The sequence below is a fragment of the Carassius gibelio genome, chromosome B11, assembly GCF_023724105.1.
Source record: "Carassius gibelio isolate Cgi1373 ecotype wild population from Czech Republic chromosome B11, carGib1.2-hapl.c, whole genome shotgun sequence".
NCBI lineage: Eukaryota > Metazoa > Chordata > Actinopteri > Cypriniformes > Cyprinidae > Carassius > Carassius gibelio.
The window spans coordinates 8694139-8766227 of NC_068406.1; the positions used below are offsets into that span (position 1 = coordinate 8694139).

The 72089-nt window shown below is 35.3% G+C and overlaps 3 protein-coding genes across 4 annotated transcripts; 2 read left to right on the forward strand and 1 right to left on the reverse strand.

Annotated features, from left to right (window-relative positions):
- Positions 1-5884: 5884 nt before the first annotated feature.
- Positions 5885-12981, forward strand: LOC127968496 (taste receptor type 1 member 3-like). The gene is made up of 8 exons (XM_052569757.1): positions 5885-6766; positions 6845-7145; positions 7751-8107; positions 9904-10320; positions 10417-10620; positions 11096-11216; positions 11371-11741; positions 12064-12981. The coding sequence occupies exons 1-8, from the start codon at positions 6567-6569 to the stop codon at positions 12628-12630; spliced, it is 2538 nt and encodes an 845-aa protein (XP_052425717.1). The 5' UTR covers positions 5885-6566; the 3' UTR covers positions 12631-12981.
- Positions 12982-27747: 14766 nt separating this feature from the next.
- Positions 27748-30683, forward strand: LOC127968457 (prothymosin alpha). The gene is made up of 5 exons (XM_052569714.1): positions 27748-27925; positions 29089-29184; positions 29511-29577; positions 29663-29745; positions 29825-30683. Exons 1-5 carry the CDS (start codon positions 27875-27877, stop codon positions 29894-29896), a joined length of 369 nt encoding a protein of 122 aa, XP_052425674.1. The 5' UTR covers positions 27748-27874; the 3' UTR covers positions 29897-30683.
- Positions 30684-31456: 773 nt separating this feature from the next.
- On the reverse strand, positions 31457-46240 carry LOC127968456 (proton-associated sugar transporter A-like). 2 transcript variants are annotated; one of them, XM_052569713.1, is made up of 10 exons: positions 45989-46240; positions 42941-43374; positions 42699-42791; positions 41910-42134; positions 39948-40816; positions 36746-36899; positions 35848-36024; positions 35556-35761; positions 34062-34287; positions 31457-32005 (listed from the first exon to the last, which is right to left on the reverse strand). In XM_052569713.1, the coding sequence occupies exons 2-10, from the start codon at positions 43362-43364 to the stop codon at positions 31977-31979; spliced, it is 2403 nt and encodes an 800-aa protein (XP_052425673.1). In that variant the 5' UTR covers positions 43365-43374; positions 45989-46240; the 3' UTR covers positions 31457-31976. The 2 variants fall into 2 exon arrangements, with proteins under 2 accessions (XP_052425673.1, XP_052425672.1); XM_052569712.1 differs by lacking the exon at positions 31457-32005 and having other exon boundaries at positions 33393-34287.
- Positions 46241-72089: the final 25849 nt, after the last annotated feature.

Sequence of the window (72089 nt, forward strand, 5' to 3'; positions counted from 1 at the left end):
TAATTGCATCTACTAAAATCCATACATTTAAACCAAACAACCAGAGTGTTGAGAACAGAACTGTTTGACAGTCTTTCTTACTAGAAGCTAACAGGAAGTCAAATATTTATACATTTATGCATGTGGCAGACATTTTTATCCAAATCGACTTACATTGCAGTCAGGTTAGTCACACTTTATTTTAAGGTCCAATTCTCGCCATGAACAAGCATACGGATTTTGCTTCAGTGAACTCCTAATATGCTGCTGCTTATTAATAGTAAGGTAGTTGTTAAATGTAGGTATTTGGGTAGGATTAGGGATGTAGAATATGGTCATCCAGAATATGTGCTTTATAAGTGCTAATAAACAGCCAGTATGTTACTAACAGGAATCTTTAAAGTTAGCCCTTAACAACAACAAAAAAAAAGCTGCACTTAAACTTTTGCTACATAAACTTCTACAGAAAATCACAAAATCAAAATTTCAAGAACTGCATCACAATTCCGGAACAATAGCAGTAGAGGACTCACAGACTGTAATCTGTAACTATAATGGAGTTTGCTGGAGGTCTCTAATGGTGGTGGAGGAGCCTAATGATTTACTATTTTACAGTAGGGAGCAGCTGAATTACATTACGACAGCTCATAATTTATGCTTCATTACATCTGAAAGCTAAATTAAATGAGCTGAATTCATTTGAGTGTGCGTGCCAAACGGGAAGCTCAGAGGGGATTATACATATATGTGCGTGATTGAGCGTGTGTCTTTAAGCAGCACCTATTCTTGTTGCAGGGTTAGAATGCACATCGCCGTTTCTATATTTGTAGGTGACAATTGGGTGTTCAATTCTGAGCTATAATTATGCATGTATAATTATAACTCAGAGCGGTAACCCTCTTCAGTCCTCACTCTCGCTTAAAAGCACTTTAAAAACGTGGCTGATTTTGAAGAGATTAAAGATGGAGGCATTCTCTTTGGTCTGATGTAGAAAGGGTCAGCTAATTATTTTGTGCCAACTTGGAACATCTACTTGTTAACCCTACACTTGGGTTTTTATGATGTGCTAGAGACATAGGATTTGTTCATTTGTTATTTGGCTGTAATTTTTTATTCTTTACCTCCTCTTTCTATTAAGCTTCAATTGGTTAGACTTTAATTACGGAGCTTGTATTTGAAATGTGACAGGTTTGTGAGCATGTGATTGGGGAAAATAATCATCTGGTACATTTCCAACAGCATAGGCAGTGTTTATTTATGTTTGTGCCCATGACTATGCATGTGTGCGTGTGTCACACACATACAAAGACACATATTTACAAAGTGCACAGAGCTACACACAGCCCATGGGAACCAGAAGAACAGGTCGGACAAGTGTAGATAAAGGGGGACAACAGGAAACGAGGATGAGTCGTATGTGTTTAACTGCGGGTGGCAGGCTTAACCAACATTCAAAACCATCATTAACACACTTACAACACAAAACACACACTATTTATTTTATTACAGGTTAGGATACCAGATACCCGAATGCATAAGGCGAATAAAATGATTGACTTCAGTTTAATTCACAGACTTGGAGAAAAACGGACTTCATCATATCAAACTGTAGGCTATCTCGTAACATTTGGACTGTCAAAGCAAAACTTACCACTCTTACCTTCATAAACAAGAATTTTCCTCATCCTTGAATCATAATAATTCTGCGTTCTTATTTGCACTTTGCTATCTTATCTAAATCCTTGCAGGTGATGCAATTGCTGCAGTTGCAATCATACTGGTGCTTTTCCTTAAAGGTGCTGTGCGCGATTACACTCAATATACAATACTTTATTTTTCTATTCCAGAGAATAGTATTAGCAAAAGTATATCAACTACTTTAGCAGTTTTGTACATTAGGTAATGTATTAGGTATCAAACAATGAACAATACAGCATTTATTAAGCATGGTAATTCATTTATTAATGTTACATTAACATTAACAAATTAATTGATCAATTAGTAAATTGAAAATATTAAACAATAAAAAGTTCTTTATGTGTGTGTGTGTGTGTGTGTGTGTGTGTGTGTGTGTGTGTGTGTGCATGCATGCATGTGTCTATATATATGTGGCAAGTAACATGAGTTAAACAAAACCTCGCAAAACACTTGACCAGTATTCCCAAACACAAGACATTCATTCTTCTAAAAAACATCTGCCAAAGTATTTATGTACATGCAAACATATTGCAGAGAATTATTTTTTGGTCTTATTGTTAGACGTATATGAAGAAGACAAAGGAGCATTTTGAGGGAGCAGGATTTTCAGAGAAAGTAGGAAAAAGAGCAAAGCAAGGATCAAGCGAGGCAGAGAACGAGAGTCTAGTTAATCATTTGTCAGCGACTGTGGTGGATCTAGCCAGCGTGTTGACAACAGGCCCAGTGTTCTCTGGGTCCGCTGATGGAGATTAGAGCTGGACTCATCCAACCATTCACGGCGTGGGGAGAGAGAGGAACACGAGGGGTCTGGTGGGAGCTGGGGGGGTTTGGATGCAACACAAATGGAAGTCCTGCAGAACAAGGCAGTGAGTCCCCAGGGAATCAGGCTAGAACAGCATTCTGGGAGATCACAGCACTAGCTTTCAACACTCCCTGAAACACCCACGCACTCTACACTGCGACCGTGCACCTTTTCTGACATTGCAAACTGATGATTTTTGGATAAAGTTACATCACGCATCCTTTCTTCACAAAAAAATACATTCTTACGCAAAACAATACGCTGCAGACCTGAGCAATAGTGGCAACGGAGCATTCTTACGCAAGCTGTAAAATCTCAGGCGTAAACTAGACACTGAACAAACCAAACACACATGATGTTGACAGAGTAATTATCTGCTGTTAGGACAAGCAGACTAATAACCGGTCACATCTCTGTTCCCTGAAAACAGGTACATTTAACGCATGATATCAGCTGTCCAATCATGCTCTGGCTACTCTGTGTACCCTTGTACAGCCCCCGAGGCCATCGGCTTCCACCCACGCATGTCTCTTTTGCCCTCTCTGTGCGTATCACCAGATCCGTGTGCTCTTTCACAGTTTTTTTTTGCAGTAACCTTTATTCATGCATTTTTGTTTGTTTATTGGAAAAAAAAGAAACAGCATGCTGTTGCGGTCATTAAACACTTCGTTAATGATACTCTGGAATATTGTGCAAGCAGGGCACATCAGGACGCATGCTAAGATGCATCCTCAACCCATGCTGTTTGGTAGACACGGTCCTGCCACCTAGTGGTTCCCTGTGGAGAAACAAATGTGTGTTAGGAGATGGTGCGTGAAAGGTTAGTGCTTATGAGTGGGCTAAATGAGTTGTGCACAAAATATACATAATCCTTTAAACTACATATAACTGTAAATTCATGATTTCGCAATGTTGGAAACTTTTCAAAAGCCAATGATGAAGTCTGGAAAATATCTAGTGTAAGGAAACATGGTGCTTGTGTAGCTTTATTAAAGACTTTGGCTGAAAACTGTAAATTTTTGCATGCAAAGGGTTACCATCTACCAAGATTGCATTGTTGAGAAAAGCACTTAAAAACATGACAAGCAGGAAAATATTTTGACAAACTAATTTTACTTTCCTGTGGACATATTTCCAAGTGCAAAGAAGTCTGAGGACAGATAATGCTTGAACTACCCGTAAATTTTGCAAATATGTAGTATTAGTTTAAAATATTACTAATATGCACCTTTTAGTGGAATTTAAGGTAAAAATAGCTTTCACATTATTGACACAATAACAAGTCTACCACTATAGGAATCTCTTCTTCTTTTTTGTGAAAACATTTTGACAAGCTAAAATGTACCTTCCTATGTTGCTGTTTTTATAGTTACAAAGAAGTTTGTTTATCTACCCATAAATTATGCAGATTAGTACTAATATGCACCTTTAAGAGGTATGAAAAGTATGAAATCCATATTATTGCCACTTTAACAAGCTGTTGTGTCACTGAAGGTATCAAATTTTGCAAAAACATTTTGACGAGCTATAAAATATAGTTTCCTATGTTTACATATTTCCAACTGAAAATAAGTTTAAGGCCAGATACAAGCTTTATCTATCCATGTGTTATGCAAAATGGTAATAATAAGCAGCTTTTAGTAGTCTGATGTACAGAAGCATACCTTTCAGATTATTGCCACAATAACAAAAAGGTGCTTTTTTTTGCAAACTAAACTAGTGTTTTAGCAAATTTAATGTACTTTCCTGTTTACATATCTCCAACAAAAAATTTAAAACTGTGATACATGCTTCATCTATACCTATAAATTACGTGAATTAGTACTTACAAGCACTTTCAGTGGTTAATGAAGTATAAAAGTGTACATTTCAGGTTCTTGCCACAATAAGAAACCAATTTGCATGCTTTATCTACTCTAAATAATGCAAATTAGTACTACTAATGCACCTTTTAGGGGTATATAAAAAGTGTAACTTACAGATTTTTACAGCGGTAGCAAGCTGTTGTGCCACTTAAGTTACCCTTTTTTTTCTTTACTTTTCTATACAAGACATTTTACGTGTACATTTTAAGTGTAAAATTTAATTATCCTGCTTTTAATGAGTATATAACTTGAGTAAAATGAGTACATGAATCAGCTCTAAACCTGCATATTTAATGCAGCCTCAGAGCATAAAACAAAGTCCAAATGTGCAGCTTGGTCATAACTCACTCAAATCCACACCTACGCACACACCTGCTCATCCACACCTACACATACAGGAAGAGGCAAGGTGGAAGATCCACCTACGCAAACACCCGGTGCACTTTGAGGAAGGCTGTCCTAACATGTAGCTTCTTCTGCAGCTGGGCCACATACAAGCGCCCCTATGCTGACATCCACATCTCAACATCAAAGCCAAAATCTGCAGAGGAAACTTGTTTTATAATCATGTGCTCCAGTCAAAGACCTTCTCCTCTTTTCTTAAAAAAAAGAGAAAGCAATACGTGCAAACTAAAAGAAGAGAGAGAAAGCAAAAGTAAAATATTAAGATGTTGCAATAAGCTTAGAGGTAGATTAAAAGTGGGATACATTATTGTGTCTTTACCGGTTGACGTCAAGATTGCCAGGAAGATACTACGAAGAATGATTTCCTCTTTTAATAGGGAAGACCTTGGTTTAATGTAATTTTGCCCTCTGCTGGTTAGTGACACAAGAGATATGATTAAGGTTGTCCGAATAAATCAGCTGTAATAAAAGGTCAAATCAAACTGCAATTAAAACCTATTGACTGATGTCGTTCATAATGCACTAAATAGCTGAAGTTAGCCCTGTTCATGTATTTACACTCTGCCAGTAATGTTTAATCTGTTCATTGTCTGGATTTTTTGCCATTCAACCACAATTCTTTGAGTGAGATTAACAAAAAAGATATAAGCAAAAACTATGACCAATGACAATATAAGCGGGTAATACTACGTCTCGCTCCACATGTATGCAAAGCTCTTGTAAACATGTGGCTGTAGCTGCGATTCATTTGAACAACAGTCAAAATGTCATGCAAATATCTAACCAGCAGTTTTGACACTATACATCTGATGTTACATTTATGCAAATCCTTTAGGCACCCATAGTATTGTACGTGACTTCCAATGGAATTCCAATGGATATCTGGAATATTCAGAAACATCTTAATCTAAGTCTTAGGTCAAAAAATCAGTTCTACATCTCTGAAACATGCATTTTTAAAAATGGGTTGTATAATAAATGTATAAATCAGAATAAATAATGATAATAAAAACTTACATAAATACCCTTGGCTGTGCATATTTGTGCCAAAGGCCCATGATGACGTCTTTCAGATGTTTAATTCGCTATCATTCATGCATGGGCCAGCATCCATCATGAAGCACTTTGAATCAAAGCCACAAACAAAAACTATGGAAATTCCCACAATTTCTGTACAAATGCATTGTGCAAGCTGCCTCCATTGTTTGTTCAACACGTTTTTCCAGATAAATATTTTGAATCAGATCTATTTTCTGGGCTCGTGTTCTGACACTGCGATACACAAAGTGTTTCTGAAAAAGTACTGTGATTGAGAAAACACACCTGTTTAAGAACAATACCAATTTTCTTTGTCTCCTATGTTTTATGTACAAAAGTATAACTTTATAACTAGTGCATAAAAAACTCCACAGACTTTTACTGGAAAACAGCTTTGCACTAATAGTGGAAAAGACCAACAACTAACAATATAGCAATGAACGAGAGCTTTACTCAGCATGCTTGAACGTTGAGGAAAGACCAGAACATTTCCATGTGAAGCCAGAATGAAACTTGATGTAGACCCTTAATTTACATGCAAAGCACATGAAAGCTGATCACAAAAGCATGGGGCGGGTTGTTTCTCTCATTTACGTGTTGTCGGTTGACCGTCAAACCATCATAATCACTCGCCATCAAGGCAATCGCAACACATCAAAGCAAGAAGAGCCTAAGCAATACTTCAACTGAGGTCAGTCCAGCTATTTCACTTTCATTTATTAATGTCCATGATATAGTGATGTGCTTATTCATGCTTCCTGGATTGATCGCCCTCCAGGATGGCTAAGGAATGGACACTTCTGGTGCTCTGTGGCATTCTAGAGTCGGGATTGAGCGAGAATCCATCGTGGTTCAAGAACATCTCAACCGATCTTTTTAAATCACCTGGAGATATTCTGATAGGAGGACTTTTCCCCATTAATGAACTGACCAGTGATCTGAGCAAACGGGTGAAGCCTGACGATCTTGAGTGCAACAGGTAAAATCTTGAAGGAAATCTACCAAATCTGAAAATGCTTTGCTCCTACAATCACTTTTTATCCTTGTGTTTTGGCAGAATTAGCACATTTGGTTTGTCCCTCGCACTGGCGATGAAGTTCTCTTTGGACGAGATCAACTCCAGAGACAATCTCCTCCCTGGAATCACGCTGGGATTTGAGAGTTACGACACCTGCATGCAACCAGCCGTTGTCATGAGGCCCGTCCTCCAGCTTCTCACAAAAGAAACAACAGAAGAACTGGATGTCACCTGTAACTACACCGACTACAAGACTCGTGTTATAGCCATCATAGGACCAAACAGCTCCGATTTGGTCCCAGTTATTGGCAAGCTGATTGGATTTTTCTTGATGCCACTGGTGAGTTGACATTAAAAGTGTTAGATTTAAAGGATGCAACCCACTTTTTCCTAATATAGTTTTGAAATTGTAAGCAAAATCAATGTTTGTTTCAATATTTTAGCAAATATATGTAATAATGTGACTGATTTGTCTGTTAACTAGTAATATCACACTTAAGGTTTTTTAAGGTGATTTTCACACAATTAAAAAATAAATACAACCTCACATTGTGTCAATCACATAACACACTACCTCCGAAACTTTCGTCCGTAAAAAAAAAAAAAGTTTGATTTTCTGCGTTTTTGCATCCGTAGCAAGCATTTTAACAGGAAAGGATGACAAATACGGGAGAAAAAAATCTAAAAAAACAAACAAAAAACTATTTGTTCTAAAATCGGCGCAAAATATAAAACATTTGATCTCCTCCAACTGGATGGAATCAAAGTCTGCAATCTGTGACCATCATACACTACTGAAATCTGTCAACTCAAATCTGCAGACTGGCTCTGACTTTGGGAAACTAGCTTCAGTAATATGGCAGAAAATCAGGGCAAAAATCATATAGTGTATTCCTGCCTTTAATCCTCCTGTTTTTGAACTTATGTCTAATTGTGAATTTTTAGATTAGCTACGGTGCCACCAGCGACATGTTCAGCGACAAAGAGACCTTCCCATCCTTCATGCGCACAGTCCCTACTGATCGCTGGCAGGTAACAGCCATGGTGCAGCTTCTGAAATTGTTCGGCTGGAACTGGGTGTCAGTAGTAGGTAGCGACGATGAATACGGACAGAAGGGTCAGCAGCAGTTCTCCAGCATGGCCAATGAAGAGTCCATCTGTGTGGCATATCAGGGTTTGATTCCTGTATACAGCGATCCTGGTCAAGCGGTGAAAGAGATTCTCGATCGCATTGTGGACGCCAAAGTGGGAGTGGTGGTGGTCTTCTCTCTCCCCAAGCCGGCCAGAGACTTCTTCACAGAGGTGAACAGTAATGCAACTTTATGGGTCATACTATGATAAAATGATTTGATCTATTGAAGTAGACTCAAAACTGTAAACTTCTGACCATATGAATAAGATCTTTCTTTTGGATGCTGCAAAAGTGCCTTGTTCTGATGGATTTCCAAATACATTAGCATGACACCCAATAACGACTGCTGGTTTACAATTTACTGGAGGCGTTGTTATTTCAATCCATTCACAAAGAGGTAAAAAGTTTATTTTCCTCTTTGGTGGAATGAACTCCCAACTTCTAATCAAGAAAAAGACACATTGCTTGCCTAATCTACAACCATAAACAAAGGCACTTACATTAAAATTAACATTCTGCACCACAAATTTTGTTTGCACTTAAACCAAATGATTTGTGCTGTTGGACTTTACATATAGGTTTAGTGGTTGCCCTGTTGAAAAAAAAAACTGCATATGCTGGTTAGGTATGTTCTGAAGCATGGCAGCTGGTTTGAGTTGGTTTAAACTGGTCTATAGTTAGTCATGAGCTGGTTATAAGCTGGTCATGAGTTGGTTTCATTTGGTCAAGTGCTGGTCCAAAGCAACTAGTTCCTGCTCAGGAAAAGCTTAAACCAGCTCATGACCAACTAAGAACCAGCTTAAACTTCCTCAAACCGGCTGCCATGCTTCAAAACATACCTTCTTTTTTTTCAACAGGGTATTCAAACAAAATGTATTTTTTTATTTACGAATGGGAAAGAAAAATGCAAGATTTTGAAACATGATTTTAAGAACCATTGTTTAGTTTTTTTAATTATGTATCATGTGTGCGATGTTGCAAAAGATGTAAGATGTAAGATGCAAGTTCAACGTTCAAAGACGTCCAGTTAGGGAATGTTTACATAGAAAAACAATTGACCTATCGGTAAGCCCCTTAGTTACTGTCGCTCACTCAGACAAACAAACAGAGTTGCTAACTGCCCAAGATGTTTTTAATAAATTTTGGACACAGAAGGACAATAATTCAAGTATGACTTAAAGGGATAGTTCAACCAAAAATGTCAACCAAAATGTTGTCCTTAATTACTCACCATCACATCGTTCCAAATCTGTAAGACCTTTATTAATCTTCGGAATACAAATGAAGATATGTTTTTATTAAAACCAAGAGATTTCTGACCCTCCCATAGACACCTAGGATCCTAACACAATCAAGACTTAGGAATGTAGCAAGGACTTTATTAAAATAATCCATGGGACATCAGTGGTTAAACCTCAATTTTACGAAGCTACGAGAATACTTTTTATGTGCAAAGAAAAAAAAATAATACATTTATTCAACAATAAAAATACAGATCACAATGCAAACAAGAGGAGCCTCATGTTATAGTCCTCATGATCCCAGTGACAACATCCAGGATCAACACTGTTCCGCTGTTTGTATCAACACTGTTTGTACCACAGTGTGAGATTAAATTAATTTATATTTAACCAGTTTAATATGGAGAGATACTGAAATGTAGACCTTCATTTATGTGTTTTTGACCTACACTGTACCTGACATGAGAACAGTTCGCTATTTAGGTTTGGACGTTAGAATGGACTCACTAAGTTTAATGTTAGCTAGTTTTAGCCAGAGATGCCTTGCTAACGCACATGACATTACAGCACAGTGGAATGCAAAATTTGAGGATCATAGCTGACATCATAAGGAAAAAAAATATTTATATATATTTTATGTTCCTCTGTTCGTTCACTGCTTTATAGTCATAATAATCTACAGGTTTTGGTGATTCTAAATGCTTTTTTAATCACTATCTGATCAGGTAATCAAACGAAACATGACAGGCGTTTGGGTGGCAAGCACAGCATGGGCAATAAACGATATTGTATCCACCCTGCCTGGGATCAATTCAATAGGAACAGTGTTAGCATTTGCAGACGTCACCAGACCCCTTGACCTCTTCACTCCTTATATCCGTGAGCTCTTCACCAAAATTGGAGAGATGGAAATCCCCCAGCAGCCAGATACAGAAATCTCTCCTCTGGACAACCCTTGCACAAGATGCAGCTACCTAAGCCAAGCCAACGTGAGCATGGTAGAGCTCAAACTCGTGCAGCGGTCAGCTTTCAACGTGTATACTGCCATCTACTGTGTGGCATATGCACTGCATGACTTGCTGGGATGCAATGCCACCCACTGTGATCTGAATCCCAAGACTGATGATGTTTATCCATGGCAGGTAACCACACGCAAGCTATTATTTCTGCAAATCTGCTTGTTTTATCCTAGAAGGTTAAGAGTGTACTAAAATGACAATATATGATCCTTTCTACAGCTGTTACAGAGTCTCCAAAAAGTTTCTGTAGATCTCGATGGGGTCAATTTAAAGTTTGATCAAGAGGGTAATCCAAGCTTTGGCTACGATGTTATGCAATGGAACTTTAATGACACCACTGTGCGCTTCGACGTAATTGGATACTTTTTTCAGAACCTCACGCTTAATAAAAACAACATAACATGGCACACAAAAAACAGAAAGGTATGAATGGAATAGTAACACTATTTGCACTTGATATTTGATTTGAATTCATTGTTTTACTAGTTTTGGCACAGTTTATCATGAGCTTAATAAACCTTTAAAGGGATAGTACACCCAAAAATAATTTACTCACCCGCATGCTATTTTAAACTTCAATGCTGAACACAAAATAATATTTAAACAAAGTAGTTGGTGGTAGCCATAGTATTTTTTTTTTTATTGTTATTATTATTCTAAGAAAGTCATGGACCACCACCAAATTTTTGGTTACCCACATTCTTCAAAATATCTTCTGTTGTACTCAACCAAAGATAGAAACTCTTACTAAAAGTAAATGATGACAGAATTTTCATTTTTGCATGAACTAAAATGGCTTAAAATTAGTTCAGATATGTCAAATACTAACGATAGAGAATGCATAGATGTTTTCAAACTTGTAACTAAAGCACATCTTGACCAATGGTCTTTGTAACAGGTGCCAATGTCCACTTGCTCCTCGGACTGTGGGATAGGACAGGTGCGCAGAGTTAAAGGTTTCCACTCTTGCTGTTTCGACTGCATTGACTGCAAGGAGGGAACGTTCCTGAACAACTCAGGTCTGTGACTATACCAACATGGCTTTTCATTCTAAACAATCCTAAATATTGGCTCTGATAATAACTGCCTAATTCAACATGTAGAGAATAGAAATGTATGCATTCAAGGTCTGATGTTGACTAGCCTTTATCTGGCTCCTCTTTTGATTCAAAGATGATATCCAGTGTAAATCATGTCCTATTGGCCAGTGGTCCACCCCACGAAGCACAAGCTGTGTCTATCCCATCTATATGTACCTGGACTGGAGCAACTTTGAGTCAATCGGACTCATTCTTGGAGGAATTTTGGTGCTAGTGTCAATTGTATGGGTAGGAGCTCTATTCTTCATGCACAGAGGAACTCCACTGGTGAAAACTGCAGGTGGACCTCTGACTGGCCTTATGCTACTGAGCCTAGCGGGAGAATGTATAAGCCTGGTGCTGTTCCTGGGTCAGCCAGGAGATGTTGCATGCCGTCTGCAGGAGCCACTGAATGCCTTTTTTCCCACCGTGGCCCTTTCAGTCATTCTTACCATTTCCCTTCAGGTGATCCTAAAAAATAGCATCAGTGCATGTTAAATGCAATTTTTTATTTATTATTATTATTATTTTTTTTTTTTACAATCAAACATTATGAAGATAAAGTATAATGATTGGTTAGTTAGTTCATTATGATTGGTCATGATATATGCATATTTTGTTCTGCATGTCATGTGCAAAGTGCAGAAGAGTATGCTATATGTTGTTACTTAATAGTACTCAGGATTTATATAATTAGGCTGCACTAGAGACCTTAAAATAAAGTGTAAGAAAATAATTATCATTTTGAATTGATTAATTATATACACTGTCGTTTTCCACTCACCAGATTGTGTGCATCACAGAATTCCCTGAAAAGTCTTCTGAGCAGCTGGAGAACATACGAGGACGGGGAAGCTTGTTTGTGGTTCTGGGATGTTGCGGGCTCCAGGCGGGACTGTGTGGTTGGTACGCCCAAGAAGCTCCCTCTCTGACCCACTACGTCGCCAGCTTGGAGGTGACATATGTGAAAACCTTTTTGCGTTGTCCAGTGGAGCCCATGTTAAACTTCGGCTTGATGCTTGGTTTCAATGTCATACTGGCACTGGTGTCATTCATGGCCACCTTCATGGCTCTCAAGCCGCCTGGACAATACAACCTGGCCAGAGACATCACCATCTCCACCTTGAGTTACTGTGTACTGTGGGTGATGTTCATCCCCATCTACACAAGTCTAGGTGATAAAGAGAAGTCTATTGCTCAAGTAGGAGTCAGTTTACTTAGTATTATGGGGTTGGTAGCGACCTATTTTTTCCCTAAATGCCGCTTGTTAGTCAAACACCCAGAACTTAACACAGATGATCACTTCCGTACATTTTTAGAAGGGGTCCCACCAACACCACCTGAAGAAAGCTAGAAACAACTGCTAAATTATCATTTTTTAAAAAAAAATTATTGTTATAAAGTTATTTAAAATAAAAAATCTAAAGACATAAATAACATTTCAAATAATACAAACATGTCATTTTAATAAATGAAATAGCTATGAAATTACAATTATTATATTAGTCAACCATTATATTGTTATATTGTGTTTTACTCAACCTCAGGCCATCAGAGTTAGAGGTGGAAAAGAATGAGATTTCCCTGTTTGCCTGAGGTTATGGATTTCAGGTCATAATGTAAATATGTGATTTACAATCAAATGAGACAGATCTACAGAAAGCGAGCTGACTTTAATCTTGTAAAAAAAATTATTATATATATATATATATATATATATATATATATATATATATATATATATATATATATATATATATATATATATATATATATATATATATATATATATATGAAGAGTTCAGATGCAAAAGCCTCTAAATGCCATCTGAAATATTCATAAAAAATTAGGACTTTTATCAGGCTCCTATATTTATGTTCAGTTATTTCACTTTAATAGCCTGGAAAAGGACCTGTACATTGCCATTTAAATAAAATGACTCAACCTAAGCATAGGAGCTTGATAAAAATCCTAATTTTAGATGAAAATTTCAGATGGCATTTAGAGGCTTTTGCATCTGAACTCTTCATATATATATATATATATATATATATATATATATATATATATATATATATATATATACACACACACACACAACACACACGTTGCCTTGGCAGAGTGAGTAAATGACAAAATTTGTTTTGTAAATATTTCCTAATGACAAACAGAAGAGGGCAGCATTTGGCCATGTTAGAATTCCCGTGATGCCTTCTCATGCAGACTACTATCAAATATCAGTTCATTTGCTTCAGTACTTCAGTTCTTTTGTTTCCTTATTCATTCTTCATCTTTGTTAAGGACAGTTCTGCTTTAGAGTCACAGCAATAAAAGTCTGGTAAATCAGCAATTCAGAGATATTGTGTTTTTTCTTTTTTTTTAATCAGACATCACATTACTTTAGCAACTCTGTCTATGTATTTCACCGACTATATGTATACCAGTTGTGCATGATTTCAGAAGTAAGGCACTTAGGGTCATGTTATATTGTGGATAAACTCAAAGGGTGCTGTCTGAGACACACACAGTCTTAGTAAAGTTCATAATCCGGAAAATAACCACAATGCAGCATGGCCACAAATGATTTATTTCGCATTCATACAACCATTTCTACATGAGACGGTAAAGACACAAATATAAGTACCATTTTAAGTATGCTACTCAGTTTAAATGAAATGCCACTGATACCTAATTTAATTAAAAACTAAAATAATACAGCATTTAACTTACTTATTTTTTTTCATAATTATTAGCTTATTTTAATTGATTATATTTAATGATTAACACTTTAATTTGCCTACTAGAAAAATGTAATCTTTAATTTTAGAAGCACAAATTGCCTGAGACTATGAAGAGGCGTTGACCATCACACAGGCCTAATTTAGATTCCTGGTTATTATTTTATCACGCTTATTTGTTTCTGTGCTTAGTCTCTGCTAAGTATTCTGTTTATTGTAATAATTCCATAGAGAATAGAAAGGAATCTTATCCCTTGAATGATTTGTGTCTCTGTTGATGGCAGAGCTGTTCTGAACAAGCACTCTGTGAAAGCAAACGCGCACAGAAAATGCATCAGACGACTCAAGATGGAAGTTTAGATGCTTTGTAATTCGACCCTTTTTTAACCCCCTCCCTTTGCTGCAAAATGTTTTGTGCACACGGCCCATTGGGTTACCATGGCAACACTCCCCCCTTTTTTTATCACATCCGAAGTTCATTTCCTCATACTAGCAACGGCTCACTCTCACCCACTCACAAGGACCGCCCACACTGCAAAAAATCAGCCAATCAGAAATCACGCTGACACAAAGAAAAACAGTGACTACTAGAACTTAGCTTTTTACTATCACTCCGTCTTATCTCATCCTTCCTCTGCTGTGTTTCTTCCCATGATGCATTTGGTTCCTTCCTCTCTGTCTCTCTACATTTTGTTTCTTTGATTAGTTTAAAAACTGGAATTACTTATTATTCTGTACTCATTCAAATACAAGCATCACTATTACTGATTTAGTTGTAGTTTTCTTTAATTGATCAAAAGTGACAGTAAATTAATTTAGAATATTACAGGGGATTTCTATTTCAGATTTGAACTTTTATTCCTCTGAAGCAGCAAAAAATAAAAATGAATAAATAAATAATTGATAATTATTAACCATTAATAATAAGTGAGCACCAGTAATAACTGTGCAGAAAATCAGCATATTAGAATGATTTCTGAAGAACCGTGTGACACTGAAGACTGGAGGAATGAGGGAGTTTGATCAAATAATTAAATTAAATGTTCAAATATAGGGAAAAGGGAATCAGCTATTTGAAATTGTAGTAATATTTCACTATATTACTGTTTTTACTGTGTTTTTGACCAAACAAATGGAGCCTTGGTGAGCATAAACATTTACAAATATTAATTATTCCAAGTGTTCCTGTTTGTTTTGTATTTGATTATTTTTTTAGCTGCAGCGGATTTATTATTGTCTTACTGACTTATTGCTCTCAAATTATGTGCACTTTTATCGATATCTAACAGGCTGCACAGAAAACACAGCAGAAATGTTCATTCACCCTTATCTTCAGCACCAAACTGGCTCATATCCTGTTGATTTTGACAGCACACTCTCCAGCCCTCAAAAACACATCCTGTTTGGTCACTCAGACTCTGTTCTTATCAAATGCTTTGCATCCATGTCTGGCTGCATTCGGTTCTTGTGGAAGCCCATTTCCCCCACTGAATAAAAATGAAAGAAGGTAATTTTAGATAGACTTTTTATCTCAAAATTGCATGATATAAACTCCCAATTGCAAATAAAGTCGTAATTGTGAAATGTATACTTGCAATTGTAAGGAAATAAAATGAGAAAAGTAAATAAAAAAAAATGTTAAAGTTTAAATCACAAATATTTTCCCATAGGTTCTTCATATCTGCACGTGTTATTCTACCAAACACACTACAGCTATAATTTTTATTTTTTTTTTTTTGTTTTGTTCGATTCGTTTTTTTTTTTTTTTTTTTTTTTTTCGTTTCGCTTCGGTTTGTTTTGTTTTGTTTTGTTTCAGTTTGTTTTGTTTTGTTTCAGTTTGTTTTGTTTTGTTTCAGTTTGTTTTGTTTTGTTTCGGTTTGTTTTGTTTTAGTTTGTTTCGGTTTGTTTTGTTTTGTTTTGTTTTGTTTTAGTTTGTTTCGGTTTGTTTTGTTTTGTTTTGTTTTGTTTCGGTTTGTTTTGTTTTGTTTTAATTTGTTTCGGTTTGTTTTGTTTTGTTTTGTTTTGGATTGTTTTGATTTATGAATGGTGGTTGCTATGCCGTTACTAGGGGGTTCTGAGTGTTTGCTTAGTGCCACAAGCAAAAAAAATAAAAAATCAATTCGCAAGTACATTCTCGAACTATGTTTGGAAAGACTCGGGGGAAAAAAAGCAATGTTAACATTTAAATGTAAAATCTTCCTTTAAGTATGAATAGTAATAGTGCAGTTTACCTTGTAAACACCATGAGACTCTAGACTCCATGGTTTTTAATTCTGTATTTTCATAGTTTATGTTTATATATTTTAAACTAAAAGTTGCATGAGGGGCAGTTTTAGGTGACTATACCGTTGGTTTGTTCCTGAGGGCTCTGTTCTTAGCTGTCAGATCTTACGACTGATAATGCACTGTACATTCTTTATACCTTTATTAGGTCTCTCTCTCTCTCTCTCTCTCTCTCTCTCTCTCTCTCTCTCTCATCTGGTTTATTTTTCTTGGCAAAATTCCAAGTATTTTCTTCCATCCACAAAATGTGCTCCCAGGGGCCCTCCCCCGATTCTGATTGTGTTGTTAGGCAACCTGAGATCTTGTGTTGACCTGACCAATCGGCAGCTTTGTTTGTTTTTGAATGCGAGTTGAGTTTTTGCTTCTGCACCCATTTAAAATCTGATCTAATAGGACTGATAAATTATCACATGTACCCTAATGTGATTTTTAGTCACTACAGTGATTGAATAGAACAATGTGATTATGCATACATGGTTACGCTCATAATTAGAGTAGACATAATCAAAATAAAATGTGTACACATTTTACAGGCATAGATACCGTGCAATCGCATACAGTGCTAATGCACTGTTTTAATAACATGACAAAGCCAGGTAAATCATGTTCAGCTGTCAGAATACATGCATGCTATGTTATTAGATGTATTTGCATGATCTCATCAGAAATATGAGGGACTTCCTGGTGTTTGGTGAAAAATACATTGAACGGGGTTCTAAAGAAACAGGTTTAACATTTGTTTAGCTGTGAATTATGCCATAAATTTAGTATCAATCACATCACCACACGTGCCACTAGATGGTGATAACAGTCACAGGCGGCTGTGCGGCGGGAAGGAAGGCTGCTGTTGCTAGGTGATCCATCTGTACCTGTTTGTCATGTTGCACAGCTGTTCATCACTAATGCTCATATCTGTAAATCTAGTAAATAAGCGTTTTTATTCTATGTAAAATATTTGCACTGATTTACATGGTGATTATGAGCTGTCATTGCTCTAGCTGTGATGTGATTCCAATGTGTACAGCAGCACGTGTTTATATGATTATGTATGATTTTTCTTGCATGCATTGCATTTGGAAAATACATTTACATGCATAATGTCAAAGAGTAAGGTAAAACCCAGTTCAAGCATGTTTGGATCATAATTTCACGGAAACAGAGAAATAAAGGTAACACTTTACAATAAGGTTTCATTAATTATATTTAATGCAAAAACTAACATTAACAATACAAAGTACATTGCTATAGTGTTTATTAATCTTTGCTAACATTAGTTAATAAAAATCCAGCTGTTCTTTTGCTAGTCCATGTTAGATCGGGTCCATTAAATAACATTAATAAAGATAGCTTTTGATTTTAATAATGTAGTCAATGTTGGAATCAACAGTAACTAAGATTAATAAAAGCTTCAGATGTATTTTTCATTGTTAGGTTATGTTAACTAACATAGTTAACATGTTAACAAATGGAACTTTGTTGTAAATGATTGTAAATATTATAATTAAAATATTTATTAAATATGTGTTAATTTATTTCTAATAGAAAATGAAGGTTCCTTTTAGAACCATTTTATTTATTTTTTATCTATTTTATTTTTTAGCTCTTTTTTGTGACAATTAAGGACATTTTATCATTACTTTAATTCTAAAATATAATTATATACTGTTTAAATTGTGCAGTATTATTCTTTATACATTTCTCTGTATTATTTTTCCTTGTGGTGTGGATTTCACCATTCTCATTTAATTAAAACTTAGTATTATAGGTTTATAGTTTATTCTTGAACAGGCCACTTAAAGTCATTTTAACCATTATCAACAAGTGAGAAATAATAATGGAGCATCAAATCTTTATATTAGAATGATTTCTGAAAGGTCATGCGACACTGTAGACTCAGCTTTGAATCACAGGAATAAATTACATCTTAAAATGTATTAAAAAAGGAAACTGTTATTTAAAAATTGTAATAACATTGTACTTTTTTTACTGTATTTTTGGCCAAATGAATGCAGCCTTGGTGAGCTTAAACATAAAAAAAATGAATTAATCTAAACATTTAAATAAAATAAGATAATTCATTTAAAAAAATAAGATAAAACCCAGTTCAAGCATGTTTGGATCATAATTAAATAATAAATAAATAAATAAATAAATATAATTTATTAGTTCGTTCAGGTCCGATAAATCTTTTGATTTTAATAATGCATTAGTAAATGTTGGAATCAACATTTACTAAGAATAATAAATGCATTTAAGTATTTTTCATTGTTAGTTAACGCTAACTAATGGAACCATTTTAATATATATATATATATATATATATATATATATATATATATATATATATATATATATATATATATATATATATATATATATATATTTATTTATTTATTTATTTATTTTTATATATTATACACATTTTTTGCTTAAAGAAATGAAGGTTACTTGTAGAACCATTTTATTTTTTATGATGGTTATCTTTATTGTGACAGTTAAGGAATTACTTTACTTGCTAAAATATACTTTAATGCTAAAATATAATTACTGCTCAAAAGGAATTATACTTCACAACTGCTTGATATCATTCCTCTAATGTTTTCCTTATCGTTGTGGTGTGCCCTTAAAATCATTTTCACTGTAATGCTTTTTATGAGACCATCACAAGTGAGAAAAATGGGAACGCATTATGCACATATCACTAAAAAGAATTTGTCTTGAGATCTGACATGTTCTTGAGAGTTCTGAGCTCTCTCTTTTTCCTCATTGGAGTAGGTAATGTGCTTGAAACTGTATTAAAAATTCAAACTTCTTGTTGATTAGACCTTTAAAACAGGTAACAGTGCCACGCATCTTTTGACTTCTTGGTCTTCACTTCTGCTTTGCATTGCAAATGTACATGCATGAGCATGTTAATTGTTTTATAAGTAGAGTTGCCAGCTAATGCAGTCACAAACTTCTCAAAGTTGGATGATTCTTCTTGGATTGATCTATTTAGATCTGCCAGAGGGGCTTTTGAAATCGGTAGTGAAATGGTTAACAAGAACCCAGCCCCCGAGACCTCTAATTACTTTCATCCACTCCTGTTAAGGAAGTATGTTTGCAAAAGATTACAGGAGCCCTCCATTTTCTTGACTGTGTGCTGGGTTTTATTCTGTGCCCTCATTTGAGAAACCATGGTTGGTTTCCCCTTCACCGCAAAATTACCTCATTGCATATTTACAGATCTTTGCAGAAGTAGCCCACATTCTCATCTGTCTTTGTTCTTCTCTGTTTCTGGATCTTTCTGGAGCTGCCGTCCCTCCCCCAGTCAGTCAGTCAGTCCTCCATGTTTCTGTCTCTTGTCTCAGCTTCGCTTGCGCTGCAGATGGTTCTTTGTTGGAGCCTCACAAAGGGGCCGAGGTCAGTGCGGCCTAAAACAGACGCATAAACACCTCATATTAACTGAACTGTTTGCACTGCCTGCAGAATGATATGGCACTTACTTTGCTTGCACTAAACATGCAAGGTTAGTGATTAGTGATTAGTGTAACTCATCCTGCAGTGTTTGTGCTCAAAACATGAATGATTTCCTAAATCTTGATGATAAAAATTGCATGAAGGCTAGTGAACTAATCAGCCTTGAACCTAATTTATTAATATTTGATATGCTGATTTCTAAGACATCTAAATGATCGCAAAATCTGCTGAAAAACCTGTGCACAGTCTGCTATAATCTGACTGTTATTTTATCAGCATATAAAAGGCCTTTTAATATGATTTTTAAAATAAAAATTCCCATTCTTAAGTTGTTGCATGTATTTTGGCTGTGAAATCTTGACAGATTTTCATAAAGAAAACAAAATCAATATTTTAAGATGGACACATGCTGAACTGAAGTAACTTTATTTGATTATACATTTAAAAAATGTATTTGTTCTCTCTTGATCAACATTGTATTGCAATATATATGTTTAGAAACTTCAGATGTTTATTATTTAAATATCATCTTACTAAGACATATTATTGAGACTTATAGAGATATAAGATATAAACACCAACCTTATTGATTTACATTACAAGCTATCAGATTTTTATCTTAAATAATCTAATCTTTAATCTTTTAATCTTTGACCGTATAAATATCAGTAGTTTTTCTCAGTTTGATCTTCTGAATATTATGAGATCCATATTCTTAATATATTATATTATATAAGCCATAAATGCCTAATGAACTGAATGTGATTCTCTAAATATATATATATATATATATATATATATATATATATATATATATATATATATATATATATATATACGTTTTATAATAAAGTTATAAAAAAACTGAAATAAATATTAAATACAATATACAGAAATGCTTAAAAAATAATACAACTATAGAAATATATACATATTTTTAAATACTAATAAATATAACGATATAAATGATACTAAAATAACACTGAACATATCCCTTTTTTTGGAGCGATTTATCCATTCAAACTGTTTAAACACACGCTGCTCACATTTAGTTTTTGTTTTCAGAAAATCTAGTTTAACTATTAACCTTGCAGCATGGCTTTATAAGGGACTGATGAAACGGTTTAATGTGGTACTGTATCTGATGGTTGCACACTGTGCAATAACTTCTGAGCAGCTCCGGCTGTGTATAAAGACTTCTTTGTCCTTTAAAACTAATGTGTATATGGCAGCTCTTGTGGGTTGCGTTTGAGATTAGCTCAACACTGCATCTGCCAGTGTTTCTCTGGAAAACTACATTTCTTGCAGATCTTGCAGACAATTTAATTGGTATGAATATCTCATTGTATGTTTGAACTCGCATGCATCCCAAATCAAATCCAATGGAAGAAATGTCAGCTGCAGCTTGAAGAGGGAAATGCTAATTTGCCATCTGGATTATTGGTCATTTGTTTAATCATCTGCTGCAAATGAAAGCTACCGTACAGATCCGGGAGAATGAAACCTGATTGGTTATTTCTTAAACTGTTATAATATCCAGTGACATTGAGGGACGCAGACACTGTAAAACATTAGGAGTTGAACATACATTAGACGTGCACATGTAGGAACATGAGGATTTGGTTTCAGACCGCCTTCATTTCGACTGCGACCTGCTAAAACCTGCAGACTGCTGGAAAACATCCTAGCCAGGAGTGGCTTTGGTAATGAGATCATCCTCTTCAATATGTGTGAAGCACAGCCACATCTTAATGATCATCACAGGTAATGAGGAATTAAGGGAGGGAACTGTGTAGAAGACCCTCCCTGTGGTGAAAGAATGGAAATTTCCACTAGAAACAGGAGCAATCAAGTCTCTGTAATGCAGCAGCGCTGGTAAAATGTATGTCATCAACTCAAAATAGTTGCAACTTTATAGTTCATTCAGAGAGAACTTTATTGCACTGCAAGCAATAATTGTTGCTCAGTATCATTGCTTATGACTTCTGGTTAAAAGTTTTGAAAAGTTTTGAAATATTATTACAATTCCAACTAACAGTTTTCTATTTGAATATATTTTCAAATGTAATTTATTCCTGTGACACAAAGCCGAATTTTCAGCATCATTAGTTTTCAGTCTCACACGTTCCTTCAGAAATCATTGTAATGTTCAAATTATTTAATTCTTTTTTTTTTTTTTTTTTTTGATGAGAATAAAGTTCAAAAGAATGGCCTTTATTTGAAACAGATTTTTGTTTTTGTTTCATTATAAAATTATTTAATCCCACTTTTGATACATTCTTTTTTTTTTTGCAGCAAATCAGTATATTAGAATTCTAGAACTCTGAAAGATCATGTGACACTGAAGACTGGAGTAATAATGCTGAAAATTCAGCATTGCATCACAGGAATAAATTACATTTGAAAATATATTCATATAGAAAATTTATTTTTTAAAACCAAATAATATTTTACAATATTTTACTGCAGTCTTGTTTAGCATAGGAAACATTAAATATTGTAATTATTCTACATTTGTTTCCCCAGTGCCATATGTTTTGTCATTTGAACAGCACCTGATCCAAAATATTGATAAATGATTAATTAATGATTCCTCAAATTTTGTAGGTTGTTGATGAGAGCCGTGCTACTATGATCAGTCTGTTAAAAAAAAAATCCCACTTGAACTGCCCTAGTCCTGTAATTCATTCATCTTCATCTCATATAGTCTTTGTTATGCTAACAGCCAGTGCAGTGGACACACTTACCGGAGTACCCAGCATGCCTCATTGAGCATCACTATTCAGGACGGGGGCCAGTTTGGCCACATTCCACAGCATCATCCCCTCTTAGAAAGTCTGTGCTTGGATAGAGGACACAAAAGACTGACCCTGGAGTTTTACAGTGTGCACACAGAGTCTGAATGAGAGATGCAAATAAAAGTTGTTGGGACAAAAGTGCAGGTTAAATGTGACCATGTCTGGTTTTAAATGATTTTGTGCAGATTTTGCAGGATATAAATGTTGTTCATTGTCAATAATAGTCTGAACTGATTTATATATATATATATATATATATATATATATATATATATATATTTTTTTTTTTTTTTAATGCATGAGGCTTTGCAAAACTTACCTTTTCAGTGTCTATTAAAATCATATTAACAGTTATGCAATCTAGCAAAAGCAACTTATAAAATAGGAATTCAATTATTGTTTTGTAAAAATAGTTGCCTTTATGTGCTGATGCAAAACTGTCTGTTTAAGACACTTTGCTACAGTTGCTTTCTATACAATAAAAAAGTGAAATTTACTAGCAATTTCTGAGTGAAAATTGTTTCTACACCATTTTCTTCAGCATACATGTGGCTGATTTTCAGTGTTAAGGGTTACCGCTGTTCAAGACAAAAGCACACAGTTGGAACACCAAGCACTCCCTCTGATTTCTCCAATTATGGTGACCTTTTCTTCCCTAATCCTGACCCCTGATCATTGACAAACTCCTCCTCAAACTCCCCTAAAAGCCCGGAAATTCCAAGGGTCAGGTTGCAGCCCTTTGTCTCGAAAATTCAGGTGCATCTGCAAATTACTTCCCTCACTGACCAAAGGGGAAGTTAAACTTTTGACACAGGTCTCCATAGCAACCACAGACATATGGGGTTATCTGAGGTCACTAGGAAAGCTGAAGTTTAATTATGTGCAACTATGTCACTGCTGACTCGATAAGAGTTGATGATTTGCTTACAACGAATCCCTGTACAATCTCATGGAGGAACTGTAAATAGCAGCTTTGAATATTAAAGATAGTAGTGCATCAGCTGTACTAAAATGCCATTCACATACCATTTTATATTTAAAATCTAAGTTGAAAGATGATATTCAAATCAAAAAATGTAGGTGGGACTATTAAAGGGGACATTACATTAAAATATTTTTTTTTTCATGTTTAAGGACTGTCATCGGATCTCTGGTGCATCTACCAACCCAAAAGGACAACTTAGTCTCTTTGTTTTGGTAATGAGCTGCTCATATTCACTCCACTCATAATTTTAATAATTCTTATTATAATATTATTGGCCCTTAATCTGCAATTTTCCACCCACAGCACCGCCATTGTGTTTTCGCAAGCGACAGTGGTATAGCAGTTCGAACAAAGCATGCTAACTGTCTTTGGCTGCACAGAACATTGTTTAGAGTCCAAGCCACCGAGCAGACAAGAGAGCAGTGATGTATTGATTTATTTACTGTATATTACGCTGTGGCAGCTGCACAGGTCTAATATAAACATGTGATTTCTTTCCCAGCTGTTTACCTGCACAGACATAACCGTTTTTATAAACATAAACGTTTGTGTATTTGACTTTTTATGCACTATAAGACATAGTTTAGTACTCACACACCAAGTGACAGCCGTTTTCAATGCCCATGCTTCGGATTTGGGGTGGTTGATTTAAGAAGCCCCTCCCTCATAAATACACAATGGGCTTTGATTGGTTAGCTGGACCAGTGTGTTGTGATTTGTTAAACTGCTAGTGCATGTGCAGAAATGTTTGGCTTTAAAAAAAAAAAAAAAAAAAACTTGATTCCAGTGCAAAAGACATGATAATCAAAACCAAACAGATGTTTTAGCAGAGTATCGGAGGAAGGAGCAGTAAAGGCACAGCCCTATTCTTGAAAAGGGGGCATGGAGCAGCAACTCATTTGCATTTAAAGAGACGTGCACGAAAACAGTGTTTCTGCTTCAACTCAAAATAGGCATTTTCAGAATGATATAATAAATGATCTGTGGGGTGTTTTGAGCTAAAACTTTACAGACACATTCTGGGGACACCTGAGACTTATATAACATATTGTAAAAAGGGGCATAATAGGTCTCCTTTAATCGGGAGCCAACTGAATTGTCAAGCCAGAAGGTTTCCAAGAGGTTGAGAAGTAAGAGGGATTTCTGATGTGAGGTGAAATGCATTTAGGAGGCAGAGTGACATGCACTGAAAAACTTTGGCCAATAGGGAACATACATTAAGAATTAAAATTATGTGCATTTTGATTTCCTCTCAGATCTTTATTTGCAGTTGCACTGAAAGTATGGTGTGTAGAAACAATTTTAACATAATAATTATTTAAACTTAAAAAATAATTTATATATATATATATATATATATATATATATATTTTTTTTTTTTTTTTTTTTTTTTTTTTCAGTGTTACTATGCCCTTTTGATATCCCAGGAAAGAAAGAAAGAAAGAAAGAAAGAAAGAAAGAAAGAAAGAAAGAAAGAAAGAAAGAAAGAAAGAAAGAAAGAAAGAAAGAAAGAGTAACTAGTTGTACTGCATGAAAGAAGATGTGAGGATTACAGGAACGTGTTGGCTCTTTTCTTCTTCTTCCCATATCTGGTTATTCCGAGGCTTCCCTTCATCAAAGAGCGCACTAAAAACCAGCAGGCAATCCTTGGAATTGTTCCAGTATCCATGGAAACAAATCCAGCTCATAGGCAGGCTGTGGGTCTACTAGCAGGGAAAAAAAATGACAGGAAATGACCTAACAAAGATTCACTCCCATTTTCCAGTTGCAGGGAATGAGTAATACTAGGACAAGAAGGGTTTTCTTAAAAAAAAAAAAAAAAAAAAAAAAAAAAGTCTGTTACTTGTCTGGATTTATACGGCAGACACATAGTGGGCTTCCAGCAGCAGACGGCTGTTTCAGTCTGTGTGCTACATATGGTCTTCATTTCCCCAATGAAAGAACCTCTATATGCATGTGTTCCACTGAGTTTACATCCAAGCTCAAACATAAGATTGAATACATTTTCTGTCAATCTCTGTCTCTCCACCCACTCTGACAAACTGCCAAACTCCAAACTAATCCGAGCGCAAGCTTTTAAGACCTCCTCAGATTATGAATATATATAACAGTTTCATCTTGGGGACTAATTACATCCACTCTTCAATCTAAAGATTTGTGTTTTCCTTCTTAAGCACTGTTTTGGCAGGATTCATTTTTTGAGTGGCACTGCTATTAATCTTATTTCTTGTAGGCTACTGATGCAGATGGGCTTATGATCTGTGGTTTCTTTCTTTTTTTTTTTTACTTGTTAAGAATATGGCGGTTTTAAAACATTGCTTTGCTTCAGCTTCAACATCTGCTATTATAATGAAAACTGTATTTTATAATGTTCTTTCGTTTGTTCTTTACACAAAGAGTAAATCTTTTTACAAAGGATTGTTTACTGAAAGCTTATTTGGGGAACCAAAAATTGTTCTATAGGCTACTCTTAAAAAATTAATGTGAAAATAAAAGATATTTTTGCACTGATGCCATAAAAGAACATCAAAGAACCATTCATTAAATGACACATTAAACATTCCATGTTTTCTTAGTCTGAAGCACAATTTATTAATGTAAAAATATTTTGTCTAATGGAAAAGTTCCATGGACGATGTTTCTTCATGAAACCATAAATGCAAGTAAATAATGTTTATTTTTAAGAGTGGAACCACTGAACACCCCATTTTGGAACCTTTTTTTTATATTATGGGAAACCATTATTTTACCCAGAATGCCTAATTCAAAATGAAAGCGAACCAGGCATAAATTCACAAGATTTACACAGCAAGAAAATTAGCCAAATTTCAAAATAAATATGAAAGATTTTGAAAATGTTATAGCAGCAAAAAGCGATGTTCCTCCTGAAAAGGAGACTGTACTTTGTGTCAAAATTGTTTGTACCCAAGTTGTAAAAAAAGTTCACCTGCAAAACACAAATTTACCTCAGCTCCTTAAGAAAAACTAGTCTGAATAAAGCTTTAGTCTCCAAATCACTGTTTTCAGCTTCTCAATTACATGGGAGTCAAAGCTGAGGTTTAAATCAATGGTCTAGTACTGCATAATGCTCCATCTGATAAAACAAAGACTACATGCTGACCCCTCACAGGCCCACACCATCTGTGACCACCAAGTGGGCTTTGTTAACACAGTAAAGCAGATCTGATGAGATTCAGACGGGGAGGGGAGTCTTTATCTCAGTGTGCGCAAAGGAAAGCCCTGAGGAAAAACTTTTTACTAAAAATATATTTTGTTTACTAGGAAAGAATATCATTTATAGTTTAGTATACTAGAGTACTTCCTTCCTTTGAGGAGTCACAGATGTGAGCGAGGTTTTGACCTCTTGAAGGGGGAGGTGGTGAACATTATTAACTACAGGCGTAATCTGTTCCTTGTGCAACAGGTAGGCTAGTCTTTGTGTTACAGAGAAGCAGGAATGAACGTATAGCTTATCTTCCAAGCCATAAATCAGTTGGTTATCTGTGCTGAGATGTTTGCTGGTGTGGAATGGTCATGTTAGCATCTTAGTGTGACTTCTCATAATGAATGAAACAGCTGCCTGGTGCGTCTCCATCTGGGACAAAATGGCCTCTGAATACAACATGCTAATGAAACCGTGGCCGTAAACAAAGCCCCCAAAGAAGCTTAAATTCATCTCTTGCAGACTTGGAGGCAGGTTCCAACCACACAAAACAGTTATCAAGAGATGACGTCCGAAAAAAAAGGTCAGGGAAATAGTGAACGATTTGCAGTTTTCAAAAAGAATAGGAAATAATGGCAATTAAAACCAAATATAACACACAAACATACCAGTTGTTCCTCAAAAGTGGAAGAAAAATAAATCACTCAATGAGCAATCTCTTAAAATTTACACAAAGAGATAAGGCGCCAACACAAACAAACAAAAATGTTGTCAGAAATGTATATTTAAGTCACCAGAATAGCTTAAATTCTTCCTGACCTTTTTTGAATAATAGGCCTACTCATAACAGCATTTTTAAAAGACCGGGTAGAGGGTGAAATTAAATATTCCACCAATAGAACAAGACAAGTGGGGCGGGTGAAGGGGCGGGTCTTTATAAAACAATTGACAGCGGTCTCTCCAATCATATCGTAGAACGGATTTACGTTAGCACGCTCTTGTCCAATCAGATGTCAGCGAGGTTGGCGCTGCTCTCAACGCGCCTTTCAGTTCTCAGGTTCAGTCAGTTTTGATTCACTCTTCTTCCTCGCGTCTGACCGTGTCCTACCTCATCCACCGCTTCTAACGCTTCTCTCGGACATTTTTCTTTAAAACATCTCTATTAAACACCATGGCTGATACCGCTGTTGATACGACTACCACCCCCGAGGTCACCGCAAAGGTAAGTTTGCTCGAAAAAATTGAATTTGAAGAAATTATATCTTACTGGTAATTAAATAAAGAATAAGCGATCAGCCGGTGAGAGGTTTTATCAGCGATAAATATTATTCCTATCGAGAAAATGTTAAAACGGTATTCTTCGAACATCAGCATGATTTTTTTCCCGTTAATTCACAGTTCGCGCCGATCTCGTTTAAATGAAAGATTAAACAGAAAACCGTTATGCACATTCCAATAAAAAATAAGTCATAACAACCTCTTTGAGGACTGAATTCGACATTATATTCCCATATAATCATATCTTATTAACGTTGAATGGAGGGGGGGGGGTAAATTAGTGAACCATCTGCCACACTTTTTTCTTTCTTTCTTTGAATGTGTGTGTGTGTGTGTGTGTGTAAATGTAAGTCAAGGCTCTTGATCTCTGCCGCTCGAATAGGCGGGAATATCTCCGCTGCGTGCTGTGGTCGTTCGCGCCAGTCTCTCGAGCACGTTGTCTTGGCGCGCGCTCAGCCTCCTTTTGTTTCCGACCCGGCACGTGAGCGCGCATGCGCGTGCACGTTTCCTACTGTGGAATAAAAGGGGCAATGGGCAAGACTGCGCGAATTGACCTTAAGTGACCTCGGCATGTGTGTCGAAACAAAAGAGTTAATTCACAAAGGCGTGAACTCGAATCGATTGTCTATATAATAGATCTATTGTGGTGCAGATTTAAGAGAAAAACACTGCCAACATAACAAAAAAAGAAAATCGAGATACATTTTTCCTCATAATAGCAGTTCCAGTTTAACCTTTTCAGACATAATTTCATATTGGTACACATTAAGTTGCGATTAACGTTTATAAGGTTACTACGTGATGCTCGTACTACATGTTTGAAATATTACATTACTAAAATAATGGCATAGTTTCTAAAACTGGTTTTAAAGGCAAAACCTGAGGTGGTTTTCATGAACCTCGTGTTGGTTTGCCATTTAATGTATTTTAAAAGGCAGTCAGCCAGCTGGTGTGTGTGGTCTGTGGCTCATCTGTGTGCGTGGGTGGGGAAGAAACTCAAGGAAACAAACTTTCCCCTTTACTACCCATGAGATACTCTCACGCTGCATTGTTTATGTAGTTGGAGGGGGTTTATTTATTGACCGATAACCGTCTGCTTCATTTCAGGACTTGAAAGAGAAGAAGAAGGAGGTGGTTGAGGAGGCAGCGGAGGCTGCAAAGGAAAACGGCAGCGAAGACGCACCTGCCAATGGAAATGGAACAGTAAGCGTTGAGTATTTCCCAGCAGGCCTTGTGGCTTTTGTCCCCGAGTACCCGCTCGCCGCGCAGGTGTTGGAGGCCCCCTCCCCCTCTTTCATCGCGCTGCTCTTTGTTTAGGGTTCAAACTGACTGACACAGATGCGTCTTATGAGAAGACAGTTTCGAAGCTGTGCACATGGTTTCTCAGCACATGGCTTTTACATAAATGACCTTCCCAAAAACTTATCGTAATGATACTTAATCACTGACTTTGCTCGTAAATCCCCAAATCATCTGGTGATGTAACGGATTCGGTATCGGTTTCACTCATGGTGCTTTCTCTGTTTTAGACTAACGGTGCTTCACACAAAGAAGAGGAAGCCCATGAGGACGAAGAGGGTGGGGATGACGAGGAGGGTGAGTTTGACTTTGCCTGTGTCATAATTGTATAATTTACTAGAACAGAAACCGGTTCTTGACAAATCCGTTTGGCTTTTAACAGCCGAAGAAGCAGAGGAGGAGGAGGAGAACGGTGCTGAAGAAAAGGGAGACGAGCAACCCGTGAAACGTCCAGCTGAGGAGGAGGTGGGTTTGGGGGTTAGATGCATTTCACAACATTTCCATCGTCCTTACCTAAATCTAATCCTGGCTCGTCTGCTTTCAGGAGGCAGTCGAAACAAAGAAACAGAAGACAGAAGAGAACGGTGACTCCACAGAGGCTGAAGTCAAAGCCTAAAGCTCTCGCCGCTCTTCAGTAGCTCTGTCTGTATGGTCAGTTTGACCTAGTAGAGTTTGTGCTTTCCTGTATATTACACACCTTCTTTTTGCCGCCACAAGATCTTTTTATTGCACTGAGGCCCATAACATCATGACTTTGTCCCCTTTTGTAAGACCTTATTTATTGGTGTAGGACCAACATTAGAACCCTGTATTAAAAGAAACAATGTTTATTTTAGCAAACGTTTAACAAGCACACATTCTACTCTGTTATTTGACCAGCAGATGTACACACAAGCAACTGAAAGCCTAAGGTTCTGTCATTTTCATGGGTGACATTTTTCCGATCCACTAAAGACCAAAGATGAGTTTTAAGCAGGGGCTAATAGACTGTTTAACCTGGTTGTGCTGCTAGAAGTTAATCCCTCGCTTTGGCAGATCAGTTAACATAACAGATGGCTCATATGAATGAGAGGGGGTCCTTAGTCAACACATAGCCGCCCTCTTAACATGTTAATTAACCCCTTTTTAAATCTTGAAGGTCTTTTGTTCCATATGCATTTAAAAGGATTGCATCTTTCTATCCTAATGTACAGTTTGGGGGGTTTTGTTTTATCATTGTGTTTTATATGGGAAGTGCAGAATCAAAAAAACAATCTATAACAGAACTGTATGCTGGTACTGGTGTTCTTTCAGTCCTTTCAAGCGAAACTTTTTTTTGTGTGTGTTTTGGTTGCTTTTTGACCACTGCTTTGTATAGTTTGGTTCAGGATTATAAATAAAAACACAGTCTTGTCTTTTTAAAACCAGTGCCTCTTGTGTCTTTTCTTAACCTTGTGATGAGGGGTTGCAATTTTTTTTTTTTTATTTTTTTTTTGTGAGCTGTTTGTAACAAGACTGGACATGCACCAAGTATGTGCAAGAGGACTGACTTTAACTGGAACTCAAATTTAGGCAAAAAGTAAAACGGCTTCTTGAGAAATGGGTAAAGGAATACTTCACCCAAAAATGGAAAGTTGCTTAAAGTTTTAGTCACCCTCAAGCCAACCAAGATGTAGATAGATATATATATATATTTTATTTTTATTTAATGGAAACGATGTGGAGAAATGTAGGATTACATCACTTGCTCACCAATGGATCATCTGCAGTGAATGGGTGCCATCAGAATGAGAGTCCAAACATCTGATAAAGACACCACAATAAACCACACTACTCCAGTCCATCAAATAATGTCTTGTTTATAATTAATAAATACGCAGATCAATCACTGTTTAAAAACACACTGAGTGAATTTTGAAGTGAGAGGCCAATAGGGAGTTACCTTCTTTTCTGGGGGGGTTGTGGGGGTTATTTGGATTGTGGACTTAAGTGATGGCTTTAATGATGGATCTGTTTCTTATAAATATGCTGCTTTTGTTTTCTCAAGATGTTAAGTGATGGACTGGAGTCATGTGGATTATTTGGGTGTTTTTATCAGCTGTTTGACTCTCATTCTGACGGCACCCATTCACTACAGAGGATCCATAGCTGAGCAAGTGACGTAATGCTACATTTCTCCAAATCTGTTCTGAAGAAGAAACAGCCTCAACAATATCTTGCATAGCCTGAGTAAAATGTGTAGCAAATTTTCATTTCTGGGTGAACTATTCCTTCAATAGGTTCAGTTTAACCTCCATTTGAGATCCTATTGCGCCCCCTGCTGGTTAAGCTTTCCACACTCTGATCTTGTATTTAATAGAAACTAAAAGCAGCAGACAACCTTCGTCCTGTGACAACTGTTTAATTCTCAGAGCATTAACCTGTACAATAAAACTTACATCAGTTTCCTTAGTGGAAGATATCTGTACATGCTCGTGTAGATTACACATGACTGAGGGAAAAAATGTGATTATGAATTTCGAATGGCTTGCTGGCTGGAGTTTTTAAAGGTTTGATGTGCTGCATGTATTGCAAAACAAAAAAAAGATGCATAGGAACTGCACAGATTGTGAGTGCTCTGGAGGAGTCCAGATTCGGGTGTCCAGATTTGTTGTAGTCACCAAACAATACATTCGGCTCGTTCTTCCACACTGGGCCTGATTCCGTATTGCGACCACTCACACCTCAGCCTCAACGTCCTCTCTGCCTGATAATGACAAGAACGACTGTCATTACAACGATCACTCCAGACCACAGGGAAGCAGGCATGAGAGCGTGCGTTCCATGACATGGCTCGCTAGGAGAACCATAAATACGTAATTTATGTTTTTCTTATAAATATGCCATTGGAGCGTCCACCAGTGTCAGGCCATGTTACAGCATGGCAAACATGCGACAGGAATATTGGTACTCTTAAAGAAGTGTGTAGTAGCTCGCTAGTATTCAAATGATGAGCCTGATCACTTTTAAAAATGCGAAGAACCAATAGACACACACACGTTCTCTGTTTTACTGTGGCACAGTTCGAAACAGAGGCCTACAGTAAGGCATCAATGCGGCTTTACATGCAAACAAACCGACAGGTGACATCTTCAAACAGTTCATTGACATGTCGACAGGATACATTTGCTTTGGATATGTGAGAGGGGTTTAACAATTAGCTGAACAGAAACCACATAAAGAGAGTTCAGGGAGCTATGAACAGATTTGGCTTTGTCCTTCTTGGGGAATCGACAGTAAAAAAAAACCTAAACATTTCACATTATGTACAAGCCAGATGAAAGTAGTCAGGCATCACATGTACACAAACAGGCTTTCTCTCTCTCTCTCTCTCTCACACACACACACACACACACTACACAAGCCTGCCATCATGCAGTCGCTGTAGCAGCATGCTTACATTAGAGATCCGAGTGGGATGCATAGTCAGAATCACAGCTCTTTGACCCTCTCTCACATCTCCAGTTCTGCGCGCATGTGGTGTAAAGTGAGGAGGGTGCATCTGAAGCAAGCGCAGGAGTCGGAGCTGTTTGTTGTGTGTATGGGGTCCAAAATTAACTTTTACCAAGTCCGACAACAGCTGGTAAATTTAGTATACACGGGGGTCCAGAAGACACTATTATTTAGGATCTTGTTTAATTGAGAGCATCAAAAATGATTAATGACAAAAAGATTAAGTATTTTGTTTGCTTACTTTGCCTGACAATTTACTGTAATACATTTATGTAATGTAAAAATAGTGAAGAATGTGAGATATTTTTTCAAACTTTTTTGTAATACAGTTACCTTAGTAGTGCAGAATCAGAAAGATACCTTCTACATTTTATTTGTTTATATATATATATATATATATATATATATATATGTATGTATATATGTATGTATATATAGTATCCTTTAATTTTATAAAAAATCTGATTTTAACATAAAAATAAACAGTTTCATATATATATATATATATATATATATATATATATATATATATATATATATATATATATATATATATTAGTGCTGTCAAAAGATAAATCACTATTAATGTTTTTTGTTTACATAATGTGTGTGCACTAGGTATATATATTATGTTACAAATACACACAGTATATATTTATATATCTATTTACATGTATATATTTATATTAATATGATTTATATTATATATACATCTATTTAATATATATATATACATAAATTATGTAAACAAAAAACTTTTATTTTGGTTGTGATTAATCACAAGTAATCATTTGACTGCACTAATATATCTTTCTGCTTTCTTGTTTTACATGAAATAAATCTGATTTTTTTTTTTATCAAGTCCCAGACTTATGGGCCCCAATGTATGCATATTTTTTGGTACTTTTGAAAAAGGAATTATTTAACTGTTTATGTTTTCACATTTTTGTGTACACTAAATCTGTTACAAAAACATGATTCTGCTCAAAACAATTTAGGGGCCAGATTTGTCTGGTAGTGCACTGAAGTTCTTTCAGTAAAAGAACAAAAGGTTTCTTATAAACCTCAATGAAGTTTTCCACTAGAGAAAAAGTTGTTTGAAGATTGATCTTTTATTCATTGGACTGTTTTGGATTAATTTTCTCTTGATATCAAAGAGCCTAATGATTTGTTTTGCATTATGATTTATTTCATGTTGCACAAAGTGACCTGTCTGCTGCTTCTGGAGGGTTAATTTTGGACCCGGTGTGTGAGAGATCAGGTCTAAATGTGCACCAGCAGCGGCTGCGTCTCACTCGGGGGAGGCTCACCCTCGGGTGCTGGCAGATGGTACACCACACACAGTGAGGAGTACAGGCACCCCACAAATGACATCAGACTCGCAAAGTACATGACGCCCTGGGCCCCCCCCACCAGCGATGTCAGAGGGCCCATCGCCACCGAAACCAGGATCTGTGCCAGGAAGTACTGGCAGCTGAGCAAGGAGATGTCCACCCCCATCCCACGCCTGGTCCCGTCCTCTGATGAGCCACAGAACTGCAGGAACAACATGTGGACATTGACCGAGGGTGACCGTACGTCCTCCTTCTTTCTTACAAACATGTCCTAGTTTTCCTAATGTTCCTATTGTTTTCAAACTTCTAGGATCTACAGAGAACAGTCAAACATTGCAAATACACATACACATAATGAACAAGGACCACCAATAAAAATACGAAGCCAGGTCATTTCAGTGAAAAAGACAAAGCTATTTTCACCCTAATTGAGTTCAATCAAAAATTCAGTTACAGTTTCAGTTTAGTTTCCATTTAAATTTTTCTGTTTATGTATTTTGTTTTATATATATATTTCTATTTAGCTTTAATTTTATTTTATTTTTATTTCACTTTCAACTTATTTGAGTTAGTAGCATTTCAAAGCAACAAGGCCAAGGTAGCATTTCTAATTTACATTTAAGTTCTTTTACATATATATATATATATATATATATATATATATATATATATATATATTTTTTTTTTTTTTTTTTTTTTTTTTTTTGCAGCCAAAAAGATAAAATATGTAGTACATGAGGTCGAAAACCAGTGACAATAATTTCTTACTTTATTATATTGCACATGCAATGGAAGCCTATGGGGCAAAATATTACAGAGGGTTTTTAAAACACTTAAATTTTTGTTAATTATAGCATACAATTACTTCATATACTATTTGAGGTGAAAGGTTGTACAAAATCTTTGTTTTATGTGTTGCCAACAACAATATTGCAAATATGTATCCTTATATTTTCACTATCCCTATTTCTGTTGTACTGTGTAAAGTGTTCACTATAGTTGTGGAAAGAATTTTACAAATCTATATAAATTTGCACAAACAAGGTTAGCCATTTTTTGTTACTAGTCTCCTGTTCCCAGCTAAGAAAAATCTGTTCTAAGAACATTTAGCTTCTGTTCATGTTCCCATTAATGTTCATTTAAGTTAAGAAAATGTTAATCATTTATCAAGCGCAAGGTTGTGGGTTTGATTGACACATAGGTAAAAATTGATAGCCTGAATGCACTTTGGATAAAAGCGTCTGCTAAATGCATATATTACTAATATAACGTCTGTTCAGAACTTTGAGAGAACCTTGCCAGAACATTCCCTTTAGCTGGGTTCACAAATAACGTTTCATTTAGATGATATTCTTTTGAAACAGTGAGAATATTAATGTTTCTACTGATACTGTGCCCATAGACTTCCATTATAAGTGCGTTCCCATAAACATGAGGTTATTTTTACATGTCATTATTTAGTGCTCTCACCTGTGGGCTCTGGTAGTATTCACAGAGCAGAGAGTAAGGCAGTGTACAGAGAGAAGAGAAGAGAACGCCGTAGGTGACGCAGAGAGAAAGCAGCACGTACAGGTTGGTGGAGAGAGTGGCCAGCCCTGTGCCCAAACCAAAGGCCAGATAGGCGAAAAAATACAGAGAACGCAGTGAGAACCGCTCCTCTAGCTTCTCAAGAATGGCTGAAAGAGGAAAAGACGGAGGAAAGCAAAGTGACTTACAATTCATATTTGTGAATGCTGTAATCGTACTATGCTCTTTTACTAACCTGAATAAAAAGCAGCACTGAATGCATAGATGCACATCCCCCAGCAGCCCATGGTGACGCCTGAATTGTAGCGCTTGTACTCCTCTGAATCGTAGTGGGCCTTTGGGTCGCCACCAAACACAACCTCCCCCATAAAGTCTGTGTAGAAGAGCAGCATCCCCTCGAACGATAACCAACCTGTGCCAGTCAACATTTGTGATGGAAGATGAAAGATGTGGACATAAAAATCATTTTATATTAGCCGAATCCCATGCTCATGATTTATACATTTAAATTAATTATTTTGGCTAATTTAATTATGCTTTAGTTACCTAAAAAATCCAGATCCATTTAACACATATTTAAATTTGTTCATATTTAAATTTTTCTTAGTATTATTTATATATTACTATAGTGTTTATTAATATTTTAATTTAGCTTTTATTTCATTTTTTTCTTCATTTCTTTAGTCATTTTTATTATTATTTTTTAATTATTTAAAAAATATACATTTCTTTGTAGCTATAATTTATTTTTATTTCTGTTTTAGTAACTTTAGTACTTACCTTAATTTAATTTTCGTTAGCTGCCAATAAGACACTTCTTATGTTCTTTTCTTATGTAATATTTACATTTTGTTTTATTTTAGCATTCTATCAATTAACTTGATTTCATTTTGGAATGTATCTAAATATTAAATAAAAAAAAAAAAAAAAAAGACATCAGCAAATCCTGTTTGGCACTGGTGATAACATTGTTAGCATAGCAGCTAAGAAATGTAATCAGCTGTAGGTCTCTAATTCTGTTATCTAAACCTCTATTTGAAGCCTATGTGCAATGTCTGTGCTTATTATTAAAACAACAAATATGAGCCTCAAACATTTTGTATATGCCCAATAAAATTCAAAACCTTTATTACCCAGGAAATGGTTGGTGCAGAGGCTTCGTAAACATGGAGGCATCCTATAGATGGCGGTACAGAGCAGCTTCATTGACATTTGAGAGTCTGCTGCTTCATGGCTGACACTGAGGTCACTGTCATAACGCATGCCATTCAGCAATATATTCGCCACCTTGAGAAAACCATAAAAATGCATGAGTATACACTTTAAAAAAATAATAATAATTTGAAATCTTGCCTTGGCAACTAAGTGAAAAAAAATTATACAGAAATATAAAAAAAACGAATTAAACGAGTAAAAGAACAATACAACAAAATTTGAAAACTGAATCTAAATTCAAAATAGAAACAGAAAATGTGAAAATTCCTTGTACGTGTAAACATGCCTGGCAATAAAAGCTCATTCTATTCCATTCTATTCAGTTCTATTCTATTCTATTCTATTCTATTCTATTCTATTCTATTCTATATTAATAATGCTATAATAATATATTAATAATACTATAATAATATACAAATAATACTGAAATAAGAACATTTATTTAAATACAGTAAAAACTGTTAAAACGTATTTGGAAGTAGTATAGTTTTACAAGTAATTTAAAAAAAAAGTCAAATTATATAGAATAATTAATAAACAAAAATAAAATAAAATCTTGACAGCTAACTGAAATAAAAATGTTAAAGTCCTAAAATCACTCCAAACTAAAATAAAATAAACCTTAAGAAATATATGAAAAACATAAACCAAAATTTTTGAACTGAAACTAATTTAAAAAAAAGAAAGAAAATATGAAAAAATAGCTAATTCTCAATATTAATAATACTGCAATACTATGCAAATAATACTAAAACACAGGAATTAAGGAAATTTATTTAAATATGTAAAATGTGATAAATGTATTTGGGGGTAATTAAAAATATAGTCAAATTATTCAGAATAATTCATAAACAAAAATGAAAAAATAAACTTGTCTTGACTGCTAACTGAAATGTTTACATTATAAAATAATTCAATTTAAAACTGAGATACAAATAAAGTATATCTAAATAGACATTTAAAAAATAAAGGCACATAATACATAACTAAAATTAATCTGAAAATACAAAAATTAAAACTAATTCAAAAATAATAATAAATACTCCTACAATAATACTTAAAATAACACAGATTTTCAGTTAATTGGTTTAAATATGGTAAAATATTAAATGTATTTGGGAGTGATATACTTCAATAGTAAAATTAAAACAATAAAAACTATTAATAAATGAAAACAAAAATTGTTAAGTTAAAGTACAATAAATTAAAACTGAACAGAGATTTTAAACCAATACTAATGTGACCCTGACTGTGAAAACCCAGCTAAAGTCCTTTTTTGTGATTTCTACATAAAATCATCCTTCATAAAGATGTAGAACATTCTGTGGAAATCTAACCTTTAATATCTTAAAGGGGGGGGGGTGAAATGCTATTTCATGCATACTGAGTTTTTTACACTGTTAAAGAGTTGGATTCCCATGCTAAACATGGACAAAGTTTAAAAAATTAAGTTGTACGTTTGAAGGAGTATTTCTGTTCCAAAAATACTCCTTCCGGTTTGTCACAAGTTTCGGAAAGTTTTTCGCGTCGCGAAATGTCACAAAAGAAGTGTGTTTTTGGTTGCCAGGGCAAGACAACCCTGCACAGATTACCAAAGAAAAAACAGCATTAAGGGACCAGTAGATGGAGTTTATTTTTACAGAGCATCAACGGAGTTGTGCAAGTGTTTGTGTTTGTTCCCTGCATTTCGAAGATGCTTGTTTTACAAACAAGGCCCAGTTTGACGATGGATTTGCACATCATTTATTTCTTAAGGATAATGCAGTCCCAACGAAAAAGGGTCACGATCGTGTGTTGGAACCACAGGCGGTGAGTAAAACTGCTTAAAATATCTCTGCCTCCTTGTTAGTGCATCCCCTCCCATGCCAGAGACCCGGGTTCGAGCCCCGCTCGGAGCGAGTCGTTGCTGATGCTGCTCTCGTTCAGTTTCAGCCTTCACAGCTTTCAAACACTCTCAACACAAAAGCCTACTGGCGCTCGTGATTCTTTAGCTCCGCCCACACGTCACGCCTCCAGGCGCTCGTGTTTTTCCGGGAAAAATCGGTACAGACTATCTTTCTCTTATGAATATAATAAAACTAAAGACTTTTTGGAGTTATGAAGGATGCAGTACTACTCTATAGGTACTCAAGATTAACAGGATATTGAGTGAAAATGAGCATTTCACCCCCCCTTTAAGAGACCAGTGGATGGAGTTTATTTTTACAGAGCATCAACAGAGTTGTGCAAGTGTTTTTCTTTGTTCCCTGCATTTCGAAGATGCTTGTTTTACAAACAAGGCCCAGTTTGACGCCGGATTTGCACATCGTTTATTTCTTAAGGATAATGCAGTCGCAACGAAAAAGGTGAGTAAAACTGCTTCAAATATCTCTGTGTTGTTAACTTAGCTATCGGCGCGTAAGCACATCAAGTAAACAACATGCGATGTTGTCATCAAACTGCACTTTCCACATGTACAGCTTAAAAAAAAAAAAAAAAAAAAAAGACTACAAAGTGGAACTTAGTCATTTTCCAAAACCGCCAAGCAAATATATACAGTTTCAGTACATACCACACAGAGACGTTAATAAACGGCTAAATCTGACTGTTAGCCATGGTTTGTTTTGGATGTGTTTTTCCTCAAGGTAATGTCGATGCTTCCAAACGCTGTCAACGCAAAAGCCTACTCGCGCTCGTGATTCTTTAGCTCCGCCCACACGTCACGCCTCCAGCCACTCGTGTTTTTCCGGGAAAAATCGGTACTATCTTTCTCTTATGAATATAATAAAACTAAAGGCTTTTTGGAGTTATGAAGGATGCAGTACTACTCTATAGGTACTCAAGATTAACAGGATATTGAGTGAAAACGAGCATTTCACCCCCCCCCCCCCCTTTAAATATTGACAGAGTAAGTCCATGTCAAAATTTAAATTAGTGAAATTAATGGTTGAAATAGATTTTGAGATTTTAGCCTGGATTTCACAGACAGGGTCACAAATGACAAAAGCACATAACAAAATGTCTAAAACCTAAAACCGAACATAAAAGCTAATTCAAACTTAATAAATATTATAAGGAGCATGTAAATAATACTTGGTTCTGATATTTATGCACACAGACAAACCTGCAGTACAAACTGACCTGTTGACTGAAGGTGACAGTGCGTCTACGACCGTTGTCCAGACCCCCGCTCGGATCAATCAGCGGCTCCTCCATTAAGGCCAGACTCTGGGGGCGCTTCAGTATCCCTGAGCTACTGCCTCGCTGTGACCCTGACGCAGCCTGTTGGCCCTCATTAGGCTGATCAGCGGGTTCAATGGCTTGCTTCTGTTCATTATCCTGTAGCGCTTCACTTGCCAACAGCTCTCCATTAGGCTGCGAGAGTTTGTTTTGCTGTGTAACTTCATCTGCGGCAGCCGTTTGACTTTGAGGAGGAGGGGGCGTGTCCCGAGGAGGAAGAGGCGGAGCCACCGCCTCGGGGTCTAATGGAGTCTGCTGTCCGGTGTAGCATTCAATCATTACTCTGTCTATGTAGGAGGTGCTTAAAGAGGAAGCAAACTCATTAATGCCCGTGAGCGAGCTGTCCCGACTAATGAAGCTGCCGTATTTGGGCGTCAGAGGACTCAGAGGGGAAATGGGGCTGGTGAGGCCTGCGTAGAGACGTGCGTTGGCGCTATTCGAGCGGCCCAGTGGATCCTGGTAGCGATAATTGGAGAACTGGCTGTTATAAAGGGCTTCGTCCTCAGCCTCCTCATCCTGGTCCACAGCGGCTCCAGGGGGAGGAGGTGGGGAGGGCGGCAGGGGCAGACTGGGGCTCTTGAGGTTGCTTTTGGTTTGAGGCTGGGGTAGAGGTCGCTCTGGGATGCTGGTGAGGGTCATGGCCGTGGTGGCAGCGAGGGTGATGCTGGTGAACAGGTAAATGACCCGGAGCTGGCCACCCATCGACCTTCCGAACTCCGTTTTGTCCCAGTTAATGCCACCCACAATGTAGCCGAAGCCGCCGCCGAGACCTGGTGTGATTCAGACCAATGTGATTCAGTGCTGTTACTCTTAACTAAATGACTATTAAAAAACGGGTTTGGTGATTTAAATAAAGCTGAGTATAAATATAAAGTATAAATATGATATTTAAAACGTAAAATGTAAACAAATATTTAAAAGCTGTCATTTTGTTGTAAGTAGTAAAGCTGAAATGAAATAAATTATAAATATTAGATAATATCAGAACATTTGAAAACTTGTCTTTGCAACTACATGAAATATATACTGAAACTGAAAAAAAAAATACAAAAACTGACATAAATGTTTAGTAAGTCCTTAAAAATCACTAAAATCTGAAAAACTTTAAAAATAATCTAAATAGAATTACTTTAAAAAAAAAGAAAAAAAATGACAAATGAAAATGAAAACTGAAAATATAAAAATACTAGCTAACTCAAAATACATAAATAATGTTACAATATATGAACAATACTAAAATAAAACTCATTTTAATGGAATTGATTTAATTTGGTAAAATGTTTCAAATGGATTTAGGAGTACTATACTTACATAGGTAACTGAAATCATTGTCAAATTTGACTAAATCAAAAGCTGATTAGTTTAAATTAAAAATTAAAAACAAATAAATTAAAGCAATTTTTTTTTACTAATGAAAGTGGCGAGTCACAAAACAAAATGACTATAATAATATGCAAAAATAATTTATAAATAATAATAAAATTACAGATTTCCAGGGAATTAATTCAATAAGATTAAATGTGTTCAATTGATCTGGCAGCACTATACTTTTAACAACAAAAAAACTCAAATTAGACAAAATAATAAATGAATGAAAAACTAAAGGATGGGTACAACTGACAAAAATGACAAAAAAAGACAAATTCAACTAAAAACTGAAAATATAAAAACAAAATCTGTATAAATATCATAGTGGTATAGAAATATTACTAAAACAACACTGATGTGATTAGACATATATTCGATTTTAAGAATTATGAGAAAAAGTCCTTGTGTGAAAACCACGACTCAAGCAGTTAAGTTAAAAACAAAATATTACTTTAAATGGACATTTAACCATAATTAATCATGTTTTTCTCTAACCTGCCAGAAGAGCGTGAATATTTAGGCCTCGGTCCTGGTCCTCTGGGCTACACACATCCATCATGTACGCATGACTGGGGTTGTCTGCTGAGTCAGCACTGAAGTCCATCAGAACCACGCCGCACACCGTCAGCACGATGCCCCACTTGTGATCCAGGGTGGTGTCGGCCACAGCCGATCCAATGTCCCGTCCATTCAGCACCAGTGTTAGACCCAGCAGAGCCCCTGCAAACACACCAAAAGAGCAACATCAAAGTATTTTCAATTAAAATCGAGAGTCTTAAAACCTGAAACTCTAGTTTCAGTATCACATTAAAGGATAAGTTCATGTCTAGAATTAAAACTTGCTGATAATTTACTCACTTCCATGTCATCCAAAATGTTCATGTCTTTCAGTCTTCAGTCGAAAAGTAATTAAGGTTTCTGAGGAAAAAAATTCAAGGATTTTACTCCATATAGTGTACTTCAATGTCGGCCAACGGGTTGAAGGTCCAAAGACCTTTTGCCTTGACGGGGATTGTGTAGAGCCCTTTAAAGCTGCATTGAAACTGCAATTTGGACCTTCAACCCGTTGGCCGACACTGAAGTCCAAAAATCATGGAACGTTTTCCTCAAAAACCTTCATTTCTTTTCGACTGAAGAAAGAAAGACATGAATCGTGGATGACTGGATGATAAGGGGTGAGTAAATTATAAGGAATTTTTCATTCTGGAAGTTAGCTGATCCTTTAAAGAGCAAACAAAGAGATCAGTTATTGAAGTTTGCAATAACTAAATTCATGTTTCTTACCTATTGCCAAGGCAAAAATAAAAGGTCTTCTGCGGCCAAAGCGAGACGTACATCGGTCACTCCATGCCCCAAGAATTGGTTGCAGTAGGAATCCTGGGAATCATAAAAAAAGACTGACGACTTTACTGACTAAATGTTGACATTTTTAAACATTTCAAAAGGATGTTTGTTTTTTTCTTTATAACCAAAATTAGTTATATGGGACATTCTTCAAAACAGTTTTTTAGTGAATATCTACATACCTAAAATTGGACTGATGAACCACACAAGACTGTAGAACTGGTCGGGCAACCCCATCTGAAGTAACACAGGCGTGACGTACGCCGTTTCCATCGCATAGCTGAACTCGATCCCAAACAAAATGCAGCCATTGAAGACAAGCTCGGGGAAAGTGCGTCTCGGAGGAAGTTCGCTCAGGTCGAGCTGCTCCAGGGGGCACGGTGTGTTCGGCGGCGGCGGCGGAGACGGCCTGATCAGTTTCCGTCGCTTCGGGTGCCTCTGGAAGTTGTTGGCTCTGTGACTGAGGTGCCGCGTGGTGGACGATGGGAAACTGGATGTTTTGGGCAGAGTGGGTCTCCAGGTGCCTTCCTGGGAAGTCCTGAACTTCCCCTCTACAGGACTGGACAGCAGAGGGTCGCTCGGGGTGCCCATTCCAGGAGATGACATTCTGCTCACACTAAAAGGGAAAAAGAAAGAAAAAAGCAGTCTGTTGCTGCTCCAGTACAATGGCACCTGTACAAAGTACACTTGGGCTACGTTTACACAACAATGATGTAGTCAAAAATTACACGTTTTAAAGATTTTCTAAACGATCTGCGTTTACACATATCTGCGAAAATGGTAAAAACACTTTATTACATGCCATGCCACTAGTTGTCATTTTCACCTTGTAAGTAAACCTGTTGGTTGGAATATTGGTGATGTAATTCCACACTTTGCTAAAGAAGCGCACGAAAACAGCAGCAAGAGTATATGTTCTCCGCCATTGTTGTATATGTTTGTTCGCGCTTGCCTTTAAAATCGACACGTACTGCACATGTCTACATACCTAACTCATACTCTGCACGTGCATGATGTCATCTTTTCCAAAGATTCCTGAATTGGATGTTTACGAAAACTTGCAATTTGAAACCTGTTTTCAAAAATATGCATTTTCAGTCCCTAAAATGCTGTTGTCATGTAAACGAACAGACAAAATGCATAAAAAGTTTCTCGGTTTTGGTTGAAAACGTTGTTGTGTGAATGGCCCCTTAAACGCTTCAAAAAGTTTTAACAGCGATGCCCCAGAAGAACCATTTTCTGTGAACAGTTCTTTAAAAGAAACATTTTTTCTCACTGTGAGCTCAGCTAACAAAAATACTGTGGCGAGTGGGGCGGGGCCGAGAGGCGTGGGAACGAGGAGTGAGGCCAGGTGTAGTGATTGGAGATGAGCTACACCTGAGCCCCACCGCTAGTATCGAGTCCCACGTAGGAGATGGAAGGATATAAAACTGGAGCGACGACCGTGAAGGACGAGAGAGGACCAGGCCTGGGACATTATTTTATGTTTGCTTTTTATTTATGCGCACCAGTCGTCCGTGAGGGGCTGGTGCGCCGTTTTGGTATTTACTTTTGAATATTAAAATGAGTTTTGATTGTGCGCCGGTTCCCGCCTCCTTCTTCCCGATGAATATGGAGATTTGTATATCATTACAAATACATTCTTAGAACATTTTGCTTACATTCCCATCAAAGCCCAGTTCACACCAAGAATGATAACTATAAAGATAATGATATTACTGTCCACACCAGCAGACAATATCATCTGTTTATTCTAAGAGCTCGCTCATCTGCCGCTTTAAATTCTTGAGCTTGTTTCAGCAGGATTCATTCTGATTGGGTGTCACTGTTTGTATCGCTCATCAGCTGGAAAAAATTATTCTGGAAGTAATTCCACGATATCGTTTCTCTGTGCCTTTATCGTTATAGCTGTGGTGTGGACTCTACTATTCTTTAATATTGAGAAAAAAATTGAGAAAGATTTTTAGAACTGTATCTTTTTAAAATGAACTTTATGTAAAGTTTTTTTTTTCTTGGTTATGCGAACATCCCAGTTTTACCAATCGTTTCGCTAAATAAGACCCTTCTTCCTCAGCTGGGATCGTTCAGAGTCATTTAAACTGCATTTTGGAAGTTCAAACTCACGGGCACCATAAAAGTCCGTTGTATGGAGATAATTCCTGAAATGTTTTCCTCAAAAAAACAATTTCTTTACAACTGAAGAAAGAAAAAAACGAACGTCTTGGATGACATGGGGGTTAGTACATTCTCTGTTAATTATTGTTCTGGAAGTGAACTGCCCCTTTAAGGGAACATTCCAGTTTTATAGGAATGTCACTTTTGAATATTCTCTGAACAGTAGTAACAGTAACACTTCAAAAAAAAAAAAAAAAGTCAGATGTATCCATCTAAATGGATTGTGAAAAAAAAAAAAAACACCTTCCATAAGTGATGTGTAAATGTTTTTGTGTTAACATTTTGAGAACATTATGAAAAACCAGATAATTCTGAACCAACATTCTATTAAAGATACTTTGTCCATAACTTTGAAAGAACCCTGCAGGCAGGTATAGCCAAAGTTCTGAGAACATTCCTTGTTAGCTGTGAACAACATCTTATTTTATTTTTCCACAATAAACAACCTAAAGGCACCTTATGGAACCAGCAATGCCAATAAAGAACCTTTATTTTTAAGAGTGTACAGGTGATGGTGACATTGAGATTGAGAGTGCAAAATAACACAATTACTTAAAGCCATTGTGAAAAGCATCACAATAGCGGGTTTACACATCAAATTAGCAGTGAAGTGTCGTGCTGAAGCGCCATTGCTTCAAGGAGGTCAGTGATATGACACTTCTTCTTCTTCCCTCGTGGACACGACTTACTGCAACCAATGCGCAGCTCCTCTGTCAAGATGCGCATTGCACGTGTGTTCTCTCCATAGACGAGGAAGCAAAACGCTGCGGCCTCGTTCCTGCACGCTTCTGAGAAATGCGCGAGGTTATCTCGATTATGCGAGAGTAAAACCCGAACATAATTGTTGATTTATGAAAAATGTTTAATTATGGATGAAAAGAAGGATGCCTTGCATGGAGACCTAGACGTGTTTATTTTCTGTTTGACCACACCGGGTGCACTTCAGCGGTGTGATAATCACCTAATCACCCGCTTTCAAGGTAAAGATCATAGAATCGACTGCACTCGTGAGTTCTTTGTGAGAGGCGTGCGGCGGATGGAAACAGAAATGTTACCTTTATCCGGGATGCTCTTCATGCATTACTGGCTTGCAAACAGCAGACGGAAGGACGCATCATGTTGACGCTGCTGTCTAACGTTTCGTGTTTTTTAGTGCTTTCTGGCGCAGTCATTGCTCAGTTTTTATCGTGCTCCTCCGGTCTTCCCCTGTTCTCGCATCCCTCTCCTCCCGTCCATCGGCTCACCCGCGTGACGTCACGGCATCGCCCCTCCCGTCCCGCGCCAATCTGCAGCATCAGCATCATCTGAAAACTGCCACAGCTCTGTCTCGAACACTTTAAAGGCGTTGTAGGCTATTGCAAGTCATTCTGAGTAATACATAAAAAAGCTCCCGCCTGTATATGACTAAACAAAATAGCGTAGTCTACTTGAGGTTCTGTTATGAATGTGTCTATTAGAAACATTAATTTAGATTGATTAGTCATACAAAATATTGTTTGAAATGATTTAAGACTTCCCTAGTTTTTGAACGGAAGTCTTTTAAAAGTTATTTAATGACTTTCAATGATTTTCAGTGCCCTGCATAAACCCTGCCTTTGTTGGAAAAGTAAATAAATTATTTTAATTGTGTTTGATTCTATTATAGCGCTTTTCAAGAACAATATTTCATATTATAAATAACTAAATATTTCACTCTAAATGCATTTAGGACAAATAGCATTTAAATTATCATTTTGCTACCATTTCTGCCTGGACATATATCAAATCAATTTGTGTTATACATTTTAATTTCGCAACTTATAAAGCGTAAAAATGTGCAATTTACATATTAAGATTACTGTTGGAACTGGCAAATGTAAATTATATAATTTAATTTTCCTTTTGCAACAAACTTTGCATGCATGGGTAATGGGAAATGTAAATTGAAAATGAAGACATATATTGCTATTTTGCATATTACATTTTAAATTGAATTTCGCTACCTATATGCTTCCATACTACTAGTGAAGTTAAATTCGTATGAAAAACATTCTCAAGTAAAATACATGCACATATAATTGTACTTAAGTACAATCTTCAAGTAAATGTAGGCCTGCTTCGTTACTGTCCACCTCATTATAGATGTGTATGTGCTGAATGGAGCATATTATTTTCAATATTTATTAATAAGTGATTAAACATTGCTTACATTGACATATGATATAATTATTTGTAGTATTTTGTTTTTATTTTCTATGTACATTTTAAGCTATTTTATGTTGTGTTGAAAGACCTGTAAGGACTGGCAAACCAACTCCACTTTTTCTTTCTTTCTTGGTCTGTTTTCATTGTTGAATGTAAATCATCAAAATGTTCAAATGAACACTGAAATCACTGACCTTTGATGTCTGATGACCTCTCCGTGTCATCCCTGTATATCATGACTTTGTAAACTAAAGTAATGCCCTTTTTCCTCTTGATTGCATGTGCTCTTCTCACACTGCACCTGTTAAGATGTAACTGATGTTTGTAAAGTGAAGACCCTTGGGAACAGTTTGCTTGATGTGATATGAACACATTGACACTCCGGGTGTAAATGAGAACTCGTTCAATGCTTGCAGGTGTCAAATTCAATGAAAACACATTCAGGTCCTTACAATGTTAACACTTCTTTTAGGGTTTTCTTGTTCTGACTGGGTACCTGTACTGTACTGTAGTGTCTAATATATAAAATATATTTTTTAAATCGGTTATCAAATAATGACTGTTATTAAATTAATATGAAATATATGGAAACAGGCTTACTGTAAATCAGTTTATTAAAATAAATAATTCTCATTCAGTAAGGCACTTAACCATGACTGTTACTTTTTTGTTACATAATGATAATGACAATTATATAGCCTCTTAATTATGAGTCTACAAGCTATGTATAAAATTAGTTTTAAATCACCTTAAAATTATTGTCAAACCATCATATAAAATATCAACTACCCCAAAATGTAAATGAAGTTTCTTTCATCCATGAATTGGAAATAATGAAAGAAGAATTTTTAATTTTTAAAAATCCACTGTTTTAAGTATAGGAACCAAACTTTTGAAATGTGTCAAGACTTAAAAAACACATGATTATATATATATATATATATATATATATATATATATATATATATATATATATATATATATATATATATATATATATATATATATATATTATATAGATTTCTTTTAAATACATTTTTTAACCTTTAAAGGCAGAGACAGCCACTCGTGGCAAATAAACTATTGTTCTTAAATGTTTAATATTTTTTTTAACTACTAATCCAGTCTCGTAAAAATGAGATTCTATGCTTTTTCAGATATTGCATTTGTCTCATTTGGCCATTCAGAGGCTCTACAGTGAATGTGATAACGCCATCACATTTTAATCAGCATTAATTTGTGAAAAGAAACCTATGGAATTTGTTCCTCTGAGCAAAACAAATGCTCAAAAGTTATGGTAAATACTGTGACAGATCACTGTATTCTCTAGTTCAAGCGGCATGTGAAACAATCATCTCTTCTTCTTTACTTGTTATAGCATGAAATAAACATGAATGAAAATCAAAAGGTATCTGGTTTAAACTGCGGAAAGACATCAATACACACCATTTTTCAAGTTCAAGTCCACTGACGTTAACGTAGTCATATAATGCGATTTCAAGTTTTAATTTCTTTAATAACACTCAAAAAAAATTTTTTTCAGTTTTTGTTCACTTTACCTGAACAATTCATGTTGAATTAATGCAATTTTGGCTATTTTTCATTTCAACATGATTGTGTCATGTTAAACTGACTTAAAACTGTCTCTCGTTGGTTTAACATAAAGTTTTTCATTTTGAAAGAACATGTTTCAATCAAGTCCCTCAAAATAAGTTTTACACTTCCCATCATGCTTTGCACAGGACTGGATATGAGGAGAGAAAATGTTGAAATAAAGTGTTATTTTATGCAGTTTTTAGTAAAATGTGATAATAAGGAGACTTTTTCATGTATAATGCTCTATTATGTGGGCATTTTAAAAGACTTTATATTGGTGTATTTTGTGCGAGTTACCATTGTGGTGAATTGTGGAGCTTGTGGTTGGGTTGAGGACCTGGTTAAAAGAAGGTCTAAAATACTTAATTTAAAAAAAGCAACTTTAATGAGAATGCTAGTGTATGATGTACACATAGTAACATCCTTAAACTGCAAACAATTAACATCATGTGTAAAGAAAAGTTATATCTTACTTGCTAATGTTTTTATAACACTTTGGCTAAACTTGCATGGACAGTGGTTCTACATGATGTAAACATATTATCTCTACTCAGATATTTCATGTAGGATGAACTAAAGCAAACGGAGTAAACTCAACTAAAGGTAGACAAGTCCTTATAACTTGATGTATTCATGTCCAAATAAGAGAGAGTAGACTACAATTAGGCTGTTCTGACTCAAAGACTGTAAGTACGATTACAAATTTAAAGGATTTGCCAATGATGATTCAAACAAGTGTTTTGAGTAGCACAAAGTTTTGAGCAGTGTAGCACTTGTTGTTTGTCGTTTTTCTGATCACAAATGCAGGCATGGTTTTATGTTTACGTGGCTCAATGCAATGCAATGCATGAAAATACAGTAAAAGTCATTATAATCCATAATTATTTCCCCACTGGATTCAACAAATGCCTCGTTTGTAATGGGTTTTATTGGTTTTGTCTTGTCGCACGGGTGTTCTGACGATATGCGCTACCCTGTAAGATGGTAAAACAGATGGTAGCATAATTTGGAAGCAAAATACTTAATTAAGTTGTACACCTACCCCAGCGGTTCTCTATTCCAGCTCTTGGCCCTCCAGCTCTGCATATTTTGCATGTCTCTCTTTGTTAGCACACCTGATTCAGATAATCAGCTCGTTAGTGAGCTCCGTGCATGAACTGTGTTCCCTACACAGGGGGGTCATTGACCTGGTCCCTACACAGGGGGGTCATTGCTCCCTACTCCCTGAGCAGGGGAAATACCTCACTTCTGAACATTCATTCACTGATTTGTGCTGTGCAACATCTTCACATAATGACAAGTGTGACATCATATACCTCTGTAAAAAAAAAAAAAACATTTAAATTCATGTCTCACATGAACTTCATTCATGAAGTCACTTCAATGCACTTTGAATGGAACATATACGTTCGCTTCGAATGGGAATCATGGTGGAATATCCTGTGATGTCCACTTCGCAGGACACTTATGTTCGAATAGAACAAATGTCTGAAGCCATAAGGGAAACATACACGATGTGCAGAGTAGGGGGCGTGAGTAATGGAATTGAGAATCGCTGACCTACCCAAACCCTAAACAACAGTAGGATAAATACAGTGTTGATTTAGCATAATCTGAAATGTACCATTATTTTTTAGAACACTGGGAGACGGCATCACAGTATGGCAAGGGATGTAACATTTTCGTCACACGCTTGAGGTATTTAATATATTTAAAGTATTTGCCACTGATGATTCAAACATGAGTTTTAAGCAGTGTAGAGTAGCACTTGTCTGTCATTTCTCAGATCACAAATGGAGACATGCTTTTATGTTTACGCAGCGGGATATGCAACGCAATGTGTAACAAGACAGTATAAGTAATTATAATCATTAATTATGTCCCCACTGGATGCAACAAATGCCTTGTTTCTAATGGGTTTTATTGGTTTTGCCTTGTCACACACAGCATCACAGTATGGTAAGGAGAGTAACATTTCAGTCACATGCTTGAAGTATTCAGCCAAACACAATGCACTGGATAGCTGGCCAATCAGTGTACACCTCGCTTTTCAGAACGATGAGCCTTGTACCGATCGATGCATTTCAAAAAGGTGGGGCATACAGAAGGAACAATAACGTACACTATGTGGAAAATGTTTTTTTTTTTTTTTTTACTGAATTATGATTGGTCAGAGCGCCTGTCACTCAAACTCCCCTGCGGGTCAATTTGCATATTTCTTTGGAAATTTGAACAAGTGCAAACTGAAAGTAAAGAGCGCTATGCATGCATGAAAACAGTTACAAAATAACACATTTCCACTTTGACATTAAACAATACAAGGACGTAATGATGATTAGAACTTACAGCTCATGAAAGTCAAAAATCCAGTTTCTTGAGTTTCATTAAATGACCAACCTTACAGTATAAATTCTGGGTATCTCTTGTTCTTTGAAAACCCATAATGGGGAAGACTGCTGACTTGGCAATGGACAAGATGACAATCACTGACACCCTCCACAAAGTGGGTAAGTCACAAAGGGTCATAACTGAAAGGAGTGGATCTTCAAAGAGTGCTGTATCAAAGCATTTTAAATGCAAAGTTGACTGGATGGAAGAAATTGGGTAAGAAAAGGTGCACAAGCAACAGGGAGACCACAAGCTTGAGATACTGTCAAGCAAAGCCAATTCAAACACTTGGGAGAGCTTTACAAGGAGTGGACTGAAACTGGAGTCCGTGCTCACCATGCTCAGGCATCTTCAGGAAAAGAGCTACCAAGCTACCAATAACAACATCAGAAGCATCATACCTGGGCTTAGGAGAAAAAGAACTGGACTGTTGAGAGAGGATAAAGTATACCATGTGTCAAAAATTTGATTGATGAGGGTCATAAAAGCCATCTGTTCTGGACACCTGTTTGTACACCCCCACCCCTCCCCTCCGTGTACACCCCGGTGACCTAGATATGAACTTACGACCCTAAGAAGGAATTTCGGTGAGGGAGGGTGAAAATGTGTTGGGGTCTATGTGCTTTTTTATTTTTAAACTGTGGAAAGGGATGAAATCATGAAAATGGTATAAGGGAAGTTTTTATTAAGGTTTTAAGTACACAGTGCATTTCAAGAAAAAAGGTTATAACACAAACAAAATGGGAACGATGTAATGATTGTTTTCGTAGTTGGAAAAGTGTAAAACGTTGTTAAAGTTGTAACAAATAAAAAAGAAAAAAAAATAGGTTACTGGTTATTTATCTAAAACAACTAAACAAGTCAAAACTATCAGATGTGTTTTCGTTAAGCAACACGTGAAAAGATGTGAGAGCTTGTAAAAATTTAAAAAGGTGTTTTGTTACCAGCTAGAAAAGAAAGCATTTATCACTTATACCTCACCTCAAACTGAAAAAGAAATGAATGTAAAGCGGCGATACAAACCAGAAAACTTGGTGTTTGTCATAATGTGAAAAATAGTTCGAACAAAAGAAAAAAGATGGAAGGCATTACGCGGATCAAAAATAAAATCCATCAGACAAGATACTTCAAATCAAATCTATGTTGTACTTTACCACTAACTACAACTTTAAAAATCTAGACTATTACTGACAGAGAGTTAGACGAAAGAAAAAAAGATCTCACAGCAAAGTGTCAAGGCATCTCCGTTGAGCGATACTGACAGCATCGCTGACACACTTAGAATGAGGCTCGGGGAATGCTCCGGAAAAAAACCACGCCTCCAGCGCTAGAGACTGCTCCGCTGTAGGCGTGATAGCAGCGTCAAATAGATTTAAATGTTAAAATAATTAAACTAAGTAGTTTTTAATAAATAGACATCAGTCCTTAATTAGTGAAAACTTTAAATCCGTTTAAACATAAGATCAATTTGTACTTTTTAAATGATGTACCTTTATGCGATTTTTATTTACTTTTAGTCTTAAAAATACAAAATAAAAAATAATAATAAAAAACAGCATTGAAAAAGCATTATTTGTTTTTAATGTATTAAGTTAATTAATCTCATGTACGACTAGTCTAAATTTAGACTATTGCCGCCGATATATCTTTTATTTTTGTCAGGCTTAATTTCTCAAGCTATGACAATTAACACACACAAACACACTTTCCTTCTGTCCAGTTTGTAAGTCTGTGTCGCGTTATCTAGTAAATAAAACAGACATATGTAGTTAAAAGTAATCGGTTAACAATATGACAGGGAAGAAATATCTCGTCTCAGGTCGTGCAGCGAAACGTGACCGCGCCGTGCATCTGGTGTCTGTGTGATGTCGCCTGCATATCAGTTAGACATCAGCGGGTGTAAAAACATCTAAAGGTTTTTGGGGGTTTGCAACTCGACTGTAATCTAATTAGTTTTCCCGGGGGTTCTGGTGTTGTAGCTAAATGGTGCGCTGCAGGACGGCTAAAGTTTAAAAAAAATTGTACGTACTCAAGGATCAAAGGAGCAACAAATTTAAAATTTATGGCTTAGGCCTGTGATCGTGAGGTTATCTGACAGTTCATTTAGTGGGTCAAATGGGTGTGAAATCTTTTAACAAGTCAGACCATATAGGAATATGTATTTAGTTTATTTTAGTTACATTTATAATTTTTATTAACCCCTAGATCTTTCAACCTCAACATAAATGTACCGAGAATGCAAACAAGTACACAAACACACACACACACACACACACACACACTTTCCTTCTGCCGAGTTTGTGTCGTGTTATCTAGTAATTAAACCATACATATGTAGTTAAAAGTATCACCCATTTAACAAAATGACAGGTAAGAAATATCTCGTCTCAGATTGAAACGTGACAAACTTAGTAGTGATTCTTTAAATCCTGTTTATCAACTCTTTGAGATACTTAATCATTGGAACATTTCTATAGTCACATCTTTATTTAATATTTTCTAAAATGAGATCTGGTTTATTTCTATATTAAGTGTAAGTAAGTTGTATTCTTTCGTTGTCATATCTTTTACATTTTATTAAAATAGGTTCAACTGACTCAGGAAGATCACATTTAACACAAAGTCCAGACACATGTTTTTCCTCTCATAAATAATGACTGATTAAGTGCAATGTGTCCAATTCTATGGCGAGAGCTTCCTTGCTATCCCCAAAATTCTCCTTTCATTAAATTTGATGTCTGACATTTTAATGTTTTTATCTGATCCACTACCTTCTATTCCTATATGTGCAGGTATCTATACAAAATAAATATTTGTTTTTGGTTGTATTCTGAACAAACTCTGTAAAATGAATGACAAATTGTCTTGTTGAAGATTCGCCACACTTTAAACTTGGTAGTACTGCAAATGAGTCTGAACATATGACTACTTTAGGTATATTACTGTGTTCAACCCACTGAAGAGCCAAAAATATGACAATCATTTCTGTAGTATAAACAGACGGATGATTAGATGTTCTTTCAGGTATTCTATATCTACCCACTTGGAACATATGTGTCCTGTTTCAGGATCTTTAGATACATCTATGTATATGAGTTACTTTAAAACTATATGCTCTTTATTTTTAATCTAAACAAAAGTCCTTGATGTTTTATTTTAATAAGCCACTCACACTTACTTTAGTAGCCTAAATCATTGAATATGTCTTTTATTTTCTTAATATCAACTTCTGGCACGAAATTCTACATTCATAAATGTATGTTTCTCAAAACTCTCCGCGTTTGGTGGCATTTAAAGAGGAATTTGTGATGTATTTGGAGACGTTAAAAGAAATGAAAAGTCTCAAAGCAAGATTTTTGTATTCTTCATTAAAGGACTTTGGTTTTTCTTAATGTGAAAATCTGTTACTCCCCTACTTTTTCATTCTTTATCTTTTTCTTCAGTGTTGTTTTATTTATTTTACATTTATTTTGTTTTATGATGTACAGAGTGTGAACGAAAATTGAGTGTAATCTCAGACCATATTTGTAAATCTACCAGTAATGTACGCCTTTATGTTTTTAATGTTTAAAGCATCGAATAAAAAAGAAAAAAACACCCACTAACACATCCCCCTAACACCTCCCTAATAAAGTTGGTCACAAAGGTTTAAATGTATGTTAAAAGAGTTAAACAAAGTAAAGTTTTTAATAAAAACACATCAGTTCTTATTTGATGAAAACATTCTACTTGGTTTTAATATTAGACCGATGTTTTTACTTTAAAATTAGGTTAACTTATACCATTTTATTTTCATCTCAACAAAAATTCCTTGTTGGAAAAAATTGTTGTTTTATTTCATTTTAATAAGTCACTCACACATACTTTAGTAGTCTAAATCCTTGAATACGTCTTTTATTTTGTCAGTATTAACTTCTATCATTGCTATATCGTTGCTATATCAATTAAAACATGCGTTTAGGCATACACAAATCTAACTGGAATGAAATGTTTTGGAATGTCTTTGATTTTCTTGCCAAAGAAACTTTAACAACATTACAGGAGAGGCTAAATATTTCATCTCAAGTAGTGCGCAGAAACGTGTCTGGTGTCTGGAATCTGATGTCTTTGTGTTTACTGTTACGACCATGTCAGCGAAGATTGTAAAACATCTAAAGGTTTTTGGGGCTTCCAACTCAGCTGTTATCTAATTAGTTTTCCGGGGGTTCTGGCATTGTAAATGGTCTGCTGCAGGTCAACTAAAGTTTAAAAATTGTGTGTAATCAAATTCAGGGATCAAAGGCGCGACAATTTCAAATTTATGGCTTAGGCCTGTGATCGTGAGGTTATCTGACAATTCATTTAATGGGTCAAATGGGTGTGAAATCTTTTAACAAGTCAGACCATATAGGAATATGTAGTTTAATTCGAGTTAATTTAGTTTATTTTAGTTACATTTATAATTTTTATTAACCCCTAGATCTTTCAACCTCAACATAAATGTACCGAGAATGCAAACAAGTGCACAAACACAACCATACAATCATAAACACACACACACACACACACACACACAAATGTAAACATTACAGAAAACATGAACATGCAAACTAAATAAATACTAATATACACTCAAACAAGTAAAAAATACACAAACAAACAAAATAGGTCACAAACACGAACATATCTATATAAGATTGAAAATGAGTTGTCCTAAGTTTTCTTTGAAACCAAAAGTGTTTGTTGGTACAAATGTCTGACAGAAATGTATACAAAAGATTAGACGTCCTTTCTCACTTTCCAAATGGTGTTGTTAACCATGATGTTTAAAATAGTTTTAAAAAAGTATTATTTTTTAGCTTTCATGCAGGATTCATGTCAGCACTCAAGTGTTTTAACAAGAGTCCAGAGACAGATGAAAATAGATGTGTGAAGAAAAAAAAAATGTAAGAGGTTTTTAAGGATAGACTAAATGGTTTAGATTGTTTAAAACAATTGAGTTTACGCATTTCTCTTGAATGTGTGTATGGTAACCGCTGCATACATGAAGCAGAACAAATACATAACTCATAAACGCATTGTGGTTAATAAAAAAGACTTATTTATCTAGCATAACTTACCTTCTTTTCATAACAATAAACATTCTTACGACTTTAACAACTACAAACAAACGGTTTGGTTGGAAAAAAAAACAACAAAAAAAAAAACATATTGTGTTTTCTTAGTTAGAATGCTTATAGTTTGTAGTAAAATCACATATATAAGATAAAAAAAAAATTCTTCCAAACCATGCTGCTTTCACACACACACACACACACACACACACACACACCTCACAAAACTGTCAACAAGGACCTTAAGTTTTTGTTATAATGTTTAGCTGTAGCTGAGACCTTGGTGGAATTATTTTACGTACAGTTTTGGGGAAGTTACTATGAACGTTGTAATAGGTTATAGATCACAAATTAACCCATTTAAAATCTAAAAGTTTAAAAAGTAATGTAACTGATAACATTTGATTACATGTTTTAAGACTTGTAATGTTTTCAACCGTTAATCTTTTGAAACGTGTAAACAGGACAGGGGTTAACATTAGAGTACTCAACAACTAACGACCGTCAGACTTTTCAAAACCTTCATCACTTAAATTAGGATTGTGATCATTTTATTTTAAAGCACAACCACCACGAAATCAGATTTGCTTGGAGATTAAATACATATTTAAAAACACAACAAGAAAGTTTAACAGCTATGATACTGTTTTTAAAACAGGTTTTTGCACACCTATGACGGGAAATGCCATGGCATCTAACAACGGTTGGTAAATCGGTTCAATTTAACAAATAAATATACATCGGCCAAATAGGAAATAAGCATACGTCTTTAACTCATGAAACATCTGACTCATATTTTAGAGTATTTAAAGTGGTTTATGAAATATATCAATGAAATCTGTAATCTGTAAAAATATTCAGATGTAACATTTTCATAATTAACCGCAATTTAATTATTTTTCTCACTGACTGTAACTGATTACATTTATTTTTAATCAAATGATATAATTTAGCTATATGTAACTAGTTGACCCCTAACACTGATTATGCGTTCTAACAAGAATAGTTGGTGAAAGAGTTCATTACCCTCTTTAACTTTAAAAATGCGTACAATGTCCACAAACAAGGGTTTGCTCTTAAAACAAGCCCCCAGACACCGACTTGGAAGCACCGTAACAAGTATAGCCATTGCAGAAATTTGTTATAGAGATTCAGTAAGTTAAACTCTGGATGCACGATTGACCGACTTACGTTTGCCATATTATTACTTTTTCTAAAGATAAAGACAATTATTTGGTTTCAGGACACACGAATCCTAACGCCCAATGGTTCACAAGATAACATGACAACGGTTGCTCCATTACAGCATAGTCAACCCATTTTAGCCTGTTTTAGCACATGTATATCGTATTATTGTTGAATATAGTCGTTTGGTCTAAATATGTGTTAACAGTTATTTTATTGTTGTTATATGTATCATATGTTTTTATTTTACAAATGTAATATGTTTACCTAATACCTCATTCAAGCTATGTAGATCTTCAGGTCAGGGAACTACAATACCCATCACACACCTCAGGCTTCAAACATGCCCGTCGTGAATACATACTCATATTGTATGTGGCAACGCTCTAAATCATTGGACATCTGATTAAACGCATACGCAGATAACCTAAATAAAAAGACTCATATTCTTTTCTGTGATCTGCTTTAGTGATGCAAAGTTCGATTCACTTCTGAAAAATTATTTATTTGGACAGTTTGGTTCAATGAACCGATTCATAGGATCCTTAAGTCATTTTCGCAGTTACGTAGTACACTTTTTTTTCTTCTAACAACTGAAGAGTCATTTTTATTTCTGTGAATCATCTAAATAAATGTAATTGTGTGAACACACATTAGCGGGTATTGTCTATTGTTCATTTAAGTTAATTCTGAATCATCTAAATAAAGTTAACTGTGTGAACACATATTAGCGGTTATTGTCTTTTGTTCATTTAAGTTAATTCTGAATCATCTAAAAAAAAAAAAAAAAAAAAAAGTTAATTGTGTGAACACATATTGGTGGTTATTATCTTTTGTTCATTTAAGTTAGTGATGTTTGTGTTTGCAGTTTTATGCACCGTCTCTCTGTCGTTGTTTAGCTTAAACATCAGTTTTTAGTCAGTTACAAAAGTGTCAGGCATTAAGTTTTTGTATTTTTAATTCACCTAATTATGACAGAGTTACAGGTTTCGGGTGTTTTTGAAAGTGTAAGCGGTGAAAACTTAAATGTGACCGTCGAGTAACGTTAGCTACTCAAACGAAGACAAATTGTGTAAGTGTTCATTAAGATGCAGAAATGAAAATAAGCGTACAAATATTCATAATGACAAGTACAATATAACCTAAAAACACTATAGACCCCTGCTAAGTATACCTAAACTTTTCTAGAGCGGTGAGATATTTACATTTACTGTACATTTATTCATTTAGCAGACGCTTTTATCCAAAGTGACTTACAGATGAGGACGGTGGAAGCGATCAAAAACAACAAAAAGAGCAATGATATATAAATGTTTTAACAAGTCTCAGTTAGGTTAACACAGTACACGTACCATGGGATTTTAAATAATATCATAAATAAAAAGAAAACAGATTGAATAAAAAAAGAATAGAGCAAGCTAGTGTTAGAGGTCTTTACACATACACACACATGCACACACACACACGCATAAATAGATATAAACCGCAATGTTTTTCATAGCGTTACACTTTGAACGATATGTTTCCATGACATTGTTAGCTCTTTCTGTTTGAATCTATTTACAGCAGTTTTCACCATCCTAATTGTAATGGTTTGGTCTTATGCTTAGGGCCTTATACGTTGTATTTTCTAGTTTTTGCTCTCGTGTTAGTGGGTCTCTTTGTTCATACAAATCAATATTTCTGCGGATTTGGGTATTAAAATATTGCTTTAAACATCGTCTTCATTCGAGACGTTTACTTAACATCATTATATCATCCTAGTTTATATCAGATATAAGATATGTTGATTATTAATTATTATTGTTAATTGTTAACAAACAAAAAAGTTGCTGAACTCAGAGAACAGAATAGCGAGTGAAGTGGATCAATCTTTTATTTCAACACTATATTGTTGAATATACATTGATGTAGTGAAGAAAATTATCAAATTGTCATTAAAAACAAATAGTACTCATGACATTACAGGCAATCTAACCAGAATATAAAATCTCTGCAGATTAACATGTTTTGGTCCAATATAAAATCAACCAATGATGCAACAATTTCACAGGTCATAGAATCATAATTTTTGGCAGCCAACAGCACACATTGATCTGTTATAGATGTACACAGATAGAGAACGTCATTAACGTCCATCTCATCTTCACATTCAGACATCACTTCCAGAATTTTACGTGCAGAAACATGCACCGGGTCCCTCCCGGTTAAAAATATGCTCGTCAAATCAGGCCATGTATATTTCAGTCTTCTTACAAGTTTCATTTGGTTACTGAGATTTGTTTCCCGCTTGCTATCGCCCGTACAATCGTGATTTGGGTCGCATTCCTTCTTGAGGATCTTTTGCATCAGTCCGATCATCTGTCTTCTGTAGTGTAGTTTAAAATCAGGGTCGATAATGTCTTTGACAAAACTGGTGTTTGCCGCAGCGCACTCCAGTTTTTCGACCTCATCAGCGCCGCTCCATTTACCCTCCATGGGTCAGTTGTGCAGCGTCAGACGACTTTTTCAGAATTCGATTCTTTTCAAGGCGTAAACTTTGCCCCTAATCGATATAGAACTGTCGCCGAATGCGGTAGTCCTGTTTTAATTCACGATAAATTTCCGGTTTATTGATTTATTGTTTTGTTTGTTGTTCACAGCAGGCAACTGTAGCATTTATAAGCCGGTCTTTGTTGGTTTTAGTGAGCCACCCTCAACCCTTGTATGATGTACACGATGGGGGTTTGTCATCAGGAAGTCATAAACATTGGTCACGCCCAAGATGGCTCCGCCCAAGATGATCACTCAAGTCAGTCGTTATATTTTGATGATTAAAAGGTTGGATAATAATTAATAAGCAACATATCTTATATCTGATATAAACTAGGATGATATAATGATGTTAAGTAAACGTCTCGAATGAAGACGATGTTTAAAGCAATATTTTAATACCCAAATCCGCAGAAATATTGATTTGTATGAACAAAGAGACCCACTAACACGAGAGCAAAAACTAGAAAATACAACGTATAAGGCCCTAAGCATAAGACCAAACCATTACAATTAGGATGGTGAAAACTGCTGTAAATAGATTCAAACAGAAAGAGCTAACAATGTCATGGAAACATATCGTTCAAAGTGTAACGCTATGAAAAACATTGCGGTTTATATCTATTTATGCGTGTGTGTGTGTGCATGTGTGTGTATGTGTAAAGACCTCTAACACTAGCTTGCTCTATTCTTTTTTTATTCAATCTGTTTTCTTTTTATTTATGATATTATTTAAAATCCCATGGTACGTGTACTGTGTTAACCTAACTGAGACTTGTTAAAACATTTATATATCATTGCTCTTTTTGTTGTTTTTGATCGCTTCCACCGTCCTCATCTGTAAGTCACTTTGGATAAAAGCGTCTGCTAAATGAATAAATGTACAGTAAATGTAAATATCTCACCGCTCTAGAAAAGTTTAGGTATACTTAGCAGGGGTCTATAGTGTTTTTAGGTTATATTGTACTTGTCATTATGAATATTTGTACGCTTATTTTCATTTCTGCATCTTAATGAACACTTACACAATTTGTCTTCGTTTGAGTAGCTAACGTTACTCGACGGTCACATTTAAGTTTTCACCGCTTACACTTTCAAAAACACCCGAAACCTGTAACTCTGTCATAATTAGGTGAATTAAAAATACAAAAACTTAATGCCTGACACTTTTGTAACTGACTAAAAACTGATGTTTAAGCTAAACAACGACAGAGAGACGGTGCATAAAACTGCAAACACAAACATCACTAACTTAAATGAACAAAAGATAATAACCACCAATATGTGTTCACACAATTAACTTTTTTTTTTTTTTTTTTTTTTTAGATGATTCAGAATTAACTTAAATGAACAAAAGACAATAACCGCTAATATGTGTTCACACAGTTAACTTTATTTAGATGATTCAGAATTAACTTAAATGAACAATAGACAATACCCGCTAATGTGTGTTCACACAATTACATTTATTTAGATGATTCACAGAAATAAAAATGACTCTTCAGTTGTTAGAAGAAAAAAAAGTGTACTACGTAACTGCGAAAATGACTTAAGGATCCTATGAATCGGTTCATTGAACCAAACTGTCCAAATAAATAATTTTTCAGAAGTGAATCGAACTTTGCATCACTAAAGCAGATCACAGAAAAGAATATGAGTCTTTTTATTTAGGTTATCTGCGTATGCGTTTAATCAGATGTCCAATGATTTAGAGCGTTGCCACATACAATATGAGTATGTATTCACGACGGGCATGTTTGAAGCCTGAGGTGTGTGATGGGTATTGTAGTTCCCTGACCTGAAGATCTACATAGCTTGAATGAGGTATTAGGTAAACATATTACATTTGTAAAATAAAAACATATGATACATATAACAACAATAAAATAACTGTTAACACATATTTAGACCAAACGACTATATTCAACAATAATACGATATACATGTGCTAAAACAGGCTAAAATGGGTTGACTATGCTGTAATGGAGCAACCGTTGTCATGTTATCTTGTGAACCATTGGGCGTTAGGATTCGTGTGTCCTGAAACCAAATAATTGTCTTTATCTTTAGAAAAAGTAATAATATGGCAAACGTAAGTCGGTCAATCGTGCATCCAGAGTTTAACTTACTGAATCTCTATAACAAATTTCTGCAATGGCTATACTTGTTACGGTGCTTCCAAGTCGGTGTCTGGGGGCTTGTTTTAAGAGCAAACCCTTGTTTGTGGACATTGTACGCATTTTTAAAGTTAAAGAGGGTAATGAACTCTTTCACCAACTATTCTTGTTAGAACGCATAATCAGTGTTAGGGGTCAACTAGTTACATATAGCTAAATTATATCATTTGATTAAAAATAAATGTAATCAGTTACAGTCAGTGAGAAAAATAATTAAATTGCGGTTAATTATGAAAATGTTACATCTGAATATTTTTACAGATTACAGATTTCATTGATATATTTCATAAACCACTTTAAATACTCTAAAATATGAGTCAGATGTTTCATGAGTTAAAGACGTATGCTTATTTCCTATTTGGCCGATGTATATTTATTTGTTAAATTGAACCGATTTACCAACCGTTGTTAGATGCCATGGCATTTCCCGTCATAGGTGTGCAAAAACCTGTTTTAAAAACAGTATCATAGCTGTTAAACTTTCTTGTTGTGTTTTTAAATATGTATTTAATCTCCAAGCAAATCTGATTTCGTGGTGGTTGTGCTTTAAAATAAAATGATCACAATCCTAATTTAAGTGATGAAGGTTTTGAAAAGTCTGACGGTCGTTAGTTGTTGAGTACTCTAATGTTAACCCCTGTCCTGTTTACACGTTTCAAAAGATTAACGGTTGAAAACATTACAAGTCTTAAAACATGTAATCAAATGTTATCAGTTACATTACTTTTTAAACTTTTAGATTTTAAATGGGTTAATTTGTGATCTATAACCTATTACAACGTTCATAGTAACTTCCCCAAAACTGTACGTAAAATAATTCCACCAAGGTCTCAGCTACAGCTAAACATTATAACAAAAACTTAAGGTCCTTGTTGACAGTTTTGTGAGGTGTGTGTGTGTGTGTGTGTGTGTGTGTGTGTGTGTGTGTGTGTGTGTGTGTGTGTGTGAAAGCAGCATGGTTTGGAAGAATTTTTTTTTTATCTTATATATGTGATTTTACTACAAACTATAAGCATTCTAACTAAGAAAACACAATATGTTTTTTTTTTTGTTGTTTTTTTTTCCAACCAAACCGTTTGTTTGCAGTTGTTAAAGTCGTAAGAATGTTTATTGTTATGAAAAGAAGGTAAGTTATGCTAGATAAATAAGTCTTTTTTATTAACCACAATGCGTTTATGAGTTATGTATTTGTTCTGCTTCATGTATGCAGCGGTTACCATACACACATTCAAGAGAAATGCGTAAACTCAATTGTTTTAAACAATCTAAACCATTTAGTCTATCCTTAAAAACCTCTTACATTTTTTTTTTCTTCACACATCTATTTTCATCTGTCTCTGGACTCTTGTTAAAACACTTGAGTGCTGACATGAATCCTGCATGAAAGCTAAAAAATAATACTTTTTTAAAACTATTTTAAACATCATGGTTAACAACACCATTTGGAAAGTGAGAAAGGACGTCTAATCTTTTGTATACATTTCTGTCAGACATTTGTACCAACAAACACTTTTGGTTTCAAAGAAAACTTAGGACAACTCATTTTCAATCTTATATAGATATGTTCGTGTTTGTGACCTATTTTGTTTGTTTGTGTATTTTTTACTTGTTTGAGTGTATATTAGTATTTATTTAGTTTGCATGTTCATGTTTTCTGTAATGTTTACATTTGTGTGTGTGTGTGTGTGTGTGTGTGTGTGTTTATGATTGTATGGTTGTGTTTGTGCACTTGTTTGCATTCTCGGTACATTTATGTTGAGGTTGAAAGATCTAGGGGTTAATAAAAATTATAAATGTAACTAAAATAAACTAAATTAACTCGAATTAAACTACATATTCCTATATGGTCTGACTTGTTAAAAGATTTCACACCCATTTGACCCATTAAATGAATTGTCAGATAACCTCACGATCACAGGCCTAAGCCATAAATTTGAAATTGTCGCGCCTTTGATCCCTGAATTTGATTACACACAATTTTTAAACTTTAGTTGACCTGCAGCAGACCATTTACAATGCCAGAACCCCCGGAAAACTAATTAGATAACAGCTGAGTTGGAAGCCCCAAAAACCTTTAGATGTTTTACAATCTTCGCTGACATGGTCGTAACAGTAAACACAAAGACATCAGATTCCAGACACCAGACACGTTTCTGCGCACTACTTGAGATGAAATATTTAGCCTCTCCTGTAATGTTGTTAAAGTTTCTTTGGCAAGAAAATCAAAGACATTCCAAAACATTTCATTCCAGTTAGATTTGTGTATGCCTAAACGCATGTTTTAATTGATATAGCAACGATATAGCAATGATAGAAGTTAATACTGACAAAATAAAAGACGTATTCAAGGATTTAGACTACTAAAGTATGTGTGAGTGACTTATTAAAATGAAATAAAACAACAATTTTTTCCAACAAGGAATTTTTGTTGAGATGAAAATAAAATGGTATAAGTTAACCTAATTTTAAAGTAAAAACATCGGTCTAATATTAAAACCAAGTAGAATGTTTTCATCAAATAAGAACTGATGTGTTTTTATTAAAAACTTTACTTTGTTTAACTCTTTTAACATACATTTAAACCTTTGTGACCAACTTTATTAGGGAGGTGTTAGGGGGATGTGTTAGTGGGTGTTTTTTTCTTTTTTATTCGATGCTTTAAACATTAAAAACATAAAGGCGTACATTACTGGTAGATTTACAAATATGGTCTGAGATTACACTCAATTTTCGTTCACACTCTGTACATCATAAAACAAAATAAATGTAAAATAAATAAAACAACACTGAAGAAAAAGATAAAGAATGAAAAAGTAGGGGAGTAACAGATTTTCACATTAAGAAAAACCAAAGTCCTTTAATGAAGAATACAAAAATCTTGCTTTGAGACTTTTCATTTCTTTTAACGTCTCCAAATACATCACAAATTCCTCTTTAAATGCCACCAAACGCGGAGAGTTTTGAGAAACATACATTTATGAATGTAGAATTTCGTGCCAGAAGTTGATATTAAGAAAATAAAAGACATATTCAATGATTTAGGCTACTAAAGTAAGTGTGAGTGGCTTATTAAAATAAAACATCAAGGACTTTTGTTTAGATTAAAAATAAAGAGCATATAGTTTTAAAGTAACTCATATACATAGATGTATCTAAAGATCCTGAAACAGGACACATATGTTCCAAGTGGGTAGATATAGAATACCTGAAAGAACATCTAATCATCCGTCTGTTTATACTACAGAAATGATTGTCATATTTTTGGCTCTTCAGTGGGTTGAACACAGTAATATACCTAAAGTAGTCATATGTTCAGACTCATTTGCAGTACTACCAAGTTTAAAGTGTGGCGAATCTTCAACAAGACAATTTGTCATTCATTTTACAGAGTTTGTTCAGAATACAACCAAAAACAAATATTTATTTTGTATAGATACCTGCACATATAGGAATAGAAGGTAGTGGATCAGATAAAAACATTAAAATGTCAGACATCAAATTTAATGAAAGGAGAATTTTGGGGATAGCAAGGAAGCTCTCGCCATAGAATTGGACACATTGCACTTAATCAGTCATTATTTATGAGAGGAAAAACATGTGTCTGGACTTTGTGTTAAATGTGATCTTCCTGAGTCAGTTGAACCTATTTTAATAAAATGTAAAAGATATGACAACGAAAGAATACAACTTACTTACACTTAATATAGAAATAAACCAGATCTCATTTTAGAAAATATTAAATAAAGATGTGACTATAGAAATGTTCCAATGATTAAGTATCTCAAAGAGTTGATAAACAGGATTTAAAGAATCACTACTAAGTTTGTCACGTTTCAATCTGAGACGAGATATTTCTTACCTGTCATTTTGTTAAATGGGTGATACTTTTAACTACATATGTATGGTTTAATTACTAGATAACACGACACAAACTCGGCAGAAGGAAAGTGTGTGTGTGTGTGTGTGTGTGTGTGTTTGTGTACTTGTTTGCATTCTCGGTACATTTATGTTGAGGTTGAAAGATCTAGGGGTTAATAAAAATTATAAATGTAACTAAAATAAACTAAATACATATTCCTATATGGTCTGACTTGTTAAAAGATTTCACACCCATTTGACCCACTAAATGAACTGTCAGATAACCTCACGATCACAGGCCTAAGCCATAAATTTTAAATTTGTTGCTCCTTTGATCCTTGAGTACGTACAATTTTTTTTAAACTTTAGCCGTCCTGCAGCGCACCATTTAGCTACAACACCAGAACCCCCGGGAAAACTAATTAGATTACAGTCGAGTTGCAAACCCCCAAAAACCTTTAGATGTTTTTACACCCGCTGATGTCTAACTGATATGCAGGCGACATCACACAGACACCAGATGCACGGCGCGGTCACGTTTCGCTGCACGACCTGAGACGAGATATTTCTTCCCTGTCATATTGTTAACCGATTACTTTTAACTACATATGTCTGTTTTATTTACTAGATAACGCGACACAGACTTACAAACTGGACAGAAGGAAAGTGTGTTTGTGTGTGTTAATTGTCATAGCTTGAGAAATTAAGCCTGACAAAAATAAAAGATATATCGGCGGCAATAGTCTAAATTTAGACTAGTCGTACATGAGATTAATTAACTTAATACATTAAAAACAAATAATGCTTTTTCAATGCTGTTTTTTATTATTATTTTTTATTTTGTATTTTTAAGACTAAAAGTAAATAAAAATCGCATAAAGGTACATCATTTAAAAAGTACAAATTGATCTTATGTTTAAACGGATTTAAAGTTTTCACTAATTAAGGACTGATGTCTATTTATTAAAAACTACTTAGTTTAATTATTTTAACATTTAAATCTATTTGACGCTGCTATCACGCCTACAGCGGAGCAGTCTCTAGCGCTGGAGGCGTGGTTTTTTTCCGGAGCATTCCCCGAGCCTCATTCTAAGTGTGTCAGCGATGCTGTCAGTATCGCTCAACGGAGATGCCTTGACACTTTGCTGTGAGATCTTTTTTTCTTTCGTCTAACTCTCTGTCAGTAATAGTCTAGATTTTTAAAGTTGTAGTTAGTGGTAAAGTACAACATAGATTTGATTTGAAGTATCTTGTCTGATGGATTTTATTTTTGATCCGCGTAATGCCTTCCATCTTTTTTCTTTTGTTCGAACTATTTTTCACATTATGACAAACACCAAGTTTTCTGGTTTGTATCGCCGCTTTACATTCATTTCTTTTTCAGTTTGAGGTGAGGTATAAGTGATAAATGCTTTCTTTTCTAGCTGGTAACAAAACACCTTTTTAAATTTTTACAAGCTCTCACATCTTTTCACGTGTTGCTTAACGAAAACACATCTGATAGTTTTGACTTGTTTAGTTGTTTTAGATAAATAACCAGTAACCTATTTTTTTTCTTTTTTATTTGTTACAACTTTAACAACGTTTTACACTTTTCCAACTACGAAAACAATCATTACATCGTTCCCATTTTGTTTGTGTTATAACCTTTTTTCTTGAAATGCACTGTGTACTTAAAACCTTAATAAAAACTTCCCTTATACCATTTTCATGATTTCATCCCTTTCCACAGTTTAAAAATAAAAAAGCACATAGACCCCAACACATTTTCACCCTCCCTCACCGAAATTCCTTCTTAGGGTCGTAAGTTCATATCTAGGTCACCGGGGTGTACACGGAGGGGAGGGGTGGGGGTGTACAAACAGGTGTCCAGAACAGATGGCTTTTATGACCCTCATCAATCAAATTTTTGACACATGGTATACTTTATCCTCTCTCTGTTGCTCAGTGAGCCAAAGTCCTCTTAAAGTAAATTTTAGCATTTCATTTGTAAATCAAGGTCTGGAGGAAGAGGCACAGAATCCAAAGTCAAGTGTGTAGTTTCTGAAGTCAGTGATGAATTGGGTGCCGTGACGTCTGCTGGCGTTGGTCCATTGTGTTTTATCAAGTCCGAGTCAATGCAGCCATCTACCAGTAGATTTTAGAGCACTTTTTGTTTCCATCTGCCAACAAATTTTACGGAGATGCTGATTTCCTTTTCCCGCAGGACTTTAGCACCTGCCCACAATGCCAAAAACAACTTCCAAGTGATTTGATGACCATGATATTAGTGTGCTTGATTGGCCAGCCAACTCACCTAAATCTCTCTCTCTCTCTCTCTCTCTCTTTCTCTTCCATATATATGGAAACATTTAAACATGTAAATAAAAGATGAGATAAAATAAAAAACACAAATTTTAAGAGACATAAAAGTTTAAACCTGCAAATAAAATGAAAACCGTAAAATAATACATGGTATAATGTTATAAAAGGTAGGCAAATTATTTCAGATTGGGCACCATTTCTAAATGCATGTAACTGAGTAACACTGATCATGTGACTTAGTACAGACTTTCTTGCTTATTTTGAAGCCCAAGATGCTCAAATTCTCAAATCACACTGGATTTAGGTTTTGCTAATGCATCTCCAAAGGTGGAGATACCAGATTAGAAAATACAATGCAATGCTTTGCATTCCTTCTTGTGAAATAAGTGATAACTTCAGGTTAAGCACATGGCATGTGTGTTTGTGTGTGTGTTTAGTTTTGAACTGGTGATTGAATTCCTGTCTTTTACTGTTTCATGACCTGTTACTATGGTTACCATGCCTGTGTTTGCCATGGTTATCATTAGCATCTTCTCAATCCTGTGAATCTTTAACTTTGTCTTTGTTTTAGACATCTACATCGATGAGAAGAAAAAGTGTTACAAAGATTTGGGCTTTAAAAGGTATGAGGGAACTTGCAATATTTATATGTTTTCATGATTATGATATGTTTTTCATATTTTTGGAATGTGTATGATGGACTGTGACACAGGCATGTCAAAATGAACAAAAATATACTGGTTTTCAAACTCGTGTACAATAACTTGTCTAAAAAGGTATTTATAGCACATTACACAATGCGCTTGTAAATTATAATTCAGGTATAAAGAGACTTAGTGATCAAAAGGCTTAATAAATGTCTTATTTGTTTTTTAATAATCATCTTATTTTAAGAGTTAAATAATCGCTCATTTCAAGATGTGCATTCAATCTTAAATCTTTTAAAGACTTAAACTCTTCTGATTCTAGTTTATCACACACTTTTTTGTAGGCAAGTGCAGAATGAATTGGTGGAAACATTAGTGGAGGTCTCCTGCAGAGTGAAGGCATGCTTCTCATTGGAAAAGGTAAAATTACACTCTTCGTCAAGGTTTCATCATTCTCAAAAGTAAATGTATTGGTCCGGTCTTGAAGTTAGATGGACATGTTATTATAATTATTATTGTTTACTGTCTCTGTGTTCTGATAAATGTGTTATAGAGGAGAACTGAGCCCTGTAATCTGAGCAGTGTTTTATTATCACTAGAGGGCAGCAAGACCTCACATTTATAAAAATCTAGCACATGCAAATTTGCTCTATGCTTAACATTGAGTCAAAATATGAAGAAATCTGCCTGTAGGAAAGATTAACAGTTGAAAACAATGTATTCATTTGATGAGTCTCTGCACTGCTTCTCTGTCTTCGTGTAAACAGCATGAGTTGTTTTAACTCTGACCCTCAAATGTTGTTTCGTACAAACATGCAGTTTTTCACTTCCCCAACATTGGTTGATGGACTGGAGTGGTGTGGATTATTGTGATGTTTTAATCAGCTGTTTGGACTCTCAAATCTGACGGCACCCATTCACTGCAGAGGACCCAATGCTGAGAAAGTTATGCAATGTTAAATTTCTCCAAATCTGTTTTCATGAAGAAACTAAATTATCTATATATCTTAAATGGCCTTAGAGTGGAAAAAATATCAGCAAATCTTAATTTTTGGGTGAACTATTTCTTCAAGAGCTCTAATTTTAACAAGTACTTCCGCAAAGAGTTTCATTGCTAAATTGTTGTCATTGTTAACTTGTTTTGGATAAAGATAATAAAGCATATTTTAGGATCATTAAGCTATTGTGCAATGTGACGGTATTTTCAAGTAAATTAAACATGTTTACCCCCAGTTCTCATCACTTGAATGCAACTGGATCTTTTTTTTTTTTTGTTGTTGATGTCGTTGTTTGCAATTCTCATTAGTTTCTTGATGATTCTCATTAGATTCCCATTACTGTTAAAGAGTAATGAGAATATTTATGTCCAGACAAATTATAAATTTTATTCAGTGTTACTAGCAAACACTAACAGCAAGGCACATTAGTGTTAGTATTTTGTAAGTATTAACTGTCCATACATTGCACTTGAAAAAAAAAAATGTGGATCTTGTTGGTGAATTAAATATATTTTGTGGAATATATTTTTTTTCTTTGTATATGTCAAAATAGTACAAGATTAGGTTAATTCAATATATGTGCTATCAAATAAGGGTTAGCACAAATGTAATCTAAATGCAATCCAAAAGTAATCAGATTATGTTACCAAAAATGTGTAATCTAAGAGATTATATAACTGACTACAAATATTGTCACGTAATCTGTAATCAGTAACTGATAACAATTCATAAGTAATCTACCCAGCTCTGTATATATAAACATATCAGTGTTCACCGGCGATTTCTAACTCCGGTTTTACATAATGTTAAATAGTGTGTTTTTGCACTGCTGCCAGACTTACTCAAAAAAAAAAAAAAAAAATTGAGGAAGTTTCTTTCGTACTGTATTATATGACAATAGCCTTAACCACAGGTATTTTATATTTGAACAATTTGAGAATTTTTTTTTTTAGCATTACACATAATGTAGATTTTTCTCATGCTGTCTACCTCTAAAATATATTTTGAGTGATTTTTAAATGGCACACACTGACATTTTTGGATTGTAAAATTACTTTTGATGAAGTGTTTCAGTATTGTTCTCATGCTCTTGCATGATATTATATTACCTAAGGTCAAAAAGCAAGTGGTTTTTCTCCACAAACTGTCCAACATTATCCATTATTATGTGTTTTTACTTTAATTGACTAAAAAATGAAGCCACTTTTGCATGAATGTATGTTTTGAGGACAGAGTAAATACTTTTTTTGTGTATTATGTAGGGAGAGTTTACAAGGGCCATTTCACTGTGGTTTGTCCCGCAGTAAAGAGTTTATTGAGTGTAAGATTTTTGGCTTGCATTGATCTATGTAAGCACACATAGAACATATAAAGACATCCTTTGTAAAACTGTAACACCAGAGACAACCTTAACTTGTTTTGCTGAATTTTACTGGAATAATATCTTAGCAGAATATGAGGAAAAGTGCAATTAAACCCTTACAGGCCTTCACAAGACATACTAAGGAATCTGTTTTATGCTGCAGCGTGACCTAATTCATGTCAGCGAGCAACTTAACAATTAGCTGTTCTGTAAAGAAAGGCATGAATCTGTCTGATTTTGGAGCACAGATGCTTTGGCTTATGTAATTGGGTGTTTGAACAAGTGAAGTGATTGTAGGATAGAACAGAGTCTTGTTGTGAGGCTGATCTCCTGGTTTAACATGATCTTAACCGCCCGAGGCACCACGGCGCACCTGGGCGTGAGATTACACTGGGCTCATATAATGACAAAACCCACTAAAACCAACGGATGCATTTCCCCAGGCTGCTATTTTTAATGCTGGTTATTGCAGGGGTTTTTTGTTTTTTACATGGACGTCATGCGTGGTCTGAGGTAAGGAGTTTTACGGTGGTATCATGGAGGAAATGACACTTTTGGCCTTTCTCTTCCTTTGACAAGCTCAAAATGAGAAGTAGACTAAATCGTGTTCAAATGGTGAACATCGAATCATACGTGTCCAATCTAGGAAGCAAAAACCTCAAGAGAAACAGAAGAAATATACAGAAAGTGATTGGCAGATTAACCCTGTATCATATTGGACTACCTCAGATTTTTATTTACAGACTATATATTATGTAATACAATATAATGAGAATAGGGAGCTCATACTGAATGAAGAAAAACACAATTTGCCCAATACTGAGCAAAAAT

What these genes read in the sequence shown, in the direction of transcription:
- LOC127968456 (XM_052569712.1), bottom strand. Translation starts at nt 43,364, where the DNA reads ATGTCATCTCCTGGAATGGGCACCCCGAGCGACCCTCTGCTGTCCAGT. An exon ending in TATTCACGCTCTTCTGGCAG is followed by an intron (nt 40,817 to 41,909) that starts GTTAGAGAAAAA and finishes GAATCACACCAG; the next exon opens with GTCTCGGCGGCGGCTTCGGC. An exon ending in CAGTGCTGCTTTTTATTCAG is followed by an intron (nt 35,762 to 35,847) that starts GTTAGTAAAAGA and finishes TTCCTCTTTCAG; the next exon opens with CCATTCTTGAGAAGCTAGAG.
- LOC127968457 (XM_052569714.1), top strand. Translation starts at nt 27,875, where the DNA reads ATGGCTGATACCGCTGTTGATACGACTACCACCCCCGAGGTCACCGCA. An exon ending in CCCCCGAGGTCACCGCAAAG is followed by an intron (nt 27,926 to 29,088) that starts GTAAGTTTGCTC and finishes GCTTCATTTCAG; the next exon opens with GACTTGAAAGAGAAGAAGAA. An exon ending in CTGCCAATGGAAATGGAACA is followed by an intron (nt 29,185 to 29,510) that starts GTAAGCGTTGAG and finishes TCTCTGTTTTAG; the next exon opens with ACTAACGGTGCTTCACACAA.
- LOC127968496 (XM_052569757.1), top strand. Translation starts at nt 6,567, where the DNA reads ATGGCTAAGGAATGGACACTTCTGGTGCTCTGTGGCATTCTAGAGTCG. An exon ending in CCAGAGACTTCTTCACAGAG is followed by an intron (nt 8,108 to 9,903) that starts GTGAACAGTAAT and finishes CTATCTGATCAG; the next exon opens with GTAATCAAACGAAACATGAC. An exon ending in TTCTTACCATTTCCCTTCAG is followed by an intron (nt 11,742 to 12,063) that starts GTGATCCTAAAA and finishes TCCACTCACCAG; the next exon opens with ATTGTGTGCATCACAGAATT.